This window comes from Epinephelus lanceolatus, chromosome 1 (genome assembly GCF_041903045.1).
Source record: "Epinephelus lanceolatus isolate andai-2023 chromosome 1, ASM4190304v1, whole genome shotgun sequence".
Taxonomy (NCBI): domain Eukaryota; kingdom Metazoa; phylum Chordata; class Actinopteri; order Perciformes; family Serranidae; genus Epinephelus; species Epinephelus lanceolatus.
In genome coordinates this window covers 20,224,943-20,297,031 of record NC_135734.1, presented here as the reverse complement: position 1 = coordinate 20,297,031, position 72,089 = coordinate 20,224,943, and the positions used below count along the sequence as shown (strand labels likewise).

Sequence of the window (72,089 nt, the reverse complement as noted above, 5' to 3'; positions counted from 1 at the left end):
TTAGAATGAGCCATTCATATCTACATACGGAGCTGGTCCTCTACCACAGAGTTTGCCATGTTGTTTATATGATAACCCATAGCTGACAAACCAATCTGTGGTTCTAGATAGGGCCATTCATGTTTTTGTATTGGCCACTGTAGTTCTCTTACACGCTTAGCACACGGGAGAAGATTCAGTTAGATGACACTAAATCCTACACACTAGACTTTTAAAGTTATACTATGTAGGATTTTCCTTAACAAAAAAGGAAAATAAATAATGTATAAACTCATACAAAAGTAATCCCTCTCAGTTATCAATTAAGATCCATTAGGAGTGTGTGTTGGTGGATTTATTTGCAGAGACCCTGACCTCTGCTTGTTTTTTTTTTTTTTTTGGGATTTCTGGGCTGCAACCTTTGGGCACCTGTACGCATCACGGCGTGATTTTGCCAAGTAGGACACTCTCCTGCATCACCGTCCCACATTGTGTTCCTGGACCAACATCGCAATCAACCAATCACAGCCCTCTGACATCATCAGTGTGCTGCTCATGTCCGTCTTCAGGGCTAAGCAAGTTTTCCAAATTGAAGTTAGTACAATTAAACAAAATCCGCAGTGACACTGAACAACAACAACAAAACTTTCCTCTTGAGTTGAAATTATCAATATTTTTTATTATCGATAATTCTTACAAATAAAAAAAATTGAAAGAATTTATTGCGGTACTTCATGTAAAGTCTTCACGCTATAGCACTCTGTTGTTGTCCAAAAGGTATTAAAAACTTAACACTTTCGTGAATAACACCAGCATTATCCCTACACGCACTTATATTAATGTATTTATCCATTACAACACAACATGCTGACTTGTAATGAGGGATTAACCACAGAGGATTTGATATCCAGTATGTAACCTTGTCAGTAGATCAATCACCTCGTCTCACTCCTCACATGATCTTTCTTGCCACGGACTGATGAAGGACATGTCTATTTCATGGGTCAATTCACTTTAATTAGCCCTCGTGCCAATATCACAGACGGGAGAAGCTGCATCTGACGGGTTGGAGGAATCCTAATTGAACTCAAAGCTCATTCACACCCTCTCAGGCCAAAGTGAAATCAGGTTTGCTAGGATACAAGGCTGCAATTACAATTAGGAATATTAGTGATATCATATTACTCTTTGTCATATCATGTTTATCATATTTATCTACAATGGCATTAATCTTTAAGTGGATGGGGTAAGAACTACATCAGCCTGTGGTATGGTTTGAACCACGATGGATCCAATGTAGGTACACTTTTTTGTTCCAAATCACTGTCCCCTGTCTGACCTAATTATCCCAGAAAGCCAGGGTGAAGGTAATTTGGCCCTGACTGATTTAGATTAAAGCTGCACTCTCTGCACAACAGCTGCATGCAGCGAACCGCTGCTTTACTGGTTCCACTCCCTGCCACTTTGCATCTCAATGACAGCCAGAGAGCTCTCTCAGTATTATACGATTGTTACAGCTCATGGGGACTCACCTCAGTGGCTTATTAATAGGCGCTACACAGAGCACCCAAAGCATACAGTACGTCTCCTGAATTTCCTTTAACTGGAAAAGACAACATTTTAATTGCTGTAGGTTGGGTGTCCTTACTGACAGGTCTGCTCTTGAATACAAATGTAATGCACACGGTCATTAGCGTACTGATGTGATTTTGTACTGATGCTTTTCAACTGAAGCAACAGTTTATCAGAATATACTATTACTGGATTTATTGAGAGAAATGCTAGCCTTCTGTTGAGCTTGTTAATATTACCTATCCAATATCACCTTACTGGTATCCAAGGAAACCAGGCATCAGGTGTGGACTGTTACTAACTTGCATTTTACTCGAGTATTTCAGTTTTGTGCTACTTTATACTTCTACTCCATTACATTTCAGAAGCTAATATTGCACTTTTTACTCAACTACATTTACTTGATAGATTGTGCTGCTAGTTACCTTGCAGATTTCGATTATTAATACAAAATATAAATCAACTAATAAATTCTGATCTATTATTATAGGTTAAAGGTCCAGTGTGTAGGACTTTGGGAAATATCTTTGCGGAAATAATAAATTCATGTTCATCAATATGCATTGTCCCTTCCAAATAAATGCTTAAAAAATGAATAAATAAATAAATAAAAAATAAATAAATGAAAACACAAATGGTTGTGTTTTTGTTCCCTAAGAATGACTTATTTATATCTGCTTAGGGAGCAGTACCTTGTCTTCGGAGTCTACCATGTTGTGCCACCATGTTTCTACAGTAGCCCAGAATGGACAAAAACCAAATGCTGGATCTAGATAGGGTTGTTCATGTTTGTGTGTTGGCTATGGTTAGCAGCCACAAGCAACAGTGGACATAAACTGATATTAACATGACACTGCTTTATTGAGTGTTTTCATCACTTTAAATCACCTGGTCTGTTTGTTTTGGAGAGGAAGAGACATTTGCTGATAATTTGATAATTGATAATTCGGCTCCTGGTAAAAATCTCCTGATTGTCAGGATCTTAAATTATCAGAGAAAAGGGGTGAGCACACATCAGTAGGTGCTGGGCTAGCAGCCCGTCTGCAACATACTGAACAGCTATATTGTAACGTGAAACTGCTTTATTCAGTATGTTTAAACACCTGGTCAGTTTGTTTGGAGATGAAGAGACAGTTCAGCCACTGGTAAAAACCTTGTGAACAATGAATGTAGAAGGAATTCTAATGATCTTAAGAAGTTCAAGCTTGGCACATGGGAGTTTCAGCGGGTTGCAATCGTCACTGCTACATGCTGCTACATCCTATGAATCCACTGCTCATTTTAAGCCACCCAGCAGTATAGAGTAATTAGAGTTTGGGACAAATTTTACGAGATGCAACATTAAAGTAATGAACTTAAAAATGCATGATGCTAATATATGACCCTGAAATGGACCATACCTTAACTTTTGGTACTTCAAGTACATTTTGATGGAAATACTTTTGCACTTTTACACAAGTGATATTTTGAATGCAGGACTTTTACTTGTAGCAGAGTATGTTTACAGTGTACAGTATCGCTAAATATTAGTAAATTAAAAAAAACTGAAATACCTTATCCACTGTTGGGCACCCACACAGCCAGGTAGACTGAAATAAATAGATTCAGACCCACTAACCTCTGAGCTACTATCACAAGATGACAAAACAATGCACATCATGATCTGTGTAAAATAAACCAGAAAACTTCCATTCACATAGGCTGACAACTCTAAAAGTGAGTTCCAAAAACTTATCAAAACCCCATTATTCAGGAGCCAAATATAGACTATATCACGTCATAACTTCCCTGTCTACACTCAATATAAAATAGGGATGATATATGTCAAATTCTTTTCAAATCAACACAAGCTAAAAGTGTAATTCTCCCTCTTGGATCAGCCGCTCCAGTGAAAGTTGTTCAGTGTATAACTTCATTCTCTTAGTGTTCCCACTTCCTTCGAGCATGAAGGATACCCGATTTAAATTCCTCCTGACTGTACAATCCCATGATCCCCTTGATCCCTTCTTCCAGTGGTAATGGCCATGTCTCCAGGCAGCCCAGCCTCCATTAGTGACACTGATTAACCCTGCAGTGTCTGGCTGTTCACTGCTTGATGGGGCTGGACAGGCGATGGTCTGAGAACAGGGCCGGTATAGGAGAGAGGTAGCCTGAGTGGACTTGTTAAAATGTATGAGTTTTATCACATCTTATTGAGGCTACTTCATTTGTTGATTGAAATGGAGATGTACAAGAATGCAGCTGAAAGAGATTTGGTATTGGATTCTCACAGAGGCCTTGACTGGCTTGCCAATCACATGTAATTTGATTGATGTACCTTGAAATTGTTCCCTTCTCAGCTGGAAGTAGGCACACATCTGAAAACAAAACACTGAGTAGATTTATTGTGCTCCAGGGAAAGAGAAACAGTTGCTCTGACGGCTAGTTCATATTACATTATTAAAATTACATCTACAATTAACAACTGAACTATACTTGTTTGTGTATCTGACTCCAATCATCATGTTGTAACTTCAGTTTGTTTGATATTAAAAACAATAGATCAAATGACAAAAACGGTCTTGCAACAACGCTAGTGACTCTGTGAGGCTGCTGTCTCACTCTTTTTCGGTTTTCTGTTAGCAAAAATTGGGTCATGAGTCCAAGCTCAGCCAATGAGATGGAGTTAAAACTGAAGACCACAGGCTGATCAGCGAGAATCGTCACTTGCGCATCACAGGACATCCTGAACAAACCCATCATTTTTAATAAGCTACTGTCAATAGCCACTGCTTTTTTCCACTTGCCCCAGACTTTAAAAAATAGCAGCCTGCAAAACTACGCCATGCAACAAAAGTGCTGTCATTGTTGCCGATGGAAGGCAACAAGTGAGTTGACTCAAGCCTAACCATGCAGTGGAAATGAGGCTCTAGGCACAGCTGTTTTGAACTAAACGCCAACATTGGAAAGCAATACGCCATGTTAACCATCTTAATTAACAGGTTATTATGCTAGTGGGAGCAGCAGTAGCTCACTCCATAGGGACTTGGGTTGGGTCCCCGTCCAGACCAAATATGGAGCATGGACTGGTAGCTGGAGATGTGCCAGTCTGCCTCCTGGTCACTGCCAAGGTGCCCCTGAGCAAGGTACCAAACCCCCAACTGCTCGAGGCGCCTGTCTAAGGCAGCCCCCTCACTCTGACGTCCCTCCGTTTAATGCATAGGTCATGTTTGTGCATGTGTGTGTATGACAACAGCGTGAAAAAATGAATTTCCCCTCAAGGTTTTATAAATTATATCTCCTTCTTAATATCTGCATTAACACAAAGTTCAGCTGAGGTGAAGGGAATGTGAAATTGAGGTTTTGATGATGCCATCATAGATTAAAAGTCAGCAGATAACCAAAGTCATGCAATTCATCCTGAGTGGGACATGAAGGCCTGCTTCAAATTTCATAGCAATCCATCCAGCAGCGGTGAAGACAGTTCAGTCAGAACCACAAAGGTTAGCATCATGGTGGCGCTAAAAGTCAGGTGATAGCAAAAGTTTGAGGGATTCAAACTCTGAGGATCTGACTTCATGACAATCTACCCAACAGTTGTTGAGATTTTTCAGCCTGGATCAAACTGATGGACCAACATTGAAATATATTCCTTGCACACAAAGTAAAGAGAGGAGTATTTCCATTTTTGTCCAAAACAGACAGACCATCAGACTTTCAGATTTCTATTTCTTTTTCAAGGTAAACTCAGTTAGCACCAATTCAGACATGCACTGCAATGTCTAAATGGAACCAGTCATAACACACTTAGTGATGAAGCTGTAATCATTGTAATGATTTGATGTTAGGAATGAAATGAGACTTTTCAGTTACGTTATAGAGTTTGAGGAAAACAAACCTGACCAAAGCTCTGAATGTGATGCACTTTAAGTAAGCAGCTAGTCCTTGAAAACTATATACGCACATAACTACAATACAGTCAGTGCTACATTATGCATGAGCTGCATATGGACAGGCGAAGAACTCACAAAGCAATCAGGCATCAAGAATTTGCAGCAAAGCATTTTAAGGCCTTTCTGCTTTGCAAGTTAAAATGAAAGAAACACCATGACTAACAAGAGGAAACAGCCGATTGTGAATTCCTGTGCTGAACTTAAAGGGCATTCAAAAGGTCATTCAGAAAAAGAAAATGGAAAATCTCAAACAGTGCTGAAAATGAGACCCTGCTAGGACTGAACATTTTAATTGGAGAGGAAATTATGTGGGCAGGAGAGCAGAATTACTTTACAAAGAAAGTGTCCCTTTGTCTGTTATTCCCAGAAGTTTTTTAGATTTGGAGCTTCCTGAATCATGTATATCCGAGTGAAGAAATGGATCAGAAAGGTAGTCGGACAAATTAAAAGTAAGTATTATAGAGCAGTACTACCAGCTTTCAAAGAGGGGTCAGAAGTTTAACATACATCAATTTATTGTGATCTTAATTGCATTACATTATGTGGAAGAGAGTAAAAGAGAGTAAAGGCCTTTCAGCCCTGTCAGGTGCTAGCTGGGTTAGATTTAGAGTTGTTCAAATACTTATACCAGGATTGAAAATGCCCCCCATAATGCCTAAAATGTTGAATCAAGTACACAAGTCTATACACAGGTCCAATAACACCCTAAAGTCGTCATTGTCATATACCACATCAAAGTGCTCATATTCGCCTTTTTCGGGGCAATGGGGGGGCGTGAGCAAGTAACAACACATGTAGCTCAGCGTGTGACGTAAACCGGGTCCATGTCATTGGTCCGACAGCCCATTGGTTCGACATCCCATTAGTCCGACTGTCCGCGGTGCTGAACGGCTCGCGGCGGGCGTATGGTGCGCCGCGACCGGCTCTGGGTCAGCTGGGAAAGGCTTGAGGCGGAGCAGGCTCACAGCTTATGTGTTTGTCACTTTCTTTTTCATTGTAACCCACACCATGATCTTTTCCTGACCCTAACCAAGTGGTTTTTGTGCCTAAACCTAACCAGACCTTAACCACAGGGCATCATGATGATTTCGGAACGGACTTCGGAACAATGGGTTTAATATGGTCGGAACAATGGGATGTCAAACCAATGGGCTGTCGGACCAATGGGCAGTTCCCACGTAAACTGAAGCCGTGGCTAGTCTAATTCTCTCATAAATCCTTGTCTCCTCAGTTGCTCATCTTTACAGTGTTTGTCAGGTTTTCGTTTCCCTCTTGCTACTAGCTTCTCGCTAATTCCTGCTATCAGCTGTTTCCTGTTTATCTACCGCCAGTGGATCGCACGTACGGCGTCATCAACAGCTCCTCCCACAAGTCTTCAACAGCCCCTCCCGTTGCGGAAGGCCGCTTTGGTCTGTTTAAACTAAAAGGGTTCAGCCAATATGACTACCCTACGAGGCGGAAAATTGGGCACCTCGGATCAACTCGCCAGTCCAGCTCTGTGTGTCTAAACGCTCACAGCTTGCTGGCAAAACGGCCCAACATTCGCGGAAAATCTGGCAGTGTAAAAGGGGCTTTTGTAATCCAGGATGGAACAGCTGTGCTTTTAGAGACTTTATAAAACCAATATATCCAACAATGAATGTCTCACGTGATTAGGTATCCATTTATCTGTGTTGAAAGGAGGTGTTGTTGTCTGAAGCCTACTGAGGGCAAGATGTATCACATGATGCATTGGGGTGAGCCTGTCGATGAATCAGAGGCTGTGTTGCTGCATGTGCAGGCACAGTCCCAGAGGCCATGGGCAATGGAATAACATGACATTCACCCCATCCCAGCGTCAGTAGACACTAGAATATAGCAACCGAAATAATGAGAATATCATGAGCGTACTTATTCCATTTTCATACATTTTATTTGGTTTCTTGACACAGAAATGGGTTAGTGGAGTACAACTGTTATTTGCTTATATATATATTTTTAAAGCAATGGCATCAGATTTGTACTTGGTATCAGCAAATATGCCAACTTCAAGTATCAGGAGGGAAAAAATGCTATCGTAACATCTTTATTTAGAATTATCCATCAAATGTAAGACCTTCCCTGACCAGCTCAGGTAAAGCATCTGACATAACACATAATAAAAGTAATCCTGGCACCTCTAAGTAACACTGCCACCTGTCATATGTTCAATCAATTACCACTTACTAACTACCAAAATTACTGTGACACGGAGGTATCTGGATTTCTCCGAGTTTAATTTCTGAAATCACTCAGTCTGAGTGAAAGCTTTCCTTTTCAGCTCTTTTCCTCACTTCTAAGAACCCTCTTCCTTCTTTTCCCTTGTTTCCTTTAAATGCACCAGAAATCTTACCCAACTGACAGCTCATGAAAACCACAGCAGGTACCGTCAGCCTGCTCTCATAAACATTATTAAACATGCCCGAAATTACGAGGGATGTAGTGCCTGTCTGACAGCACTTGTTGCTGACTGTACACATCACTTAGGTTGCTGAAGAGGCTTTCTAAGTCTGAGAGTTTAGGTTTGCTGCTCTTTGCCTCCTCTTTAATTGCTGGAACTAGAGACTTCAAATTTGAGCATCGTGATTGAGCCCAAAACAGCGGTGGGTAAGACTGAGCTGCAAAAAAACAAGCAGTTGACTCACACGTGATAAATAGAAGGACATAAATATGAGATTTTTTGAAACCAAAAGGAATCTTTGATTACAAAATATTAATATGAAGGCTGCGCTATTTGAATAGACAGACGCAGGTTTGTTTTAAGCATTTATCAGATAAACTGGAGGCATCATCACACACAAATGATTTAATTATTTTGACTACAAAATTAAAAGCTCCTCTTGAGACCCATACATGCAGTATTTCTTCTCATCTGTGGCAGAACCTACCTGCATGGCCTCTTGAGTGATTTTCAACAAGTCAGTTGTTTATGTTGCCAACTTGGCAGGATTTCAACTCATATCAAATTATGAACATGGCAAAATTGCTGTACTTTGTTTTCTTTGGGGATTTTTGATTAAAATTGAGTGCCAATGCACTACATTAACGTCATACAACCAATTTCCATCCATCCATTTTCTAACCCACTCATCTCAGTATAACTTATTCTTCAACTTATTCATTCTTGAGAAGACCCATTTAAATCAAAGAGAAGTTTGATCATACTAATAACATTAATCATGCAAGAGCAATAATTTAGTAATAGCTTAATCATGGTTCTGCAATCTGTTTGTTCACATAATCAGCCATTTTAGGCAATCAAACAACTGATATGTTAATAACATGTTGCCATGATGGTGATATTCGTTTTGAGAAAGTGCTTTCAAGTGTCGCAATCCGTATGTTTCTAGTGAAGGACTCTTGATTACGGCCCCTCTTCAGTTTCCTTCTTAGTATAGCCCTCTTCAGTGTCTTTAATGGTATGATATGTTAATCCCTTTTTACATTCAAGGTTTGCATTATTCAGAAAGGGGTCGCAGAAGTTACGTTCATTTGGGTTTGCTTTAATACATTTGGCCTTTTCCTGCTGTATTTTCTGAGGTGCACTAACAGGAATTACATGGTGGGGAATTGAGAGGTGGAAGGTGTTAGCACTCCTTAAAGCCCCGGAGAGCTGGCCTGACTTCTTTTATCTCAAATAAGCAGATCAGAGGACTGCTGATGGATTGCTGACTGCGTGTGAGAGATTTTCAGCTCTGCTGGGTGTACGCTCATGTTGTGGATTTGCACTTGCATACAAATAAGCCTGGATTTTTTTTTCTTGTACAAGTTCTGAGCTTGAATGTTTCAAGACTGAGCCTTAGACACACACACTGAGTGAATAGCACTCGAGTAAGCAGACTGAAATATTCTAACGTAGAATTTAGAATTTAAGTGTAGATAGTGTGCACAGAAGTGACATTTTCACCACATGTAGAGACTAATCCACATTCTCCTGCTGTCAGGCAACATCAACCGTACACTGCATCTGCTTTGCCAAAATGGAAATCACTGCTAATTGCTCCCACACGTTACACAGTTTTGACTTCTTGTCTATTTTTGTGGAAAACAAATCATCGCACCCATCATTTGAGCTAATTACATAATGATCTGCCTCTTTCCATCACCCTAAATTGTACACACAGTTTTCCATGACTATTTCATGAGTTGACATGACACCGGTCAATGTTTTGGAGACTGGCTCTCTGCAGCATCAGCCCCAGTATTTATTGGGTGAAACATTGCAGCAGAGGAGCTCAGACGAGGATGAATAATGAAATACAAAAAAAAAAAAAAATTCAGCTGGCTGAAGCTGATTAGGATTCAGATAGCAGCTTGAGATAATTGAAAGACAGAAACAATGAAGACATTTTTCTGATGATATTCTTCTTATGAAAATGCATCTTTTGATTTAAAGAAAAAAAAAAAAAAAAGAAGGTCGGAGGGTGTAGAGTCTGATATTGCTCACATTTCAGTCCCTGAAAGGCATCATCATTTCCCGTTAACAGTCACACTCTGACACCAGCAGCTGCTACAATGACTACAGGTCAAGCTGTGATTGAAGTCTTTATGGGAGAGAATTCACCGGAGCCCTGGCCACAGAATTAGCTGTTTGGTATGCAGACAGACACACTGTATTCCAATTGAAGCATCACACCGTGATCCTCAGCCCCTAATCCGTGTTGTTCATGGTCACGACTGTGCAGGAATGTGCTTCTCATAGCAAGCAAGTGATTAGGGTTTTTTATTTTTTTTGAAAAACATCTCAGAATTGTATTCTGTGTCACGGACAGACAAACTCTCCATTTTAATTACACTCTGACTCATTCCTTTTCCCCGACTTGTCAACTTCTGGTATGCTATCGCTACGTTAACACTGCTACCATTGTGACTATGTGTCCATTTCATTCTCTGCTTATCTATCCATTTCTTCTCTGCTAAGTCCCTTTTGCAGGCTGTTGTTCCTCTGATGGCAGCAAGGCAAAATTGTGCAAATCCATTTTGTAAAGGGATCACAAGCAGATGCTCTGTGTCCTCACAGGAGACTGTGTGTATCTCTCTGTAAACCTCGTGTCTATTGTCTGGAAAAACAGGAAGACAAATCTGTTCACAATGAGACACAGTAAACAAGCTATATTTGAGCTCCTGGGATTGTCAATATGAGATCAACTCAACTACAATACATTATAAATGACATCGTTAATGAGGTATCTTCATTTCGAGGGATAAACTAAATGACTAAACTGCACTTAAAAGACATGGACAGGTTTTGTTTTAAATTATGATGCATCTATGTGGATGACAAATGAAGCTGATGGTTATTCATCTCTAAAAAGTGTACATACAGAAATGGTGGACTCATTATCTGAGAGATAAAAACAAGAAGTTATCCTCTCTTTCAAGGCCATACTGTTCATAATCACTCCATTTTTACTATACATACACAAAGTCTTATTTTGCAAGCTGTAAAATATCATTGTGAGGCTGAGGCCGCAGAGGCACAGCAGTCTTCCTATACAGAGAGGAGATGCAGAGTCTTTCCACGTTTATAAGCAAGCCTGTGAAGTGTCACAGTGGCTGAAGGCAGGTGAAGCTCACCCTGCCTGACCTCGCTGCAGTGTCGCCCCCTGGGATTTATGAAACTTTATACTTAGGGCGGATCAGGACTTTGCCTCATAGACTGTGTATTGTGTTATGTTTCCTTGTGCTCACACAACAATAGAGCCAATACAGGAAGATTTAGGGGTTATTTCAGGGAACTGTGGTTTAGTTACACCTATGTTCTTCCTGCTGTGGCCAGACAGAGACAATGAGACAGGTCTGTCTGAATTCAGAAGCTGCCAATTTTATTCAAGATTAATTTTGTTGAATTGTTTTATTTTGATTCAGCTTGATTTTGTAAATTATGATTAATTCAGTAGTGGGGTTTGCATCCAAATGTAGCACTTTTCTTTTTTAATCAAATTTTTAGAAAATCAGCAAAGAAAAGTACAAATTTAAGTGCTCTTCCACCCTCTACTGTTATACCAGCGCAGTCACCAGAGCAACTGTACATTAAATCTGCATGTTTCATATGACTCATATCAACATTTCTAAAGTGACGTTGTACATGAGCTGAATTTTTCGGGGGAGAGGATGGTGGATGGTGTGACACCTAGGTGAGACACCTGCCAAGCTGCAGACCACTGTTTAAGACCAACATACAGCTAAACAGGTTTTGATTTAGCAAGTTATTGCTTTTCCTGCTGGGCCAAAACATAATCTTTTCCTAGCCATGACCAAGTGGTTTAAACTGAACCACAAGTTAACCACAGCTTTGATGAAATGTAAAGTTTCAACATATCCACTATAATGTGCAAATGTAACGTATCAGTGGTTTGCAGAAATGTGCTTCGCCATCATTTTTTTTTATCAGGTATTGCCACTGCAGAAGACGGTGCAACAAGATGAGGAAGTTAAAAGAGCAACAGTCAAACCTCAAACAAAGAAAAACAAGCAATGTATAATAACGGAGAGCACACTGGACAATGGAAACAGAGAGCTTTGAACAACTAATACTAAAACTATGTGCTCTTTTGTAACTGGTCTCTAGTGTTGTCTGCGCTGTGTTGATATGAACAGGCCCAGACCGTGGATATCTTTGGACACGATCTCCGTTTATTCCTGACAGCTCTGGCAGCAAGAGGTAAAAACAAAGTCCTCCGTCAATTACGACCATATAAACTCGAGCCCCTCTCCCATGGAGTACAACAGCAAAAGGGCGGCCATGTTACATTCAGTTCAGTATGATAAAACACAAAAACGTCCTTGACATACTTACTATGAGAGCAATGTTGCTTAACTCTCCCATGGAGTACAACAGCAAAAGAAGGGAAATAAGGTGAGAGACACCCCTTTGTAGGTAGGGTACCCCCAATTCCACATACTGACTATGAAGGCCTACGCGTGTCAGGTAATAACAACTGAAACAAATTATGTGTAATTATAATACTTGATATTACAAATGTACATTTGATGTTATTACACATATTACTGCTGTATAATTGACCCTGTTACACTTAGAGAAGTTGTGGTAACAGCCCTGTGTGCATAAATAAGTGCATGAAGCCATCTAGAGACAACAAAAGTCCTTTTTAAATAGGAATTGTGCAAATTTGCAGGAAAGCCCAATCAGTCTTCATTCAGCATTGGCAGTATAAAAACAAAATCGGGGAGTGCAGCAAAATGCCGCCTACCTACTTTTGTTTATACAAAATGCGCCTTTTTCGGGACAATGGGGGTGTGAGCAAGTAACAAAAGGTGTAGCTCAGCGTGTGACGTAAACAGTGACGTACAGGAGAAGGAGGCGGCAGTAGGTCCCCGTCATCTGACGGTTAATGGCCTCTTCGTTTGCGAGGGCAAGGAGGGCGCGCAATTCCTTGTCTCCTCAGTTGCTCATCTTTACAGTGTCTGTCAGGTTTGCGTTTCCCTCTTGCTACTAGCTGCTCACTAATTCCTGCTATCAGCTGTTTCCTGTTCATCCACCACCAGTGGCTTGCACATGCGGCGTCATCAACAGCTCCTCCCACAAGTCATCAACAGCCCCTCCCGTGGTGGAAGGCTGCCCCGTTCTTTTTAAACCAAAAAGGTTCTGCCAATATGTTTATCCCGGTGGAAAATTGGGCACTTCGGATCAACTCACCAATCCGGCTCTGTGTGTAAATGCTCACAGCTTGCCGGCAAAACGGCCCAACATTCACCGAAAATCTGGCAGTGTACAAGGGGCTAAAGAAAGCTCACAGTGGCCTATAACAGTATCATCACTGTACATCATTATGTTTTTGCTGAATCTGTTTCATTGCACTTGTTCTATCCATACACCAACGTTTCCACCTCCCTAAGCATTAAAACGTTTTTGTGATATTTTGAGATTTTTCAAAATTTTGGCGTTTCCACTCAGGTTTATTTGTACAAATTGAAAATGTGCATAATAACTGGTGAATTGAAAGGCACCTAATAACTTTTAGATATTTGCAGCAATGTGAAACATTTAGTATATTTAGGAAAGAGATTAAAAAGCATTTTAGAAACATGGAAATAAGAGACCCAAGTCAAGATGAGGAGATTATAGGGAAAAAATAGGTGAAATAAAACTTAAATCCAAGGATTATATGGTTGTTTTTTACTCCCAGTTATTAACCATAGTTGTGAAAACAGTGACAGATCCACCTAATACCAAATAGTTATTACTGTTTCATTTTCACACATCCAATTTAGCCTGCTCATCTCATAAACTTTTTAATTTGGAAGTGGGAAGTAAGTTTTTTTTAATTAAATTTGCTAATCAAACTCATCCATAAATAAAATTACCTGCTCAGTGACCCGGTGGTACCTCTCAGGGTTTATGGATATGTAATCTGGATCTGCATCTATAGGGAACTGGAAGGTGCATAAATTGAAAATGAATTAATGTTTTGTTTATGTTTTTTAACATTTTTTTAACTTCATGTAATTAAAAAAAATATGTAGGAACTTGATGTTTTTTGTAACACCTGCCTTACACCTTGCGACTCCTCTTGTTCCAGCAGTAATTGGACTTTATGAGTTTTCCCTTGTAACATTGGGCACCATTGATATTCTCTTCACCATATACCGGTGACTCTGCAGCTTATACACCCTTCAAAAGAACACTTTTCTCAGTTGAGGATGCATCCCTCAACGAGCCCCACACTTTGATCAATTTCCTCTCTATTCTGTGTGTTTGTCAATGTGCGCACTCCTCCACCATTTGTTACCATTGTCTCTGCATCTGCTCTCTTCTCTCAACCTTCCTCTCCCCTCTCTGTGCCTCATCAATCTCTATTCTGCAGCTCTATCTCTAAATCAGCTACAGTGCTTTCCCTCTCTTCCTCGGGTCTATCTCCTCACTTTCACCCCGGTCCTCTGGTGTTCCCTTGAGGAAACCACTTAAAGTGATGTTTTATTACAACTTCCAACACACCGACCTTTCCCCAGAAGCTTTACACCTTCTTTTCTAACAACATTCGCCCAGTTAATGGCCCATGCTTTGTGTTAGTGTGGTGCTGTATTAGCATGTCCGTGTTCATTTTCCACTATGGCACCTCCAATAATTAAAAAAAACATTATCGTATATTTTATGTAAATAAGGTTTGTTCTTTTGAGCCATAAAGTGCTACATGTTGTAACAAATATGTAATCATAAAGCAAAATGTGTGGTTACTTCACCCTTTGTTGCATTAAGAGCATTTAGAATCAACATTAACAGAAACAGCCTGAGGGGATGAGAGGATTACGGGCGACAGACTGACAGGGTGACAAGCTCACTGATGTTCACTGTTATTATTAGACTGTTAATCTAGAGAAGTGATTCCCAGTCTTTGTCACCTGTAACCCTTAAATACAAAGCATTTTGTAATAATGACCCCTTGACTGTTTCCTTTGAATAATTTTTAGATGCTTGTGGAGATAAAACTACACAGTGTAAAGACATTTGTGTAGCCAAATTTAGTTTATACAATCTCCTCCCCCAGTTCCTCTCATGACCACTTCAATTCATTGTACAACCTTTTTCAATGATCTGGATCAGTCAACATTTACTATTCAAGACCAGGATGGGAATAATATAGAATATAGAATAAAAAATAATGCTTTATTTTAAGGGTTTGTACATTCCCAATACTTTTCCTAGGATCTCTCCTGAAATGGACATGTAATTTGGGTCCGTACCTTTAAATCCGCCCTAAGCTTGAGTTGACTTATTCGTCTTGCATGGTGACATGAAACAATGGTTTCTGTGTTGACATAAAAAAATGATCCATTGAGCGCTGCGGGGGGACTAATGCTAGGAGTAACAAATAAAAATGGCGAGCACTATAGACAAGTTAGATGTAATCAAGGCTTCACAATATCACTATTGTACATTGTAGTTTGTTCTTACTTTGCTCTGCTCCACCTAAATACTTAGCCGATTTTTGACTAGCTCTGTGTCATAACAGTGTGAGTGATATGTGTAACTCAACTGTGGTAAACTTCCCTCCAACTAACCAGTGCCTAGATCTCCCTGCTCCCCGCCCAGCAAAAGAGTTTCGCTGGTTCTCTAGCTGTTGATTGTGCTACAGGTTGTACTTCTATATTTTCTTATTGCCCGCCACCCATGCCGTCACCACAAACACCAAGAGTATAGAAGTGGATCCAGAGACAGACCTGCCTCTCTCTCTCTCTCTCTCTCTCTCTCAGACCAAACTCAGATTAAACGGTAAAACTAAGCAGTGCTGATCAAATATAAACCAAGATTATGTTACAGTATTGCCTGTTTCTCGCCTAAAATGTTTCATATTTTAGTGCTCTGTTAAGCTGTAGTAGCGAGAGTTTGTAAACAGGAGTGGGCCTCATACTGTTTCCTGTATTACAAAAACAGAGGTCAAACAGTAAAACTAAGCAGCTCTGATAAAACATAAACCAAGATTCTGTTACTGCATTTCATATTTCTTGCCTCAAATGTTTCAGAAACATGTTTTGGCCTACTGTTTAACTGTAATACAAGATTTGCTACCAGTCAGGTACCAGGTTGCCATTGTGTCAAACAGATGAGTTTGCATAATGTCACTCACCAGTGGGAGCATTTATTGGCCTGGTGTGGCGCAGTGCATTCTGGTAGTTGTAGGTTTTTCCCTCTTTGGCAAAAGTGAATGCCACAGTCCCTTTTCTCTACTTTCTCTCATGTAGCACCAACTTCAAAAGTATTTACGGCTTTCTACTGCATAGGCAGCCTGCTTTCATGAAAAGACCATCTTTCAAGTGGTGAAATACGTCTTTAGAACCCTGGCAAAACACATATGTTAGTACTTAAAGCCACAGTGTGTAGGAATTTCTCCCATCTAACGTTGAAATCGTATATGGCATTCAAACAGATAGCGCACTCTAGCGCCTCACTGTTTCAAACGCGTAATGCAACTACGGTAGCCGCTGTGTACCAAAAAGCTATTATACCATTGACATTGACACCTCCTCACCATGCTGGCTGTGTTTACAACGTAGGACTGTTGGGGCGGGTGTAAATCGAAACAAACCAATCACGTCTTGTCTTTTGACAACTGACAAGTTGCTCAACCTCACACGCCTCATCCCTCTCCTCGCATCACTGCGCTGCTGACACCTTTCTCCCTCAGCAGCTCTTTCCATCTGGGAAAGGCTACCACAATGTTGACCCTTGTTTTTTGAATTCGCCGATCATGTTGCCTTTTTGATTCCCTTTTGCGCTTTGTTGGCGACGAGGATTCCATCTCCTGTGATGCTGCATATGCATGATCCTGCATTATGCTCAAAGAGTGGGACTTTGTTATGCTGCAGTAGTGCCAGGGTAGTAGCGAAGCGCCTCTTGCTCCTCTCCTTTGGCTTCTCAGTCACGCAGCGCTGGCCTGGCTCTCAATGAAAACGCCAAAGGCGGGGCTATTCCCTGGTAGTGCTATGTGTCCCTTGCTGGCGGATGTATTTTCAAGACGGCTAAACGTTATGGAACCCCCCAAATGACTTACCCGCCCAATGTACAAACAAATCCGAAATTCTCCTTTTATGAGAATAAGTCAGATTATTGATGGAGGTAATAGTACACCATTGATGACATATTTATGAATGCAGACATCGATTTTTGCCAATAAACAACTGAAAACGCTACACGATGTCCTGTTAAAAAAACATCAGGTTCAGGTGGATAGGTTGGACTCTAGTGATAGGTAAGTGGAAACCAAATTGCCCTCCCCCATGGTTAAAGAGGAGGAAATGACTGAAGATGAAAATGGAGTTTAACAAGTTAACAATTCTGGCTGATATCAGGCAAGAGACGATTCTTCAAATGACTAAATTGACTCATTTAATTGCCAGTACAACCTAAAGTCTTTTAGTCCATGCAACACAGGAAAGAGTAACATGCAAGAACACAACACAACATATCTGAAGCATACAGCTGATTTTCTTGGGTTTAATAGGAGCAGTTTTCCAGAAATCTAAACAAAGTCTTCTCTCTGCTGCCCCTATATTTAGTATCACATTATATATTCTTTTTAGGAGACTGTCACAAAATAATTAGGATTTTTTAAGAAGATATAATGGACCTAAAAAATATGTTTTTTACTGACAGGAATACTGAGGGGAATATTGAAGAGACCGCAGTCTAAACAGCATATTTTTCTGCTCAGTCAATGGTTGAAAGAGGTGCATCTTTGCAATGGCTACAGCATTTGCATTATATAATCAACAAATATAAAGAGATTAGATTCAGTTTCCCTAAAAAAAAGCTTTTCAGCCATTTGCCCTTTAAAAGTGACCTCCATATCTTTCCTGTTTGAACTTGAAAGAGCCCTGAACCTGTGGTTAATCTAAACAGAGGTCTCCTCGGGGTCAGGGAGGAGGAGGGTGTGCCCCACCGCTGCTGTGCAATGGATTAGTAGCAGTGGCAGGTCATTACATACCTGGAAGCTGCGGCTAATCAGAGTGTTGGCAGAGCAGCAGGCTCTCTGAAATGATTGCCTCTTTTTTACCTTTCAATGTTCATCTGTACTAATGGTGTTGTCACAGCGCTGGCGTTTTTATGGCCACGTATAGCACATTGCCAACGCAAACACTGCGAGAAGGTGTCCATAATTCAGGAGCTGTGAGATTCTTGCATAAAAAGGGCATATATTAAGTGCATGAGGACAGGAAAAGCAGGAGCAAATCTTTCAGGCAAAAAGGATTTTTGCTCCAGCGGGAAAAATGGGAAGTATATTGCTGAGCCATGTAGCATTATGATGGGATTATAATGTACAGAATTTTATGCTTCTTGTAAAGCTGTTCGCTCGGTGCACGTGTCAAAATACATCTGTACATACGGCATCCTATTAACATGTCAACATCAATATGAGAACCTTTTTTGTACAACCATTTGGATACTATGCAAATGATCACATTTCTCACTGAGCCGTTTGTATATTATCAGGCTGTTTTCACGCACTGTTCGTCTGTATACCTACTAAGGATGAGCAAGTACACCATTATGTGTATCTGTTCAATGAATTAAATTATCTGTATCCACATCTGTATTCAAAATGGACGGCATTTAAACCAGAAGAGAGAGGGACTTAGATTAGAAGTGTGTGTCTAATCAAACGTTGTTATTTTAAGCCTGGAATTGATATGGGTCCATCAGAAGTCGATATACCTATTATTTATTTCAAGAATTTACAGAACAATCTCAGGATTGAGCATTAGATAATTTTTGGTTGAACACAACTATTCATATGAACAATTTACTTAACCTCAGGGCCAAATGGCAACACCTTTTATGATACTCATACTCATAGTACATTATCTGCACCAGATACTCATTTCATCCAAGTCTTTTGCTGAACCCTAAAGCAAGGTTTATGCTTCTGCATTCCTACGATGCAGAGGGCTTTGCGGAGGTGTTGAGTCCCTCTGCGACCGATGCAGAGACGTGACGTGTAACTCCAAGAAATTGTAACCACATGTCGAGGCAACGCAGACTGCAAGAGCTATGATTGGTCCTTCAAACTACAAACTAGTATTTCCGGCATTTCACAAGGTTTCACTTCCTGCTGCAGTACCACAACACCGCCATTTTCAAAAGTCGAGCCATTCAACGGGCGTACAGACCATCGGCGCAGTCGCCTCTCTCTTAGTCCTCATCGTAACATTTGTAATAAGAGCATTTAAGATGAGAGAAGATAGCCTTTATTGTCACTGTACAGGTGCCTATACAACGAAATTTTGGAAATTTGTTGTTCAATGTCAATCATTTCAAGCTCCAGCAAGAGTCTTTCTCTCTCGGTTGCCATCTTCACTGTGACTAGAGCAAAGCCGGAAGATAAACAATGAACTAGACGTCACAGAGTCTAGGTAGGTATATAAAAGAACACCGCACCCCCAAGCGCTTTGGCGGGGAATTGCATAGCGATATAGACCAACAGGACGCAGAACTATCATAGGCACACAGCAACTGCATGCTCGTTGTATCGAGTGTACACAGAAGCATAAAGAAACTTTAATACCTACAAAAAATAATGCACCACAATTCTGATATAACCCATGTAATTAGGAGCTAGTTATTCCTGTATAACCCACGAAATCGGGAAGGCTGAAATGACGTGACCAATGTGCAGAGGTAAAGATGGAATCAGTATTAAGACCAAAAGTCAGTGTCGAACAACATACTGTAGGCCTTTCCGCCAACAGATCGGTGTTTGCGCTCATGTGAAACCAACTTTGAGTTATCTAACATCATCACCATGTTTCTTTTTCGAAACCTAACCTGTGTAACTTTATGTTAAAGCAGCTGTGCGGAACTTTACGTTTTCGTTGATTATAGTGCCCCCCTTTGGTCGAAGGGGTATGACACCCACAGCCTGGTGTCGTAAAATCTCGACTGCAATTACCGCATGCATTTGTTTTGAAGAGCGAGAGGAAAATCATATATGTTCTGGTGTAGCTCTGAATTTCTTATAAACTGAGGACAACTGCCTGCTGTATATTTGTGTTCATGGTCACAGTCACAGATAATTTTGTGCCGTTTGTTGTAACGTTACTAGACAAAAACGGTTCACATCAGCTAATGTTACATTTAGCTTGCTTATAACTTCCATGTTGTCATATATTGAAGTGAAACAGCGTCTAACAAGTTGCAGTATATTCTCTAAATAAAAACAAAAATTACATACCTGTCGATTGGGAAAAAGGCCAACTCGGGATCAGTTTTAAAACCTTTCAAATCTCTCAGCTCTCTCCACTCGGTGAATGCCCGACCAAAGTTTACACGCGTTTGGGCTCGAGCCCTATCACTGTCCCGTTTAGCCTTCTTCTGTTCTTTTTCTTTTAGATGGTGCTCCTTCTTTATCCGCCATGACATCGAAAGTACAACCAAGTCCTTATAGATACATCTCTGGTAAAACTGTTATGTATTCAGCAATGCCCGTTGCGTACCACTTACTTGAAGAACACTCTCTGTAAACACGGCTCCTTCTTCTTCTCTCAATTTATTGGCAGATCGCAAACAACTTCCAGGTGCATACCACCACCTACTGTACAAGAGACTACTCCCTACTACATGTCATTTTGCCTGTTTCTTAAATCCTACTCGTAAACACGGCTCCTTCTTCTTCTGTGGTTTAATGGCTGCGGGCTGCTGCGGGCGTGCAGACTTACTTCCGCCTCCGGGTGCCATATTCTGGTTTGCTGACTTCCGCTGTGTCCGACCCAAGCAAGGCTACGCTAAATAGCCATATAAAGAAAAGCTTTTTTGTCGCTGTTGGGTTCAAATAAATATGCGGATCTTCAAGGGGAGGTGATACGAACTAGGGACAGTTTTAAGTTTTAAGTTTTAAAGTTCTGCACAGCTGCTTTAAGTACGTAACATCATTCATGGGGCACTAATTTGTATGATATCAAACGAACAGTTGTATGAGGATCCATTGATATTATACAAATGCAAATCTATACCTTTTCAAATACTGCTACTTTTGAATGTGTCCTTTACCTATTTTAATTTTTACTTTCTGTAATATGTCCAAGGTTAAGTGTCCACAGTGAGGGTACCACTTGGTACTTGAGACACAACAGTGGCATTTATTTTTTGTTTATTTTAGGATTTTACATGATGAAGAATATCTTTCTTAATAACTGGATAAACAGTTAAATGTATCTCTAAATTCCTTCTAAATGAATCATAGGGGTACTTTGTGTAAACACCTTTTGAGGTCTAATAAGGTCATATGCTCACAGAACATTGCATTTGAAAAAAAAATTGAATAGGAAATGTGTCAAATCTGCTGTGAGTGAAAGGACACCTGAATTTCAACCCCATCACTATGCCACAGCGTACACTTTTAAACTAACAAACAGGTAGCACAATGTTACCGAAATACAAAGGACATGTTCGGAATATTAATGAAATATCTGCTTTAAAAGTCAGTCATTAATTTAAGCAGTGATAGGTTCTGTATGAGTGCTTTTATATCCCATTTTCTTTCAAGAGTTGATTCCGTTTCCTCAGTATGAGACATTAGGACATTATTATGCATGTTAAAATATAAGCAGATCTCGTAATTAACAAATATGCATTAAGCAGTCCCACTCCACTAAATCAGCAACTACAAAACACTTCACCCATATGGTTTTCAATTTCTTAATGCTTGCTCCGTCTATAAATTTGTGTATTTTCACTGACTTTCTGAACCTAACTTTCACTGTTTATACAATGCTTGACTGCTTTATACACCAGTGAAAATAGCCTGACGGGGAAGCAATTAAAAAGACGTTGTTCGGTATCAGTTAGGATGGCTGATGATGAGAAAACAAGGTCCAGGTCAGAAAATGGTGAGAGCTGTGCTTTCAGCCTAATAAGTTCCTCTGGGCAAAGTTTACTTTGTACTAAGACATATAGATAAAGAGCCTTCTCAGAGTCCTCTTAATGGATTTAAAACCAGCCCAGATGCATTTATTATCATTTGGGGTCACTCCATGGGCAAATATTTGTTACCTGCAAATGAAAACAAAGAGCGATTGTACACCATGAAGAACTATATGTTTTTTCCCCTTTGGGATTAAGTTATGATGAATCTCAACAAAACATTTTTCTGTATGCATTATGAGTTTTACCGCCTGCTCGCTGTTCTTCTTCAGTCTGGTCTCAGCGGTTCCACTTAGCACATATTGCACCATTTATTTTCATTATACCCTGACACTGTGACTACAGCCTAAAACCAGCATCTCATCATCTCAGTAGTTTCTTGGTTCGAGCCCTCAACGGTCTACAAAACTTTGGTTATTTTATTTCATTATCCACTTATTGCACCACACATTGCATTTTGGGTGCTTTTATATTGAGTTTCAGAACATGGCATTTTATTTCATATTAAAGTTATATAATAAACAACATCTCTGGAGCGTCAAAGGAATAATAACATTGTCAAAGCTCTAATTAGAGACAGCTTTATTAGATTTCAGCTGTATTTTTGCCGCTGCCTGCAGCAGAGGTAAACAATGAACAAGATGGTCTTTGTCCTTGAAGAATTGTTGTTCTGCCAAATATCAGTTCAAAGTTTATACATTTGGTCTTTTATGATCAGCATATGCATGAAATGAGCTGAGTGTCCAACAACTCTTGCATCTCACAATGAATAATTCATATCTCCCCAAGGCGTATATGTAATCCTGCATGTGTATGATTTCTTGCTCAGTATGAATGAAGCTTAAGCTTTTCCATCAATGCACTCAGCAGTCTGCTGCTTTCATCCTGGAGAGCAGAGCCGAATCCCAAAGAACCTCTGAAGGAGCAATTACAGGACCACAGAAATGCCAACTGTCATGCTCCTCTCAGGGATGATGGCCAGATGTGGACGAATTGCCCCGTGTACAGTTGCTTTCTGCCAGCCTGACAAGAGGCAATGACTGTGAGCTGGGATACAAGAAGAATAGCACCATATGCACTTAACCACACAGACATCAACAAAAACCTCAAACACAATACAAAAGTATCCTCAGTGTGGTTGGTCCAACTGAATTCACCTGCCCAGCTGGTATGCACAGTGGGCTACAATCTGAAGTGAGAACTGACAGCTCAATAAGCCCCGCGCCACAAGAGTAATCGTCCAATCATAGTTTAGCAACCATGACTAAAATCAGCAGTCAGTCTTGGGATTCTCCACACATTGAAGCAGTGTGTACAGGCACTAAGAGAAACATACTCTTAACATACATTTGAAGACTTTGGCAGCTGGTGGATCTTTTTTTAAGTCTTTACGAAATAGAAAGCTCTATGGCAAAAGTGTAAGGAATGGATGTAATGAAGGACCAGTGTGCAGGAGAATCTTTGTGTTTTCATTAGCTTAGAATGAGCCCTTCATATCTACAAAGGGAGCAGGTCCTCATCCACGGAGTATGCTATGCTGCACCATCATGTTTCTACAGTAGCCCAAAGCAGGTAAACCAAACACTGGTTCATCAAGTACGTAGCCTATTCAAGATCCCTTGTTGGTCTTTTAAACTGAGTCAGCAGGCACCATTACAAATCTTTGATATAATCGCTAACGTCAGCCATATGAAACCATAACATTAGCCTATTAAACAAGCTGGCTTTAGCTAATAGAAAATGCAGTCCTTAATCAAATGCTGGCTATCTGAAATGGTGCTTAGTCATCAAAACTTTGAGAACCACTGATGTAAGATTTTTGGTTCAAAATGATGTAAAATTACCACGATAGCTGTTAAGTTTCTTTTAAATTTCTCCTAGCCTAAGCCCAGACCAGAAGATTAGGACACAAGAGGTGAAAATGGTCCCCCCTATTCTTCAATAGATGATTACGGCCCTGAGGTAAAGGTAAAAGGAACAAACACTGACTGGGAGGACAGCAGTACGAGCCTTAAAAACATCTATCCTTTCTCTGTTTAAGTATCTCCTCTTCCCGTGGCCATAGAAATTTCTCATGATCAGTGTTACCATACAGGCTGCTGTACAAAATATAGAATAATTATTTTGCTTTACCATGAGGATTACATAAAATTCCAGGTCTATGAGAGGTGGGTAATATTGTCAGCTGACTTTGAAGTTTCAGAGAGAAAATACATAACATCAACTTTCAGACTTGGAACAAAACAGCTTGGCTGTCAACACCCCTCTTGCCTGTTCTGCATTTTATCATCACTATAAAGTTGGAACCGTACCGATCGCTTCTCTGCCCTGCTGTTAAGCTGATTTTTTTTACAGCTTGGCACACTACACGAGAGCGCTTGTTGTTCATAAGACACATGAATTCACTGGAGGGGCGGTTTGGAGCACATGCCAGTTTATTTGGTGAGCTTGGCACCGCTGCACATGAAAGTGTAATAAAAACCCATCTGTTAGAAGACTGACGCTGAGCCAGTCCAATGGAACTGAAGCTCGTCCTCTGTATCTAAGTGCCTTTTTTTTGGATTGTGTGTGTGTGTGTGTGTGTGTGATTTTTAGATGTAGATGTAAAATCAGAAGCATACTATTTCAGTTTATTCAGATACATTGCATGTGGATTACACCATTGCTGCTGCCAAAAATATCTAAGACAGAGAATACAAGCTACTGAACCCACAGACATGATCCACATTGTTCTCACATGCTGTCAATCTTGTGCAGCCAATGCCTTTCAGCAACTGTGAATGCTCAGTGTTGAACCTCTCATTTCCTTTTGAAGGCAATGGCAATGTATAATAGTGTTGTCATGACAACAGGGTATAGTGATGGAATTAAGTAGCTGCACACACAAGCAAATGCAAAATTGATTGATTCTGCATAATGCGCCCCGAATCGCGCGCTCGCTCTTTGGGAATGCTGATGAACACGGGATGAATCTCATCAGAGAACAAACATGCTGCAGGATGCTACACACTCTGAAAATCCCATCATCTTACAAATGAATGCATTTTTTAGCTGGCCAGATGGATCTTTCTTCATGTGCCTCTTATTACACACTACACCTTTATGTTTCTTTTCTGGAGCAGGTAGCAGTTTTGAATTTGGAGATGTGATACATTTACCCATCATAATATTGTGTGATGGTAGTGAAAGGTGTTGCCGCAGTATCGCTGGACTCATTTCTCTCAGTATTCTGACAGTGAGGCCTGATGGGGATCGGGAGATTGAATGTGGGGGATCCACAAGAGCATACATTCACTTGATTTAAACCTTATGACTGTGAGATGTGGAGTGCGTTGTAATGAAGTCTATATACAGCAAATGCATGGAGATGGGATGGCAGTTCAACAAATGTTATCAAAATTCTCACATTTCAGTGTGCTGCTGCAGAAGGGTTTGCTTTACAGTGGGACAACAACCATCAGCCCCCAGGGAAATTTTCAAGTACAAGCTTTGTTTTAGGCAGGCATTGTTTCATTTTTCTTAAAATATGAAGGGACATAATAAGTAGTGACAAGGGACAACAGAGCAGAGTCGTTTTAAAAAAGGACTCACTCTGTCAAATATGTACAAAGACAGACAACACTACAACTATGGCAGCCCACTGTAGCCAAAACACATCATTTTTCATAAGGAATGTCTGTATTCAAGACAACTTCCTTTAGGATTCCCCAAAGACAGGCCTATAAAGAACTTGCTATGGCATTTCTTGTAGCTGACTATTTTGTCAGCTATTTTCGCCGCTTAATCCACGGTTACAGGAGGCTGCAGCTTCTCAAGACACTCAGCTTGCTTTGGTTAATTCAAAGTCTCTGGTCTATGTGACGTGGGAAGAAAATGCATCAAAATACAGGCAGAAACATGCAAACTCTCTCTTGCTTTTATGTGACAGAGCTAATAACTGAGACACCACAGCACTTAAATGTTATTTGTTCTTTGCATTTTGATAATGGTGGTTATTGATAGACTTAAAGGAATTGTGGGGAATTTTGGGAAATGCGTGAGTTAGATGAGAACACTGATGCAAAATAGAGTGTATGGAAAGAGTCTGTCACATCAGCCCCACAACTCGTCTTTTCTACACTTTGGTTTTTTAAAGGATTAAAGAAAGGAAGATGCTTTTAGCACCCATGTGTCTGTAGCCAACAATAATGTTTGTACCTGAGTGTAATCACAAAGTGTGGCTATCAAGGCCTAAGTGTATATTCCTGGGTGTCCTAGCAACGCTGAAATATGGCGTCAACACCAACAGCTCTACTCAGCTATTCTAATAAAGTTTATGTTCAGTGTGTATTCAGCAGCTTATTATATGTCAACTAAGTCTAAAACTATGCCAGTATCCTGTGTGACAGTCAGTGTTGTGCAGTTACGCGTTACTGTGTTACAGTAATAAAGGTAATTTTATATTATTATAATATTACAGTTACCCCAAAACTCACATCAGTGGATTCATTTTCGTATTCGACAAGCTGTGCAGACATGCCACAAAGCAGCAAGGTAGGTTTGAAGATGGAAACGCTTACCTTAGCAACTGGAAATATTCCCATTACTTTGATTTTGTCAGGAGGGAAGATGACAAGAACCCTGTTGCTGCAGTCAGTCTTATTAAAACTCTTTCCGCTGCATAAACATGTCCTAAAACCTCCGGTCTATAAAACCTTGGCTACCACCGACAGCACAACAACGTAGAAACTTTAGGAAATACACCCAATCAAGGGTGAGCCCTCCTCAGCCGCGGAGGTCGGCTATAGGCCTACACTGGCTAAACAACTAAAACTGGAGTTTACTCGTGGGCAGCTGCAGTACAAAGAACTAATGAAGCTTGTGGCTGGATATGTTGTGGATGAAATGTTGCTCCACAAGTTACTCTCCGTCTTTCAGGCAGAGCCTTGGGAGAATACCGGTCACAGGCAACTGAAGACCCCCAGGTGACACGCACGCTATCTAGCCTTAGCTACACTTAACGGCGATTACCCTGACATTCACACAGAGGCGCAAATCTTAATTTTGGGGAGATATGCAATAACCAATTTTATGGATTGTAACGGAAAAGTAATATAACAAGTAGTGTAATGAATTAGTGTTGGCAGGGACGAGTAAGTAAAGATATATCATTACTTTTGAAAAGAGTAACGAGTAACGAGTAATATTACATTTTTAGAGTAAGGAAGACAGTCTTTTGTTTGACCCATTCATCCACCAGGTGGCACTCTTTAAGCAACCTGAGTTTCTAACAATACATGGTGAGTTTTTTCTCTTAAACTGACCACTTTCATCTCAGAAAATACCCAAGATTGGCTGGTATTAGCCCTAACCATGACCTGTTTGCCAATCCTAACCACTTTCGATCTTGACGCGTCAAGGTGAGGAGCGCCAGCCAATTACAGCACACAGTGGGATCAATAATAAGGGAACTGCCCATTGGTCCGACAGCCCATTGGTTCGACATCCCATTGTTCCGACCATATTAAACTCATTGTTCCGAAGTCCGTTCCGAAATCATCATGATGCCCTGTGGTTAAGGTCTGGTTAGGTTTAGGCACAAAAACCACGTGGTTAGGGTCAGGAAAAGATCATGGTGTGGGTTAAAATGAAAAAGAAAGTGGCAAACACATAAGCCGTGAGCCTGCTCTGCCTCAAGCCGGTCGCGGTGCACCATACGCCCGCCGCGAGCTGTTCAGCACCACGGACAGTCGGACTAATGGGATGTCGAACCAATGGGCTGTCGAACCAATGACATGGAGCCAATAATAATGAGTCGTAGGGATACATATAAATAGCCAAATAGCTGCAATGTGACTCTTCTCACCCAGGGCACTCTGTTAAAGAAAGCAACCAGATATAACTTATTCAGTAAGCTTTAGAGGCGCTCTCAGGCCAAGTTTGTAACATTTGGACAGAGCTAGGCTGCCTGTCTTCCTGTTTCCATTCATGCTAAGCTAACTGGCTGCTGGCTGTAGCTTCATATTTAGCATGCAGACATATGATGTCAGTCCTCTCATCTAACTCTTGGAAAGTGATGAGCATATTTCCTAAAGTGTCAAACTTTTTCCTGTTACATAAAAATCATCTCCCTAGTTTCTTCTCACAGGCTATGTATGGTTTAAATGTTGGGTAAATGTTAACATATTTTTACTTTGCAACAACATGGGGAAATGCTTTTCAAATGATGACATGTCATCCTGTAGAGCCTAAATATGATTCAGCAGTTATTAGTGCACTATTGTTTTGTTACACTGGCTAGAAGCAAGTTCAGGTTTGTTTAGAGTTAACTGAAGATTAGATGATTTAAAATAGGATGATTTAATGTACGTCTGAGATCATGCTGAGGGCTTTAAATGCTCCACTTAATGGATTCATGTTTAGTCAGTGTTGCTTTCTCGTGGCTGATCAGCGTGGCCTGTACGAAGCTGAAGCGAACTCGAGCAATCCCGAGCCTGCAGTACTGATGACAATTGGTAAAAGATTAAAAAGCAGTTGACTGCAATCTGCGCCCACTGTGTCGAAATGCCAAGGGCTGCTGAGAGTGAGAGCACAGAAGATTGCATCACCTCCTGAGCAAAAAGCTGGCTCTAATGAGGCCGTATTAACACTGCACTGTTTAATAGCCAGAATGGATCTTGCTTGTCCAGCTCCCCATAGACAAGCAGGCACTGTGAGTCTACAGAGGTGGCATTTCTAGTAAGTGCTCACAAAGCTATCGACTGCTGAGCCATTGGCTTATAAAGAGCAATTATTAAGTAGACAGAATTACACATTTATGTAATCACTCAGTAGTGTTTTTATAAGTTAATAATTACTGATCAGAACTCACACCACTGCTCCACACCTTCTGTAATTATTTGACAGAAATTGTAATTTAAATTCCCTCCTGAATTTTCATCACCCCACATCTACATGTGACACACAATGCACTCATCACCACCACACCCTGATCTATCTTTATTCATTGCATGTTTCCGTCAAGCCACATTAGCCTCAGGAGGAAGGCGGTAAACGGAAAGATGGTTAATGTGCCGCACCTGCTGCTGCCAGGATGCTAGTTGACATCCTTGCTTCTCAGCGGCAGCCAGTTAAAATTGTAGCAGAAATGAACAGGAAAGATTTACTGGAGCGCAAAGCCGTATCCAGTGAACCAGGAAATGGTGGCATGGTTTTTGCCATTATATAATTTTTCCTGAATGGTCAGTGAGATGACAGGTAGGAGACAGAGGAGAGAGGCTAGCCAACAAGCTGCCTGACTGAAAAGTGATGAATCCTGTGGGGTGTGAAAATACTTTTCTCCTGTGGAGAACAAGTGTCACGGTGTAATGTTCATGAAGGGTCTTGTGTAGGCAAATGACATCACATCAGTTGGTGCTACAAAAGATGGGTTCGACAGTTTCCAGTCTGGTGGTTCAGCAGCTGTAAATGAGGGATAATTTTTCAGCCGCACACAGAGTTCGGGCCTGAGTTCTGCATTTCTTTTTTAAAATCGTCATTTAAGTGTTGTTCACTGCTGAACATCCTGCAGTTTTAAGGCTGAGGCAGTTATTGTTGCATATAAAGTGTTCAGGACTATGGCTTAGAACAAGAATGCTGCATTTACATGGCATCAAAATTAAAGCGCATTTTTTCCCTGTGCGATGCTTTTGACGTACTACTGATGCCAAAGGTATACTCGCTTGACTAAAGTTAGCTTTCTCCTCCACTTGACCCCCAAGAGAGTCACTTTTCTCAGAGTGTAAGCCCTGCACGTCTTCACCTGGGTATGGCAACATTTTCCAACATTTGACTCACAAAATAGCCTTTGGAGGTGATACCTGCGCCATCTACATGCTAAAAAGCTTAGCCAATGCAGAGAGAGGGAGAGAGAAGGAGACGCCTTAGGACTTTTGAAGTTAAATCCCTTAGGATTGTGTAAAGGATCCAAAATAGCCTAAAAAAAACAACAGAAATGATTGAGAAATGATTTTTAAGCCCTCACCTTGTGCATTAAAGCTGTGGTCATACGGTCTCCAAAGCTTGGAGCTCGGTTTAATATTCATGAAGTGCTGAACAGCCTGAGACCTCTGTGCACTTGAGAGCCAAAAGATATATTGTTATTTGATGTGGTAAACAGAGCATTGGCGGACAGAGCAGAGAGGCAATTTGCCACACATGCTGCCATTTCCTCAACCTTTTTGAAATAGCAATAGATGTATCAGTCTTCAAAGAAAACTAAGGGTTAATGAGCAAAGGTGAATTTCATGCACGGACAGTGGTGAGGATTGTATCTGTCCTACCAACACAAGTGGCAACCTCCGAGGTTGAAAAATAAAGCTAATGCAGAAGTGCCAAAAACTGCAGTTCATCCAAAAAGCTAATTTCAACACTTATGACAACTGTACGAATGTGAATTTTATATAACTTATTAGTTTACATTTCATTAAGGTTCAAAGTTACGCATATTTAAGGGCATGGCAGCTTTGAATAGCATCTTGGTTTTTTGGAGCACTTCTGGAGCACTTCTGGCTCCAAAAAAACCATAGATGGCTACATGGCTACAGTCAAAATATCATACTCAAGGCTTTAAAACAGCTGTCCACAAACCAATTGGTGGCATCACGGTAGCTACATCCATTATTCTATACAGTCAATCCATTAGTGTCCATCCATCCATTTTCTAACGGCTTATCCTCTTGAGGGTGGTGGGGGGGCTGAAGCCTATCCCAGCTGACATTGAGTGAGAGGCAGGTTACACCCTGGACAGGTCGCCAGACTATCACAGGGCTGACACATAGAGACAGACAACCATTCACACTCACATTCACACCTACGGACAATTTAGAGTCACCAGTTAACCTATCCCCAACCTGCATGTCTTTGGACTGTGGGAGGAAGCCAGAGTACCCGGAGAAAACCCACTCTTACACGGGGAGAACATGCAAACTCCACACAGAACCCTCTTCCTGTGAGGTGACAATGCTAACCACCACACCATTGTGCCGCCCTTCCATTAGTGTCATTAGTGCTATTAGCAGTTAGCATTCTTAATGGCGTTCAAAGAAATAAACACTTATATCTGTACATGATTTTTTTTTCTTTTTATATAACTCATAATCCTAATACAACGGTTCAAATGTTTTCTCACAAAAATATACATTCAACTGTTTATATGATATAATTTAAATTAGCACCCCACAAATGTGGTATGTACTTAATATAAAGTTATGTATGTTAGGTTCAAGTAAAGAATCATCTGTCATCGGTAATGACGTACCTTAAAATAGCCGAAAGTTCATTAGGTTTCACACGATCCCGAACGCCTGTCCTCTGGGGGAAAGTCCTGTGTTTGTTTGACCCATCCACCACCCCAACCTGCTTACTGAGGCGCACTTTTGCTACCTCTACTCCCGTCAGCACATTTGTCACATGATTGCAGCCTTCCCAGTTACATGGGTTATACATGAAGTACTGACCCATCATTATGTGGGATGAATACAAATTGTGGTGTACTACTTTTTGGAGGTATACAAAAGAATTGTGCATTAGAACAGCCTTAACTTATAGAGCTGTGTTGATCTAATTCACACCTCTAATTCATACCTCTTTTCTGCTGCTATGTTTCTTGAACATAGCTAGGCAGCTAGGCGAACAGAACCCTATGTTTTACATGTACACAGTCTTTAGCACTTAACAAGTTAAACTGATGTATTGATTTAGCTTTATTGGAGCATGATCAATGAGTAAGGGTGCTTTCACACCGGCCCTGTTTGGTTTGGTTCAATTGAACTCAAGTTCATTTGCCCCCTAAATGCGGTTTGTTTGGGCAGGTGTGAACACAGCAATCACACTCGGGAGCCCACCTTGGTCCGGTTACAAACAAACTCTGGTGCAGTTTGTTTGTGGTGAAAACGTGTTCCAACCTCGATCTGAACCAACTGCAGTCACATGACACATTGTTTGGGTTAAACATGAGCATGTTACAGTCCTGGAGGATTATTAATGTGCACCTCCTCCTGTACTGCCTTAATATGCACATTCAGCACATCCAATGCATCAAAACATTGTTTTCTAGTTGGAGCTGTGCCTCGTTTTCAAACTGTATGGTTTGACTAAAATGAACAATGACAGTAATATAGTACACGATGGCCAGCGCTAAAACCAACCTGCGTAGTTGTCCCTCCATTGTGACATTAGAAAGTGTCACACTTATCTTGCAAGTGTACTCTTTTTTAACGTTTTCTTTACTTCCTGGATTTTTCTCACATGGAAATTCTGACCAATCAAGAGCAGCTTTCTTGTGCAAGGCATTTTATCTGGTCCACTTGTAAACGCTGCCGTGAGAACATGAACCAACTCTAGGCAATTATGCAACTTAGTAACAAAATTAGTCCCTGATTCGGACCAAAGCGAGACAACTCTAGGTCTGAAAGCACCCTAAGTCACCCATAGTCTAATGACCAATAGGCCCGAAATCTAAACACAAGGTGTATGAGACTTGTACCAAGAAAACAGCCTAAATAAAGATATTTGGGGGGAAACAGCCCTTTTTTTTGAGTTAATTCATTTTTATGATGACAGCCCAGGGATGTCCAAGGAGAGTATTAAAAATTGATCAGTATCTAAATGATTTATTTTAAGAATCCATATAAAAGGTGCTGCAATTTCTCCTCATATGCTGCTTAAATTTGTATCATTAGCCCATTGTACTGTTTTATTTATATGCTTTTGGGGAATATAATGACAATGGAGATCAGTCAATGGGGCCCCGTGGGATTTTCTGCCAAATGATGAAAAAATAGCATTTTTCATTTTGCAATGAATACAATAAACATCCATTTAACTTTAATATAAACCCATAAATCTAATCTAAAATCTAAATAGTATAATAATATTTCATTTATTGTCGTATTGAGAGCAACTATTGCACGCTACATTCTCTGCTGATTGCATCAATTTGCTCAGAGAGAGGAGCGTTCGCCTCTGTTCTGCTATCTGAAAGCAGCAGGTAAAGAAGCGGCTGAATGTGTCAAAGAGACCTCAATAAATAATGGATGTCATGAAGCTTCTGTGGAAGCTGTCGGCTTTGAAATCCACTCCCTGGTTGAGTCACACTCCCAGTTCGCTCCTTTCATTTTACATTTAACGGGCCCTGTGCTGTATAACCATCATCTCCAACACACACACACACACACACACACACACATATACACCTCATCTCTGGCTAAGGCTGTCTGAGGCAGTTAGTGCTGGGGAGGTGCTGAGCTCAGAGCAGCCAGGCAGGTGTTGTGTCCGTCTTAGGGGCTCACGTCTGCATACATCAACTTCAATTTTACCCTCAGTTCTCGGGGCTTGAGAGCCTGGTTGACACCCACAGGAAGGGAACAGACAGCAGCACCAACCAGGAGGAAAAATAAACAGCCTCTTTTGGACCAGGCACACAGTGAAAATTGTAGCGTTTCTCAAAGACCTCTAAGGTTAACTGGTTTTCTTTTGTAGCTGCGAATTGATTTCTGAGCTCTTCAAATAGTGCTATCTGTCCCTGCTCATATGTGGAGGGAGAAGGCTTTTAGCTACGGATGTCCCAAATGTCTAAACCCCAAACAAATCATTTTGCAGTATCGCTAACACTGACAGAAGACAGCAGGTGCATTGGAATTAAACACCTCATTAAAGTCGGAGCAAACAAATGGATTTTATGGCCCCACATGACTCTAATACAACTCATATAAACCTGGGTGATCAAAATAACAGTTAAAATGTGTTCAAACTTTAATTAAAAAAAAACTTCCCCAGAAAATCTAAAATGCATGCTGTGAGCTCCACATGTCAGGCTTTTGCACAGATGGATCAAAGTCAGCAGGATAAATGGCTCTCTTCCCTTTGATAATAATTAATTACACACTCAGGAAAAAACAAATGCCTATGCAGGCACCATAGTAAGTGTGAGGAAATTACACCTCACTTAATAAACCCAGAGATAGAGGGTATCATTTTCTCGCCATGTATTTTCATTGAAAAGAAAACAGCAGAATTGTCTTTTTATTTCAGATGGTATGTCGGACAGGATTTTGGATTCATAGGTGATTAGAGCTCATATTAATTTAGATATATGAAACAGCAGCACTTATAAAAGTAGGAAAAGTGTGTGAAATGTCTTGCTATGGAGATGCAATCTCTGCTCTTTGTGCAGGCACACAGTATGTGTTTAATAACGAGAGAAGAAGGACAGCAGAGGATATTCTCCTTGTCTCCATGTCTCCAGTATGAGATCATTGTCCTTCAGCTATAATGTGAATCTTCTGGCTGTCATACTGGCAAAGAAGGAACACTGGCTAAAGGCCACTTGTCTTTACACTGTGCCCAGGCCGTGTTTGCACTGTCAGCTCTGGACAGCTCAACACAAACCCGTATCTACCCACCTCTTGTCGTGTGAATCTGAAAATACTTTCAGAAATAGCCATATGATTGAAATTGGATGTTGATGACTGTGGCATCTCTCCCAGGTCCAAGCTGTAACACATCAGTGTTATACTCTTCTGTATACACTGATGACTATTAAAAGGCAAAGACTCATCTCTATCTCTATGACCATTAGAAGGTTGCAAACCATTTGCATGCAAATAGACCATTTCCTGGCACATATTTTGAATTGTCATTGCAGGAAAATTACAGAAGTAAATGATACCATCAACAATAGCTCCCTTTATACTGTCTCCTCTTGAGCACTGCAAAGTCTTCCACAATCTGATCCTTCACTGTCCCACTGTAACCAGTCCACCCAGCCTCTCTGTCCCACTGAGTTTTGCGAATTCACAAGGTTTTGAGCTGAATGAGGCTCTGCAGTTGCATTAGGGATCATTGTCAAAAAAAAAACAACATCAGAAAGACCTCACACACCTCAACAGTTCTTCAGTGAAGGCAGAAGTCACGACTCACGGCTCCACCATGAGCATTTCATTTGAATTTCATCATGGGTGTGTTTGATTTTGGTCACTAGATGAAGCTTTAAATCAGTCATTAATAAAGGTAAATGGGTGGCATGGTGGTACAGTGGTTAGCATTGTCACTTCACAACAAGAGGGTTCCTGGAGTTTGCATGTTCTCCCCGTGTCAGCGTGGGTTTTGCCCAGGTACTCCGTCTTCCTCCCACAGTCCAAAGACATGCAGGTTAACTGGTGATTCTAAATTGCCCCTTGGTGTGAATGTGAGCGTGAATGGTGTTGTGTCTCACTCTGTGTGTTAGCCCGGTGAATGTATGGCAACCTGTGCAGGGTGCTTCTGCTTCGCATCCAGTGTCATCTGAGATAGGCTCCAGCACCCCCACAACCCCCAACAGGATAAGCAGTTATGGAAAATGAATGAATGAATATTTTTTATTTTTTGCACAAATTGCTAGTCCCGGCCTTGGTGTGACCCCCCGCACCCCCTGACACTTGGCCAGTAAACATACACATTTACAACATGAATCTGTTCCATAGTGTAAGCTGAGAGCAGAGTAATCTCTAGAAACAGAGTATAGAATCTATGTGAAACTGGACAAGATTTTAGTATCAGAAGCATTCTCATTGCCATTTGTAGTCCCAGTAGTGTTTCTGACCAATCGTGTTTTGGTTACATGCAGGTAAACAGTCTATATGGAGTGCAAAAAAAGGGGGATCGCACTGACTGAAATGAAATCTCGGAACCCATTGGCTTTTACTTTAGCTTATTATTAGCTTTTTAAAAGACGTATCTGCATTCATATGCGGATGTCTGTTTATAGAGCATCACAGCTCTGTGTATATAGCACCTCAATTTGCTAATCGGACTGTAAACAATGACTGGTGTATGGAAGAGGAAAGCCAAGATAGCCGTTACCCAAACACCTTCAAACCTTCAAAACATTGGCCATTGCCCCCAGTGGCTAAATTGTCATCAGACTGATAGCTAATAGGTTCCCAGACTAAGTGCAGTGTCTCCTCTGTGGATCTCCACCCTCTTGCAGTTCCAGACACACCTTCAGCTTTTAATCTGCTGCAGCTGCTGGTTTGTCATCTTTCTTCTGTTCCATTCTCAAACAGTTCATTTTATGTGACTTTTGTTACTCAGCAACTTGAAATATATCTCATTGAACATATTGTAGCAAAATTATGGATTTCTAAAAATACTCAAAAAGTACTAGTACTTGGGAAAAAAAACAGTTTGAATGGTAAAAATCAATTCAGCCACTGTGGAGATATCAGTGTATAACTGTTGTGCCCACAAATGTGAGGGTGTAGGTTGTACATAATGACCATCACAAAACCATGAGTTTCAGAAAAAGGTCTTCAAAGATTGTAGAAAGTTGGCTGCACAGATGCATGACAAATCCCGTTGGCCCTCTAAACTGATCATGCATGCTGTACTCCTGGGTCTGTCTACTGATGAAAAATACGCATAAAACCTGAGGAACACTTTTATTTTGTAGTCAGTGAGGTAATGAAAACAAGCACTGTGAAGGAAGACGAGCAAATATTGAACTGTGGTCCATTTGACCAACGAGGTTAGCATGTTAGCAATAGAGTTCTCAACTTGGATTCATTTTTTATGAAAAACCCTTTCGTTTTTTTTTAATCAGTAGACCCTTACTGACCAAAGGAATCATCAAGGAATGGATATCTGGACTTAAGGACCGTGCCAGAGGTAGGGAATCACCACTATTTCCTCATCTCTCTTGTTCACCATTATAATACAACATACTTTGGAGTATTCACCTCAGAACGCTATGTCATTTTACTTTTCACCACGATTCACTGCGAGGTTGTCAAATACAGTTGGGAGAAATTTTCCTTGAGGGTTTTCTACCATAAAAGGATCTGTAGTTTGGGTTAAAATGAATAGATCTCTGTCAGAAAGGGCTTTCTCGGAGAAAGCCTACAAGGAAAACTTCTCCCATGTGCTTTTGCGATGGCCGTGCCCACAGCCACACAAGAGACTGAATGATGCCCATACTGACTGACACCATTACCACGTTTAGTTACCTTTAATTTGCAGTCACTTAAAATACACACAGCACCTGTTTGTTTAGTTTAAAATTCATTAGCGTTTTGACAACACACTGTTTTCTAAATGAAGCGCGCACATGTTATGTTAGCTGTTTTGTCATTTTGCTATTTGCTTTTGTAAGTTATTAATTCATTTCTCTTTGTCTTTGAGTCGCCTGAAGTCGCTTCCTGGTTGGAGCTGGGCAGAAGATGGGGCTGAGGGTGAAGCCTGCTTTTACACAGAAAGCCATCCCACAGACTGCACCGAGAGCTGTGACATCATGGGGGGGATTAGGTTTTTTTGTGTTATCCTTAGTTATTATTTGTGTAAGTTCTTCCCCTTGTGTTTCAGTTGGTCTGATCAGCCAGTATATATGTTGCCCCATTGTCTCATTTTGTCTGTTTGGCAGCCTTTTCTCAGCAAAGTTATGTTTTGTCAACCTCTTTTAAGGGCCCTTTAAATCAAATTTTGTTATCTTTAGTCATTTAAAAATATTTTTGGGGGGGGAAAATAAACCCACATTTTTTAACTTTAACCCTGTGCTTTTGTGCTTCAACTGCTTGGTCCATGACACGCTTGTTGACTATGGTTTGCCACGTCTCCAGAAGTGATGTCATATAGCCACCTAACCTATGTTTTTTCATCACATACTTGCTAATGATGAGCTCAGTGTTTATTTTAGTAATTTAAGTGTATACACATAAAGATAAAAATGATGACGCTTAGTTGTCCCACTTTACCATTCACCATACAGTAGTACTAATACAGTGTAAAACGCAGGCTAATAGTTAAAGCTACTAAAAATTTGAACATCCACAACTCCCGCCTCCCTCCAAAGTCCCATCCTCCTCCTCCTGCAACTCCACCTCCATCCAAAGGCCTACTTCCCCCTCCTCCATTACGTCCTCATTATGTCTATGATAGACGTAGACGTTGGCAAGGTAACGTTAGATACATGGAAGAGGAGAGTGTAACGTTACAACCAAGACAGTCAAATGCAACCCCAGAGTTTTAAAACTCAATCAGAGTCAGTGATGACTGATGAGTTTTAAAATAAGGTTACAGTGCTAATGTTAGATAGTAGCGTTAACGTTACTAGTAAGTGGAAACGCACAAGGAAGATAATGTTTCAGAGGCTACGCTACAGTAGGCTAACGTTAGCCATTAGCAACTGAATGCTGTGTTTTCATTTATGAAATTATAGCCTATGTTACATTAGCGACCATCTTGTCCCTTTTTAGCTCAGGATGAAGCTGCATCCGTCTTTGCCATCGCTTGAAAGCAGAGCCGAGATGTTACACGAGCAGTTACGTTAGTCGGAGGCCTCCACGTGGGAAAGACAGACTCGGCCAATCATCAGAGTTTTCTTATTAATGGTATAATTATGAGTTTTTATTTCTGGTGGAATTCACTTACATTTTAGTGTGCCATCAGTTTATTAATAGCATTTTAACCTAAACAAAGAAGCATAAAAGTTCCACAAAGGTAACTGTGGCTTTAACCTAAAAGTATTATTAAACAAAAACAGGCTCCCATATTTAGGCTACACAATCTAAAAGTGTAAAAACAACCCAAACAACACTGACAGATAACAGTGTTTAAATATCACTGAGGGAATAACTGCTGAAGTAACAAGATTTAAATCTAGTGCAGGAATTTAACTTAAACCGACACTAACATCTCTGTGAGATCCCTCCGCCTAATTGACTCCCTCTGTGTGAGCCGCCGCACCTGTCACCACGCTGCTTCTCCCTCCGCCTCCGCCGGCCGCATCACCATCTCTTCCTGCAGAGCCGAGAGGAGCAGCAGCATCAGCGGCTCCGAGCTGTCTGTGAGGGGCTGCTCAGCACCGGCGGGGACATTTTACCCATGCTCTTCACCTAATGTGACACTTTTCACGCAACTGCTTGAAACACCGGCTGAAGCAATGGGAGCCTTTGGAGTGATAACAGGGATTTTACACTACGTGGGACTTTATATTCAACTTAACGCAGCGCTCAACGCCGGACACGGCGAGGTGGATAATCATATCTCTGGGAATGGTAAGTTGCTCTTTTGTCTCTGTTTGTGGGTGGATGCTGTAAGAAGAAGCTCTGTTATAATATCATATAAAACTACCATTCAGGAGTGATTGGGTGGGGTTTCCATCCCTTTTTTTTTTTTTTTTTTAAAGTTTATTCTTGTTGTTATGAAGATAGGTGATGGACTGAAATTGTCTTACTGTTACTGTCTGTGGGGTACTATTAAATGAAACTTGTGAATATCCCATTTATTATTTAATGTGCTCACCTGAAAGTGGTTCAGTACAGTGCAAGGTGAAGCATTTTTAAATTAAAGTGAATATGACACTGCCCTTTCAATAACTTATTTAGATATAGGAACAAGCTGTATTCATACCCCACCTTAACATTAGTTTCAGCTCAACCTATTTTGTTGGACAAAATCAGGTACAAAGCTTTAACAGCTTTTTAAATCTGTATCTAAGAGGCTGGTTCAGCATATATTTCAAACAACAGCTGCTGACCAAAATGTCTTCAAGATTGTCTATGTACAGTTATAGATGCAGAAAATCCTTCCTGGACAAATAACTGCTGTAAATCTGTGATAAATGTAAAGATAATGAAATAAAACCTATAATAATATCACTATATTATAGGCTATAGAGTGTATGGATCATGACTGTTACAGTGAGATCAGGATGGATATCAAAAATAGCTGTAAGTAACCGGAATGAGCCGAGGAGGGTGTACCTTATATTAAAATAACCTTTGTGATAGTTACACTCCTATTCTGGGCAAATATCCTGGAAAATAGACAGTAAAATTGAGGCTTTCTGGTACAAACATCCTTCTCTGGCCCTGCAGCTCCCAGAATCCTATAACCTAATAACATAAACAATAAATTCTTTTCATTCATGGTTCACTGTAGCGACAGACGGTAGAGACTGGCACGCCAGAAACCGGAGGAAAGAGCGAGGCTGGCTGACATGCAACATAATAAGCTCCTGTCAAAAGCAGATTGTGAATATTGCGATTACATGGTATGTGCCTCAGACTGCGAGGCTACAGGCATCGAGAAGTACTATCTCCTATTACCACTATCTTACCTCTGGGCTCTGTATGTGAAGTAAAACATCACAGTGTGTAAAATAGTGTGTTTAACATTAAAAACAAGTTAAAGTCAGTTGTTAAAGGCTAGAAATGCACTGTAACCTATACCACACCAACAGGGCAGTGTGTCTACTATCTAATTAACACAGTGTTATCAGATTAATTTATGTTAAAAACATACAGCCCAGCTTTGGCTGAAGGTTTAGGCAGATGGATGTGAATTGAAACTTGTAAGAAAATACAAATCAAGGTGAACCATGAACACAAAAAAAGCCAAGGGTATGTGCCTTCAGTGTTCTTGAGACAAATTACAGCTCCCGTAGGCACCCAAAGGAGAGAGGGGATATGTGCTGCACTATGTGCTTTTTATGGAGGTGGGTGAAGGCTCGGGGTGCCCTGTTGCTGTACTGTAGCACCTTCACCACATTTTATATTCACAGCTCAGTGCATCTGGTTGGAACAAAAATCACAGGGTGAGTTTATTATAGTTCAGTTCTCCTCCGGGGTCGGTACTTCACCACTTGCTACTTGTGTGCTTGACTTCTAGCAACTGCCATTAATATGCACAGTGTTTGGCTGCAACACATTACAGCGATATTGCTTTCCAAACAACAAGTAGTGTAACGAATTACAAGCAACATTTCAGTAATATTATTACAGATACCCCAAACACAAATGACAAATGATTTGAAATCAATCACATCCCCTGGAGTCATTTTCGTTATCATCGCATTGCACATGCACATCACCAAGCAACAACCTAGCTTGAAAGATGGAAAGTTTGGAAAAGCTTACACGCAGCAGCTGGAAGTATTCCCGTTTCAATCAGGAGAGACAGAAGAATGACATAAGATAATATTCAATAAGAAATATGAGTGTACAGATTAACAGATGATTTGTGCTGATTAAGATTTAATAGAAATGTTTGGTGCTTGGACACCAGAGGGAGATATTTTGCGATCGAGGGACATCTGAGCAGCAGCAGGATAAATTCCCCGATGGAGTCCAGACGCTAGTGGTGGTGGTGGCTGACTCTGAGGCTGATGAGGCGGATGAGGCTAATGAATCTGTAAAGACTAGGTGTTGATGGGAAGGTGGAGGGCAAGCACAACTGCAGCAAGTAAGAACTACGGCAGAGGGAGAACCGTATTTAAAATGAGGAGGAGTAAGATGATAGGCTGACAGAGAAGGTGTGTCGCTGTGCTCTTGGTTGATTGTGAATCAGCTGATGACTCAATTGACAGCCACAGACAATGACACCTAGAGAAAGTGAGTGAGCATGCGTACAAGGAGTGGATGGCAGGGTGAGAAAGAAACTTACAGCGTGAGCATGAAAATTGTTGTCTTCCTGAATGAACTTTGGCCAGAGCTTCATTACTTTGATTTTGTCTTGAGGAAACATGACAAGGACGTTGTTGTTTCAGGTAGTGGTACTCAGAAAAACACGATGAGCACAACAATGTGTAGCTTGTAGTGATGGGCAAAGCACTTCTTTAGATGTTACTGAATCACTAGAATCAGTTCATTAAAAAGATTTGTTCAAAAGAGTCGTTCACGGAATCGTTAAGTGCTTGGCGGGAGGAGCCCTGACTGTGTACTGTGTAGTCCGACTCTCTTCATTGCTGCTGCTATGTCTGCCCTGCACTAGTGAGTCTCATGACTGGCCAGCCTAATGTTTTAAGTTTGTTTATCTGGAAACTAAGATAAACAATGGGGAGGTGTGTGATTGTGTTCATGTGGCTTGACTCCTGGCTACGTTAGCCGTTAGCTTGGAGAACATGGTCCCTATGAAAGTGTATCGCTGAGTAGAAATGATTTGAATCACTCAGGGATCGGGGTTACATTGTTCGCCGAGTGATTCATTCATGGACTGATTCTCAACTGAACTGAGAAATGAACAAATCAGTTCCGGAAGTGATTCAGTTCAGTACGTTCACTCAACAGATTCGTTCTTTTGAACAATTCGTTCGCGAACGACACAACAGTAGTAGCTTGTGGAAATACACCCCACCAAAGGTGAGCCGTCTTTGGCCACCAAGGATGCTGTATCCCTAGAATGGCTAAATAACCACAAGCGGATTTAAGTCATGGACAGCTACAGGTTACAAAGAACTAATGAAGCTTGTGGCTGGATTTCTGGTGGATGACATGTCTCCACAACTGACTCTTCATCTGTCAGATAGATCCTTGGGAAAATACCTCAATATTTGTGGTGTGTAACAGAAATGTAACACAATGAGCAGTGTAAAGCATAACTGTTGGCAGGGATTAATAAGTAAACTAATGTGATTAATTTTCAAAAGTCTACAAGTAATGAGTAATAAATTACATTTGTGAGTAATGAGCCCAACGCTGATTATGCAGATATATGTGTGGAAGATCAATTATGTCAAATTGCCTTTTATTATTTTGACCAGTCAGTGCCATCTGTGCCGATGAAATCAAAAATAGTCTGCTGTAAGATAGTAGTATCTTTTAATTAAGGGAAGGGAGGGACATATGAAATAATAAGGAGAACTATCTGGATTAAAATGAATGGGAGGATTCAAATCCAATTACACAACAGTGAAGCCTATTTCACATTTCTAATTAATGTCTAATTATCTATCTCATCACCACTTATGCAGTGTAAATGTCACTCCAGATATCTTTTTGAGTGTATATTTTTACCTGATCCAGTTTTATGCTGTAGGTGATTGCATCTTTAAATGTGTTGTTTGGATGTATTTGAAGTTCAGACAGCTGCTAATACAACTTTATTACAAGTGCTTTAATTTTCAGCCAGTACTATTTTTTCCAAGTGTAGAATACCTTTTCTGTTACTTTCTTCAGTGTCAGCTCTTTCAAACATAATTGGCATTTTTACCTTCTAGCAATCCTACCTTTCTCCAGCAGCTCCAAACATAGATTTACTGCTGTCTAATTAAATTGTGTGATAACCACTTCATCACAGTGTCTCACCAGTTGTCCCTCGAGCCCTCTCTGCTTAGCAAGTTAGCTTTAGCTTGATCGCTATAAATGAATGCAGCGCACAGCGGTTCCAGATAGATTGACTGTCTTGGACAGGTTAGAAAATCAATTAGTAGCATTTCTCCCAAAGGGAGTTAATTAAAATTGGCTATAATCGTTGTGTTCTGTCTCCGCCTCCGTGTCTTAGACTGGCCATAAAGAAGAAAATGCCTCAGGGCGTGATGTCTTAACAAGAATGAAAGCTCCTCCGGAAAATCAACTGTTCAGGTTTTTAAAACTTGATCCAAGAAACAAAATTAAAGCCTTCTATCCTAACTTTTAACAACAGCAGCTCAAGCACCAGAAAAGAGAGTTGTGGTATCCTTTGTGGTTAAGTAATCCGCAGGAGAATTTTTTTTTTTTTTTTTTCAATTGGGCTCTTTGATAAATTGCCCAAGCAGAGGGGAGCTGAGCCGTCATGTAGAGCAGAGAGGCTGGATGCACTGTTCTAGAGAGTGCTTGTTAGATTCAGCCCTGACTCATTTGTTTCAGATAAGTGCATCTGGCTGGGGCCCGGTCAGGCCTGCACCCCAGTTTCCACTTCAGCTGAAGTGTAGATTGAATCACCTGCAACGTGAAATCATATGTTCTGTGTGAAGTCAAACGACCAGCTTACATGGACCAGTGTCTTCACCTCATTGTGGGCCATATGTGTCAGAGTATGACTCAAACTGCCATACAGGTCAACTCTCACCACTGAAGACGGACGAGGAAACTGAAGAGCGAGCATTGTTTGTGTGGTCTTCATGTCGACGCTGTATAACCCAAAGTGATCATGATGCCACACGTGGTTTCATCATCAATTCTGAACCCTTCGTATTCAGTGTGAGACAGTGTTAGTGCTCTTTGGCAGTGCTCATCCTGTTATCCATCGTGAGCCTACCACTTTCACAGTGTGGGGGCATGTACCAATTCATTAGGCTTCCAAAGTGTCTGGGATTCTCTGCCAGTCCTCTGCTTGGTGTCCTTTTAATGAGGATGGCCAGCCCCGGCAGTTTGCATTGGCTTTCAATTTAATGGAGCTCTGGCTGTGCGAGGGGGGGGCAACAGATTGTACAGTCATGCTGTCACAGCGGAGGGTGCTGGCGGAGGCTCGGTAGGAGAGAGAAGGAGAGTGAAAGAATGGTTGAAACAACGCTCACCTCCAGAGGATACCAGAGGCAGGAGTATATTGTAGCATGTCGCAATTTGAAGGGACAGCTGCTTCCTCTGGTGATGCAGTAATCGCTGGTGTGAAGTAGTTGTGCTTGTGATGACCCATGGTTAAAAAACATCTGTGTGATTCACTGAACATTCGGTGGAATTGATGATAAAAAAATTATTTGGTAGACAGAAAGTGTAATCCTTAAAAGTACAGAGAACACACTTTAATAGCAGAGCCCAATGTTTATTCCTGTATCTTTGCTACATAAAAACAAAAGCAACCAAGAGGGTTAGTGTAGCAAAGCAGGGCCAGCCCAATAAAGGCACGGACAGTCCTCAAAAAAAGGCTAAAAGTTGAATATTCTTCTACTCTTGGATACTATCTGAAGACCAAACATGTCTAAAGTTTGGTCGAAGCCACCCCCGTCCCCAGAGGCGATTACACACTTGCTAATAACGGCAGGATCAGCTTTTTAAATTTATTCTGAACCACTGGAGAGAAGTTAGCAGCGAGCCTGAGAAATTTAGTTTTGTGTGGACCTTTATCACCTCTGGCTGAGATTGCCAGCTCTGCTCAGTAAAATGTGCAGTGATAGTAAATGATTAAGACAGAGTTTCTCTTAATCGAGAGGATGGAGAATATTCTGTACAAAACATTTGTGATGGAGACCTGGTTGTATAAACTCACTGAGACTCACTTTAATTGAGATATGTTTAAGGGACAGCTAACACAGAAATCAAAAATACGTATTTCTCCTCTTATCTGCAGTGCTATTTATCAAACTAGATTGTTTTGGTGTGAGTTGCTGAGTGTTGGAGATATCGGCGATGATACAGAGATAGAGATGTCTGCCTTCTCTCAAATATAATGTAACTAGATGGCACTCGAATGTGGGGCTTAAAGTGCTAAAAAAAATGTTGTAAAGACTCAACAGCCATGTCTGTTTCCAGAAATCATGCTTGAGTTACTCAGGATAATCCACAAACCTTGTTGTGAGCAGTTCCATTTAGGACCTATTGTCTGTCTACCAAACCATACCCACCAACCGCATCAAATCTTTTTACTGGACATTATGACTGTAGTGATGCAAATAGGTCTTCAACAGATTTCCCTGGTCTAACACCTGATAATGGAAACCCTGAGTGCAGTAGCACTGATGATAAAGCTGGTTGCTATGTGTGTTTTAGAGAGACAGACAGAGGGGAAGAGGAGGTGGAAGGTGGACTATTGCACAATGTTTTTGTAAGTTATTATTAACTCACAATGCTGCTTTGTCATTAAATGACCTACCTGGTTGAAACCAGCAATATTTTTCTAACAATCTTACCCAGACAGCCACCAACCACATCACCATGCAGAAGCTAGCATGCATCTATAGCTAGCTCACCCGAGCTAGCTAACATTACAGCTCAGGCAAGAATGGCTGGCACTAATAATGACATCTTGCGCTGTCACAAGCACAAGCCTCTCGTCAAGCTAGCCTTAACGAAATATGGGAAAGGGGACATTTTAAAAAGTGGGCCCCTCATCCACACACAACAGTGGTTCATGTACATTTTTATACTTTGTTCGAATATAATCCAATTCCTCATATTTCCGCATGTATTTTGTATCTATCGTTAAGACCTTGTTTTCTTATTTGAAAAGCAGAGGAAATCAGACATGTATCCTTGGCCAAAAACTGTCCTTCAATGAGTGATTAGAGAAAAGTGAACTGAAACATTGATTGAAGAAATTACTGCCAGGTATTCAATTGTAAGGTCAAATCAGGAGTGAACTTTTTTTCATTTGTTCATTCAATCTTGAGGCTGCTTTAATCAAGTATCAGTCCGATTTTGTGCAGAACTGAAATAGTGTAAGACTACATGGCTTTCAATTGTCAGTTTTCCAGTCAAACCCAATTTATGCAATTTCAAGACTGTTCAGGGTCCCCAGTATGCAAAAATATTGAAATACACCATTTTGAAAAAGGCAATGTTCCTTTTCCCTTGCCAAAATTTGGTTTAACTTTGGAGCATTATTTGGACCCTGTTCCGACAAGATAGCATAAAATGGGAGTATCAGATGGCATGTTGAAATGTGTTTTGATTATAAAATTACATTTATTTATCATGTAAATACATATAGCTTGAATTGTCGGTGACTTAAGTTAGTAAGTAAATTGTTGTCCTTGATCCCAGTTAAGGGTCAACCATAGACCTTCAACACATCCTTGCATAGTGCTCTAAGCGCTTGGTACTTAACTGTCGTGTCTCATGAAAACATACACACCATCACTTAAAGGTTCTAAAGGACAACACACTCAAACAGAACATAATGTTGTCTTTCATCCCCCGAGAGTCCAGATGGAGTACAATGTGCATTCTCGAAAAATGGCTCTGGTATGTGTTGTCAACAACACGTGCTACCTCATGTTACCACACTCTGGGAGGAAACGCAGAAATAGCCTCTGAGTCTTGTGTCCCAAGGGCTATAAAAAATTCACTCTGGAGTACCGGCAGCAACAGGCAGACAGCTGCTTGCTTGATTACCGGCTCCATTCTTATTTCATTATTTTACCTTCCACCTTGAATGGAGGCTGAAGGTCTCGCAGCAAGCGATTATTTCCCCAAGGAGGCTCCTGTCTGTTTGCCCTGCTGCTGATTCTGAACCAAATACAGCATTATTGACTTTCTGGCAAATTCCAAGGCTGCTTATTTTTGTTTATCAGCATTATTATGGGTTTTTTTCCTCCCCACATTTTGTAAAAGGCTGTCACTTGTACAACCAACTGCTGCACAGAAATCTCTTGGCACAGTGAGTCAGGGTGACAGAAGTATTAAAAGTGTGAATATAACATTTGACTCATCCTTGACTCAAAGTGGTTAATAAATAAGAATACAATTACTTAATAAAACTGACTTAATCTGGCTGCTACATAATATCTTTTTATTGGTATTGGGTGAAAACTGAAACCTCTAAACCAGCACAAAGAGCTGTAACCCCTAAAGGTTTTTCCCATATTCACTAACCAGACATAATTTCTTCCTCTAGTTGGTTATCTGCATGCAAGCTTTTTAAGATCAAGATGAATATCTGCAGCAGGTCTCTTTATTACAGGAGCTCCTTGTTGTTTCATCTAGCGTCCCCTTGGGGCTCCCCTGATTATTAAAGCCATTCATCAAGTTAGTGAAATACCTCTTCCCCCAGGGATTCTGTTCACGGGCTATTTACATTCACCTTGGTGGAAGTTATGATGTTAAGCTGGATTTTTATGTCTTGGTATTTACTGTGTCTGATTTCTTCTCAATGAATCATTTCTTCTCTTCAGTGCCCTACGGATGTGACTCAAATGGAAGCATTGAGTTAATGACCCTGATTTTACTAGCCGTCCCCGTAAGGTGGCAACTTTTCAGGTGAAAAATGTTTGCACTTAACCTAGAGAAAGATTTTCAACAATTCTTCCAGCTACCAGGGCTTCATTCCAAATGCCTCTATTTGTCTTATTCCTTTATGACTTCCACATGACTGTAAGGTGTGTGCCCACATTTCAGATTCCCTCATTTCATGCATGGTGGCACAGGCATGTATTTAATACATTCTTACATTATTTGTATTTTCTCCTGTAATAACAGAAATGGATGAAATGAACACAATTTATTTACCATAATGACCATTCTTTGTTGGAGGAGCATTTGATGAAACACTAATTTTCAGCTACTGGAATGCTGTCAGTAGCTCGCTAGCAACACAAGCCCTCACAATTTATACAAGCCTGTCCATACTTATTTCCTGTCCTATTTGTTTTTTACCTCAGTATACGGGTAGATTTGAAGAAGTTGAATCAATCTTGACCATGTTATATTCCTTTTCAGTGTCTTTGCTGCCTCGCTTTCATGACAAGCTAATATTACTGTAAACAAAAAGCAAAAATTAAAGAACAATGCATTTTCAGAACACCCCCTGCTGGAGTACATGGAGCATTTTGAATTTGAATGAATAGTTACAAATCAAGTATTGAATTTTTTTCCAATGTTCAAATAGTAATTTTAGATTTTGAATTGGAAGTGGCAGCTTTAGTCACAACCTGATATGTTATAGGTCTTTTATTTATATCTTAGAGGGAGCGAGGTTGGTTGGTTTGTTGACTGATTGAGTGATTAAGTGACAGAGTGATTGATTATTGTGCCATGCCATAGAGCTCCATTGTTGTCCGAAAAGTTATGTGCAAGTCAGGGTATTCTAAAATGCACACCAACCCATGAGGGCCGACTTGCCCCGCACAACCCGCAAACAATGTGTGAATCATTCACCTGAATCCTGAAAGGTTCTGACCATCGTGTATAATAAACTATTTGCTGTTGGCTTTGTTGTTAGTTATTTTTAATTATTACAATATAAAACTAGTGTTTACTAAGTGGTCACGTTTTAATTTTGAGCGCACAGCTGATATTCCTAATGCTTTGCTTACATGAGCACACAGCTCTAAGGTACAGTGTTACGTTTACATGATATAACAGGAGTGCATATTTAACAGAGTCAGTGCGGACAAAGAGATGCTTACTTGCTGTTAGGACACAGTGTTAGCCTACAAATTCTCAGAGGAAAATCTTTTTACTGGACATTATGACCGTAGGGATTCAAAAAGGTCTTCAACAAATTTCCGCGGTCAAACACTGAGACGCAGAGAGAGAGGAAGAGGAGGTGGAAGGTGGACTATTGCACAGTGTATTTGTAAGTTATTATTAACTCACGGTGCTGCTTTGTCATTAAATGACCTGCCTGGTTGAAACCAGCAATATTTTCTAACAGTCTTATCTAGACGGCTGGACCTGCAGGACTGTGGCTTGTGGGTCAACCTGTGCATCACTAGACCAAAACTATTAAAAACACATCAATGAACTACAATGTGCAGTGGGTGGCATTTCATTACCAAGACCACAAGCATTTTAGTTTAAGTCACTTACTTTAAATTACTCCTTGTTGTGTAATGTTTGCTAAAATCTACAATGCAAAGTGATTTAGGAAATTATTTAGCCTTATGTGTGCAATGCGGGATCATTGGTTACTGTTTGTTAACACGCTCGCCAGCAAAAGTGAACATAAAAGACAACCCCAGATTTGCATTGTTTGGCATTTCACCTCACTGTATTTGCGTTTTTTGAGCGTTGAGTGTCTCTGATGCCTGCTGCTTACAGTCTGGCACCTGGTCGCTACTTTTGTATAATGCCCTGACCTCACCTGAGCGCTGTGGGGGTACACACCCATGAACGTCCACAGAAAATAAGAATAAAATATGAAAATAAAAACAGAGGGCAGAGTCTGTGCAGAAAAATTCACTGCCACACACTTATGTAAATTGTACACACATATACATACATAATATGATGTGTTAGTTTAGATTTCTGTGTTCAGTGGCAATGATTGGAACTTGAAAATGTGGAGAGACAGACTAACACACTGCTGGTTTTGGTGTTTTCATGTGATATGTTCAAATTAAGAAAAAAGAGAATAACATAAGCCTTATCCTTTAATGGTTTGGCAAAGAAAAACAGAAGCTTGCAGGGTGGGTGACAAGCTTACCCTGCAAGCTTCTTTCTCTGGCTCTGTTGCTCGCACACAAGCACACACACATGGACCAGCAAAGATACGGGTGTCACACTTGCTTCTCGTCCATGCTAATAAGCCTTCTGTAATTTAGTCATCCTCAAACAGCTCAAGCTCCCTCTAAAGCAGGGAGTGAGATGGAGAGAGAGAGAGAGGGAGAGGATCGATGGATTGACCTCACACTGGCACTCAGGCTGGATTTATCCTTCTCATTTTGCCTTGGACCTGAAGTGAGAAAATATTTAGGAGTGGTCTCTTTTGGGCTGGAGCAGTGTACACGCATTTGTTTATATATTTATGTCCTCCACCGCGTTGCTTTCTTTCATTATTTTCTACCCTTTTCATTTTTAATGAGTCTTTGGTGAATAGCGAGCAGCTGCTTCTGTGTTCTCGTGGCCTCACTTCTATCATTGCTCTCTGAGCAATATAGTTAGAAATGCCAAGGAGGACCATTTTAAAAATGCATGTACTGTACTTGCATCTCGAAACAAGGGTCCCCTGCCTCTACTAGAAGGCGGTTTTGACAGGACTGCCTTTATGAAAATCTATACTTAGAAAAGGCCAAGCCAAGCAAACTCTTTCTGTGCCAGCTATATAAGCATTATAAATGAGACAACCCTGTGTGCCTGAGATTTCCCTGGAAGTCAATATTCACATCACAAGTATGTGTTTTCACTCTTTTTGCTGCCAGTTCGGGGCCGTGAAAATTTACCATTGGCATCAGCTTTTGTGTTGATTTAGCATTCCACCAAGGTTATGGGATTGATTTCTGGTGACGCTACTGTGATTAAAGTCAGGAAACAGTTGGATGTCTGCAGAGCAGGCTTGTCAGGGCCTGATGTCGGCGCAGCACTCACTGGGAGATGGTATGTTTGTCAACAAGCTGTGTTTCACAGGTGAGTTGAAGAGGGCGCCTGCATAGCAAACTGAAAGGCAATTTGACAACTGTCAGATCGATAAAGCCAAGAGGAGGAGGAGGAAGGACAAGGGAGACAGGATGGGGAGGCATTACAGTAGTTTGAGCACAGCACGATTTGGTTGTGCTGACGATTTGGGATGTATGCATAGAACTCATAGAAAAGAAATGATACAGAAGCTCATGATAGCAGGAACAAACAGAAGTTCGGACGAGGTATAACAAGATGTGGTGGTTCACTTTCTTTACCTTTTTCTGCAGTCATGCTCCAGTATGGAGTCATTTTACAAATACTAAAGCTCACCATTTTAGTTAAAATTGTTCCTCCCCTGGATTTCCCCCATAATGTTTCCTGGTGTTGGAGGATGCTGATCACTGCAGTTTACTGTAAAGGAGGTCCCCTAATAACAATTCGGCTGAGATAGTGAGGTAGAAAAAGGCTTTCTGCCAAGTTTTAAAAAGCGACAACAGTTCTGCACATCAGAAACAGAATCAGTGACAGAAAGTTTCACTGTCAGTAAGTCAAGGATTTGTATTAAAGCTTTAATGGGGCTCTTTGACAGACAAGTGATAAGAAAAAAAACATCCATTAGTGAAGAGAGAAACTGAGGGGAGCATATTGTGACTCCATTCACGAGCACAGACAGTAACAGGCCATATGGTCATAGTAGACTGTAATGTAGCCTGTAGGGGATGGTACAGTATGGGGCTGGATAGATTATTCTAGGATGTATTACTTTGTGGAGAAATGTTGACCACATGGAAGATGATTATCATGCGAGTGATTTTTTTAATATATTGAGTCACAGTTCCTTTATGTGGACCTTTGCCTTCGCCAAAATGTCACCAATAAAGCTTTTTTATAACACCTGCACACTGCAAATAGCTGTCATTTGCAGTGTGCAGGTGTTTTTTGTGTCCAACACTGAACCCGGACGTGGACAAGCTTGCTCAAGTGACAGTTTGTTTAATTAGCTATTAATATGCAGGTTATTGTCTTGGTTTTATTCTTTAGTTTGTGAAATGTCAAAGCATTAGGACAACCAACTCAAAAATATTAAATTTTCAATTATACAAGATAGACACAGAAACCAGAGTGCTCTTTGCTTGAAAAGTGACTGAAAAAAATACTTGATTATTGATATATCAAATAAGAAGTACGAAAAATATGTATATTAATCAACTAAGCAATTTAAGAAATAATAGTTTTAGCTCTATAGTCACCACAAACATCATAAAGTCAAGTCAGATATAACAGACAGCTGTGCAGCCTATAACTGTGTGCACATGATAGCAAAAATACCCTGGAGTATTTGAACATACCATTTTGACTGTTTACAGACGTCACTGATTACATGTGACTACTTTTTATCTACTTTTGACTACTCAGTCCTGTAACTAGGTATAAAGATGGAAAACACCTCTTCACTTCCTCCCACTGTACAAAAGTAAAGGTAAAATGTCTCGGATATGGCCGCTGACGGAACCAGCATCTGCAGAGTAGTGATCTCTGTGAGTCCCGCCGTGTGACCCAGTTACAAGCAGTACCACTAATGTCAAACCCCCCATCAATAAGTAATTAAGACATAATAGCATAGAAGCAGCATAAGATCTGCCAAAAATAACATTATTTGATTTTTACTGTGATTTTTTATTCACATCTTTTAACACAGAGGTGGCCAGGTGTATGACCTGTACTGTAGCTCCACCAGGGGGCAGTTAAGATGTTCTGGCTTCACTTTTCCATGTCGTCCACCTTTATTAAACAGTCTACGGGCATGGCTAATGATACATTTGCACAGAAACACATTTGCTGTGGGGCATTAGAAAATTTGTTGTTTATTTGACAATAACAATGTGTGCACATGAGCAAAATATCAACATACACAACCCCTAAATGTCTGTAGCCCACCACTGACAATGGTGACCATGTATTGCACATTATCGATAGTCAGTTTCATAGCATACTGTAACATCTCACAAATGTGTCTTTTGATCCCAAGTCTTTTTCTGTATCCACAGTTTGCCTTTTATTCCCTAACAGTGGTAATGAGGCTGTTTGCCCTTCACTGGAAACAAATCAGCGAACAAACTGAATTATACCATGGATTCAAAGAGAAGAAAACAATTACATGTCATCTGTGTGATGAAAGAAAGACAGAAGGCAGAATTTGCAAAACTGCAAAATTTTTGTCCTAATGCTTCCAGCACATAATGTGCAGAGTCACTCATACAGTTGATTTTCATTTTTCTGTCCTCCATCTGGTAAAGCAGTTCATACCTTTGATCTTTTTAGCATTGCTGCGATTCCCTGTGTTTTGCTTGTGTAGTTAGGAGAGATGAATATGTGTGTGTGTGTGTGTTAGTGAGAGATGTTGCAGAATGAAAATTGCAGACGCTTCTTACATCCATTACTTTCACCTATAGGGACACCCTATGCATTACGGCTTGCACGAAACATGCAACAGAAACATACAGCGGCATCATTATGGTTCATTTGTGACATGCATTTCAAATTGGTACAGCTCCCTTTACACACATGCACTGTTTGCTGACTACAAGCCACAGGGCACCACACACAGCGAGACACACTCACACAGGGTAAGTCTCCTAGGATGCTGAACACCTGCCAGAGCCAGTGGGCAAGGCTCCAGGAGATGTAGTGAGCTACTCTGAGAGTTGGAAGCATCTCTTTATGCCACACACCAGAGAGCCAACAGACACAGATTGCCCACTCAGCGAGAGAGCCACAGAGAGGAGGAGAAAGTGTGGAGGGGAACTGAATTAAAGGAGGGAAGGGAGGTGAGAGTACAGAGGAGGCTCGAGTAGTAGAAGGAGCCTCTAATAGGGAGAAAGTAAGAATGAAAGGGCAATAGGAAAGGGAGAGAAAAGAGGGAAAACGTAGCATCAACAACAAGGGGGAGATTTGTGGGAGATGTTAGTGGCAGGAGAGAGGGAGAGAGCTAAGAAAGGATTAAACAAGAGAAAGAAAGAGCTGGAAAATTGAGAAAAATCTTGCGTTTGCAGAATTGGGGTCTTATTGGTTGACTGGGGAAATGGGAAAGTGCAGGAATTACCTTGCAGCTATAAGCCTGTCCGACTGTAGCTCTGGACTCTGGAGTGTATTTAAGGACTCCCCGCACAGCTCTCTCCTTGACTTGACTTTGACTTCACACACTGTGGTTTCAAATGGCTGTGGAGACTCTGTGTGCTTCATTAGGTTAATTCTTCACCTGCTCTCCTTTTTGCTTGTAAGTTGTAGAAAACGTTTCTACATTTAGAAACTATGAGACAAATAGTGTGACATCATGATCAAATTTGGTCTGGACTAGTCAATTGTAGAAGGATATCTGTGGTATTTTTTAAATCTGGACCCTTTTTTTCACATGTTCATGTGTCTGAGTGACTCAAGGGAACAACAGCTTTTTAATTTAGTCTTGCATGACCGTTGCAGAGGTTATCGGCAAAGCAGGCTCCAGTGTTACCACTTGGGGCATGTTCACACAATTTATGTCCAATAAAAGTGCTTGTTCTTGCCACTGACATGCCCAAATCAGTATTACAGCTGTCTGACAACGTGGAGGAAATGACCCTACAGAGATAGGCCTTCTTGTTGATGTTTGTTTGACCAGAAACAGCCCAAAATCACCATAGCTAAACCCACCAGACTCCATTTAAATTAAGTGTATACAGCCAGATATTTTCACATCTAATTGGGTGAACTAAGTGTTTATTTCAACCAAACCAGATTTGGTGTGGTATGGTTTATGAGCATAAAGCACTGTACATTTTGCAAATCGAGCAGCTCATTTAACGTTGTTAAGAATATACTGTGCCGGATTATTTTCCTAGGAAACAATGTATAGACTCATACAGAAGTTATCCCTCTCAACCATCACTCTTGACCAACTAGAAGTGTTAGGTGGTGTATTTTTCTGCAGAGACTCTGTATTTTCTTTTTTTTTTCTTCTTATTTTCTGTGTTCGGGATGGTTATGGACGTGTACCCCAGACGTGAGCAGGTGCAAGACTGTAAGTAGCAGGCATCCAAGAGACACAGCACCAAAAAAACACAAATATAGTTAGGCGAAACACCAAATGAGAGTGAATCTGGGGTTGGTTTTTACTTTCACTTTCACCACTGAGTGTGTCAACAAACAGTAACCAACAATCTTGCATAGTATACCTTTAAGGTGTAGAGTCATGGATATATTCTGAGCCAGTTAGCATAGAATGTATCTTTGGACGGCTGCTTTGCCTTGGTTATGTTACAACTACCTGCCTCAGGAGCCTGAGGGTTACCATTGTTAACGTTGACGTCACTGACACTGCCATTTACACTATTCATTTCAGTTCTGGTGCTTTTGTGGAGTGTAAATCTACATTTTAGCCCACAGTCCATGTTTGCAATGCCTTTAAGATGATATCATTAAAACTTGTTTGTATATGCCTATGCGAGATGCTGCAACAGCAGAGGGGGCTAATAGCCAGTAGCAGATCCTGATATGGGCCGAATGGGCGATTAGTGGGCAAAGATGGAGCACCAGGTGTCTTGTCCAGGAAGCGAGAGTTGGTCCATCTGATGAAGCATTCTGGCAAGTTTGTCTGGAGGCTGCATTCTGCCCGGTGCGAACATTGGCTGAACATTATTAGACATTGCTGTAAATGTGTGTGTGTGTGTGTGTGTGACTCTTCCACATCATTAGTGTTTGCTGGAATCAATGAAATTATGAGCAATACCTGCAATCCCACACTGAAATTCAGGCCCTGCAATATATCGATAGCAGAAAAATCCAGTATTAGTTGGGCTATAGTGGGCAGTTACCCAGCCAATTAGCACCCTATGTTCACTAACAAAGACCACACCAATAAGATGAAGACTTGTAATGGTTTATTGCATATGAATGATTAAGGGTTTGGAGGAAAGCATGAAAGGATGAGGATCAAGGGATTAGAGAATGAAAGGATAAGGATCAAGGGATGGAGAGATGATAGGATGCACACTGAAGGGATGAGGGTTGAGGAATAAGGGGATGCGGGTTGGAGATAAAGGACGAATGGATAAAGGTCAAGGGATGCAGGGCACAGAGGGTGAGGGATGAATGGATGAGGACTGAAGGGATGGGATCGAATGGATGAGGGTCAAAGGGTTGAGGGATGAAGGGATGAGGGTCAAAGGCATGATGGGATGAGGGTCGAAGGGTTGAGAGATGAAGGGATGAGGGGTGCGGGATGAAAGGATGAAGATGGAGGGGGTGAAGTGTGAGGGATGAATGGATGAGGGTCGAGGGTCAAATGAAAAGGGAGGAAGGCATGAGGGTTGAATGGATGAGGTATGAGGGTCAAAGGGTTGATGAATGAAGGGATGAGGGTTGAAGGCATGAGGTGATGAGGGTCAAGGGACAAATGGATGAGAGATGATAGGATGAGGGTTGAATGGATGAGGGTCGAAGGGTTGAGGGATGAAGAGATGAGGGTGGAAGGACAAATGAATGAAGGGTCAGGGATGACAGGATAAGGATCAGGGGATGAAGAGTGAGGAATGACGGGATGAGGGTTGAGGGATGAAGTAATGGAAGATTGAAGGTCGAGGGATTAAGGCTGGGTTTCTGTGAGTGGGCGAGTGCGATGATAGATGTGTTGGTTGAAAGTAAGAACACAGGAGGGATCCTGGGAATGAGACTGCGTGAGAGACGGAGTTGTCTCTTCGTGAACTCAGCTTCGGATAGAGACCCTGCTGGTTCCAGTATGCAGAACAGAGTAGAGAAAAAGATATAAGAGGGAAGAAGGGATTGGGCAGGCGGGATGTAGGAAATGCTTTAAAGAGAAAGAGAATGTATCACGAGTGCGTAAATACTTTTGGGCAGAAATGGGACATGTTCGAAGCGTGGTCTTTGTTCCTGAACCTAGTTTATAAAATTACATTATGTTGGAGCAGATAAACATACTGTTTAATCCATTGCTTTGCTCTTGTATTTTTTGTTTCCATCAAATCTCTTTAAACCATAGGTTTGTATTGCTTTTACTACACCCCCACATGCTGCTTCAACATGTGGAGAAATCCAAGGCTTGACTGGTCCACCTAGTTATGGTGACTACAACTGCTAACTTTGACTGGATAATCTATGGTAATGGAGGGGATTCACGAACGGTCAATAAACAATGGGATTATAGAGATAGACATAATTTCAGCATTACTTTAATCAATTAAGACAAACAAGACTAAGATAAAGATATTATTCCACTTTCTTTCTGTATCATTCTTTTCTTGCTCACTTGTTTTGTGTGTCCCACAAAGATCTTTTTGTGTGTGGGAACACAGCCTGTTCAAAGTGACAGATGCTGCTGTCTGTGCTTTGCCGCTAGCTGTTGATACTGTATCTTGAGGACCAAAAAAAAAAAAAAAAAAAAAAAAGTGCCAGCCCCTGCATCGAATACTAAGAAAACTCAGATGATTGAAATGCCACCCTCTGTTGTTTTGCTCATATATTTTATGCACACTGAAGTTCTCAGCTATTCCGGGCTTTGGCTCTGGCACCATATGTTCAAAACACATTTACAAGACATTGTGATAAGTTTTGTCATACCCTCTGTGCTCTTCATCATGCCAGCCTGCAAGAGGGGGGTGCAAGTCTTGAATAATAAGTTGTGTAGAGGAAGAAAAATTGAGAAAATAATAAGAATATAACTGAATAAGTGAATTTTCAACTTTTTTTTTTAACTCATACAACACTTCTTAAAACACTGCTTTTTAAGATTTTAAGATAAACCTCAACTTTGCTCCCTTCAGGATATTTTTTTCAATTTTCATTCTTTGTCCTGTTACAGTGAAAGAAATTTATGGCAACCAATTGCTTGGGACATTTATCGTGTCTGTCACTTAGTATTGATTTAGCCTCACAAAAAATTGTAAAATTAAAGAAATAATTTGCTGCTTAAATATTGCAACATACGCTGCATAGGTATTTCTGAAATAACTGCTACTTTGAGCTCCCCTTTACAGGTTAAAGTTCTGGTAACATCACACTGTCATTACTGGATCCTTTAACTTTCTAATAATCATGAGAGCTTTCCCTCAGATGCTATTTCTGAACGTCTTGGACGTGTTCAGTTCAGATTTGGGTTGCTTTGTTATCCTGAAAGATTTTCCTGCCATCAGGAAAGACATGCATCATCAGATGAAAGTAATCATTATGCCAGCTGTGATTACAGTCTACAATGGCATCGAAGGAACAGTTAGAGCTACAGGAAATTGTCCCAGAAAATATGTCCCACTGTGCAGCAGAATCACAAGACGTCCGTGCAGAAGCATTTAATGTTTTTGTCTCTTTGCTTCACACAGAGCTGCACAGAAATCACAACTCTTACTCAGAAAAACATTTATTTGTAAGCTTCGGTATCTTGTTACGTATCTAGTTATTCTGTTTTTATATCTGTCTTAGCATGTAGTTTTATACTGTTTAAAATGAAAATAGTCTGTCATAACTGTAAAATGCCCAGTTTTTATTTGTTTCACTCAGTGGCATTTAATTTTACTCTGCAGTAGAAGAATCAAAAAAGAAATCCTAGTGCTTTGAAAGTGCTTTTAAAATGTCTGCGCTGTTTTGTGCATCCAGATAATTAAACCAAAATTTTATATTTCATCTTCAGCACTGTACTGCCAGGCTTTACTGTTCCCCCCAGTTTTTGCATATCTAACAAAAACTGTTAAAAACTGACAATAGCATGGAAGTTTAAGTTACATTCAACTCTCAGCACTGCAGTGTTTTGAATAAAATACAATTTATCTTTGTTTCTAAGTGTCAAAAATGCCTGATCATGTCATTTTGGGACCATTTTCCTTTTAAAAAAATTCTCAATTCTCTTTAACAAAGTGCTGTACTGTGTGGTGATTTGGTCTCCTTAGTCAAATTGATCTATTTTTAATACAGCCCAGCTAATCCTGGATTTTTGAAGCTGATTTGGGAGTTTAAAAATCAGATCTTTAAAATGGGATATATTATGCCTTTTCTTATTTTCCTAATATATATTAGGGCTGTCAGTCAATTCAAATATTTAATCACAATTAATCACACGATTGTCCACAGTTAGCTTGCGATTAATCGCACCACATTTTTTGTCTGTTTTGAATGTACCTTAAAGGGATATTTTTTAGGTTTTAATACTCTTATCAACATGGGAGTGGACACATATGCTTTAACACAATGTAGTGTCCAACTTTACACTTCTAAAGGTTAACTAAACCCCCCCTGTCTCTTTGTAAGCAGCTCAGTGTCCTCCAGCAGTAACTCAGTTCACATTGACAGTAAATTTAAATAACTTTGGTCCTGCCGAGAGAACCATCCGGGCTTTGAAGCTGAACTTGCCATTCACAAGATGGCTTTTTTATCCATTTCTGCGCATGAAGGTTTGTTTCTGCTTGCCATCCATAATTATAGAATTATAGGGTCATAATTATAGAATGTACATTAATCACACCTCAAAAAAATGAGTGCCATTCAAAGTTAATATATATATATATATATATATATTATATATATATTTATTTAGGCTATCAAAGCTCCAAAGCTTAATAACAAAGCTTAATAACAATTTAACGCGTTAACTTTGATAGCCTAAATATATATATATATATATATATATATATATATTTTTTTTTTACAACATTAAATGTTCATATTAAATGTATTAAATATAGCCGAAGTTTGAAATTATGAGATAACATGTGAAACTACTCCCTCTGAGCATCAGATTTCATTATAAGGTCATCTGCTCTGGGCACATTACATAGCCTTCGCTGCTACATGAAGCTAATTGCTAACATCAGAAAAACTGTAATCTTGGTTGCCAGTGTTGTTAATTTGTCCCTGATTCTTATCATATTCCTGTGGGAACAGGTGTGTTTGTGTTTGGAAGCTTTTATTGTTGATTTTTAACAGGAGCAACTGCAATGATAGTGCAGAGAAGCAGAGATAGACATCAAAGCATATTAACATGTTCTAGTAGAAACCCAAAATATGAGCACAATAGGTCCCCTTTGAACTAACAGTTTCTTATGTTATCTGCAATATGTTAATGTCGACCCATATTTTGGCTGATTTATCAGGCTAGCTCTATATTCTAATACCTGTTTAAGTTGATCTAGATGTAAGATTTTTCTGTGTTTATATTTTACCTCATGTATTCATATATTGAGGAAACTGCTTTTTCCAAAATAAATAATGAACATTCACACTCTGATCCCAGCATCATGTGTTGTATTGCTACATACCATAGCTTCAGGCCATGTGTTCTTACACAGTATAGCATTAAGTCACGTGTTGTACAGCGCACTTCTTATGACCCGCTTGTAGCTGACAGCTCTGGTGCGCTCTCTGTTCTGCATAAGAGCTGCCTCCTAACATGAGCTTCACAAAACCAGGGAGGAAGCATGTTCTCCACCCGGGTATCTGTCACGTCTTAATAAGGACTCGCACAGTAAGATGGAGATGGAACAGGATGGGAGACTGAGTTTGACTGAAATGTATCCTCATCTCACCTGTTATTTTTAATCTCAAGAGAATTTGCATCATAAAGGAGAGTTGGAGAGAAAAGCAAAAGAACGAGTTATTCTCAAGTGGCTAGAGTGTACTGGGATTTTTTTTTTTACCATCAAGTTCTGTCTTTGCATACATAATGGTCCTTCAGGTTGCCATGACAAAACGTGTACAATAATTTAATGCCTTACATAATGGGAAAAACATCACAAGGATTTAAATCCATATGGAGACATTTTGTTTTGGGGTTTATAATTTCAACAGCTTGTTTATCCCCCAGCGGAGAATTGAATCATACACACAAGCATTTGAGTGATGTGGTGACTTTTGATTGATGACTCAGTAGCTTGTCAGTGAAGTAAATATGTTTATTTGTACTCCGTGTTAGTCCTAACTTTTCAATGAATATAGCTGCAGCTTTCAGCAGAGCCAAAACAGGGAAGACATTAACTGAAATACATGCAAGTGTTATGAACAAGGTTCGGTGAACTCTTGTGCTGCTCTGCCTGCTTACCTTTATCATTCCTTCACTAACAGTCCCTTCTAAATGTCCTCTTTCCTTCTTATCATTTAAGTCGCTCTGCTTTACAGCTCCTGTCTCCGTGTTTCCCATCACTTTCCCTCACTTTTCCATCTATCTTTCTCAGCTCTTTCTTCTCAACACACTTGCCTCAGTTCACCTCTGCCCCTGTCCTTCTTCTCTCTCTTTTCCTCTCTTTCCTCTTCCTCTCCCCCTTCTTGGCCCCTGTACGGCTCCATCCCTTCAGTACGTCTCCGCCTGACAAATGAGGCCACTGCCTGGCCGCAAGCAGCGGTGCATCAAGGGCACGACTCCTGAGGGCCCAGTCGCTCAGACAACACCAAAGCCCTCTCCACCATTCCTCTGTACTCAGCCTTTCTCCTCACATCTTCCAGTTCACCCCTGGATCAGTTGTGCACAAGAGCTGAGTGAATGTCAATTACAGATACAGTGACTGACTTCTCTCTTTGCTCGGCCGGTCTAAATGTTCTCAGTCTGTGTGTCTTTTGCTCTGTCTTTTTGAGAGGGAATTATTCTGTAGATGAGAGGTAGAATTTTACCTATAGATAGAACAGACAGATTATTCTGTTGTCACACTTCATGTGTGACGATGGGCTCTACATGAAGCTTTTCACTGTTTCACTGAAGAGTCGGTCTCACACTCCAATTCTCCAGAGTGTTTAGATAATGTGATAACAGAATGATAATAGTAGTGGGTTTTTTTTGTTTTGTTTTTTCAATATTTCAGTGTGTGCATATGAGTTTTCAGATTTTTTTAACTGTATAAAATGTACTTATATTCACACTGAGTGTGAATCAGTGGGGGTTGTTGGAGAAAGCATCAAAATAAACACTTGGATTAAAACCCATTTATTACACTGATGTGATTAATTTCATCATACAGGAATTTTTGTTTACCATCAGAGAACTTATGTGGATGTTTGATGTGGAGCCAACTTTAAAGCTGCAGTAATCAATATTTCAAAAATAACAATGGACTACAGCAATGAAATAGCAGTGTAAATTGGCAGTCCCCATGATACAGTATAATCACAATACTTAAGTCACGATTGTGATTTTAAACATGTTGTGTTGAGTATTGCGATGAAATATATTGCTATATATTGTGATGTATTACATTTTTGAACTGCAAATTATGTACCCAAGCAAAGTTTTCCATCTGTTCGTCTCATTAAAGTCATTTTTATTGCATCAGAATTAATCTAGTGGACTAAAAAGCAACTGATTTTATTATTCTAGTAGGCTGCCAAAGGTTTAATTTGTGTTTTCAATATTTTGGCATCTGTGTAACGATATGATATTGCCACACAAAATTACTGCGATACTGTGCTGTATCACCCCCCCCCCCCCCCAGTAATTATCAACTGACTCTGCAGTAGCATCTTTCAGCTCACTGTTTTGGTTTTAGAGCACGCAACATTACTGCTTTGGTTCAGTCTCACAGCTCAGGTAACTGTTCTCAGCAGCACCCTCTGATAAACCCACTGCACACTACCTGCTCAGCACCACAGCTGACTGAAAGGGTTATTGACTTGCTGGTGAACATATTGGAGCATTTAGCAGCTACAAAGAGCGCTGAGTTCTGTCATGAGGTGGTGGAGACCAAAATAGAGTGAAAAGGATGGTAAATACTGTACTAATCAATGTGTAAATAGGAAACAATTTGCTCATACTTTAAGTGTATGAACTTTATGAGATGATAATATGTCAATGTTGTGTTTACCCAAGTGGGAAAAAATCAGTCAATGTGGCTCGATGAAATAGTAAAACCATGTTGTAGTCGACAAAGCAATAACTTAGCTATCAAGTCTATGTGGCAATAAAATTGCAGTAATTTAAAAAGTCCCTTCAATCAAAACTCAAATGACTATGCATTAACATAGTTATTAGCAGTGTTGTGCTAGTTACTGAAAAATAGTAACTAGTTACCATTACTAGTTACTTCAATAAAAGTAACTCAGTTAGTAACTCAGTTACTTAAACCAAAAAGTAATGCGTTACTGAGAAAATTAACTTTTTAGTTAAAAAAAAAAAAAACTCAACTTAGGACTCTGGTCTTGGCTCACCATCACACCGTGACTGTGACACACGCGCACTAGTGACATCTATACTCTGAATACGTCCTGGCTGTAGATGACTGAGTGGGGACGCTAGAGGGCGCTAGGTGCTTTTCTTTTTTGCAGTGTAGTTTTTCTAAGCCACAAAGAAGACACCGTTGCTAAGAAGGATCAAGTTTTGGGAAACTCAGCCCTGCAGCCCAAAACATTTCCTAACTGTACTGGCTCGTAGCTACAGCGCCTAAGCGACAGCAGATGGAGTTTAACCAAGGGACTGTTAGGGAACAACCTGACAAAACAGTTGAAGGGTATAGGAAACATGCAACTGTCTTCTACAGTGGAGTCACTCGCTGTCAGGCAGCTAAACATTTTACAACTACGGTACTTGGATACCAATATGGAAAATGAGCTAAAGAAAACATTTGAAGAGCTACATGATGATGTCAAGTATGTCGCCCACCGCAGACATTGTCTGTACACAACAAAAGCTTCCTCGGGGTAACAATGGATATCACATCACTGGATGTAACGTTAACGTTACTGGGACTAAAAATCTACAGAAGCGCTACCACTTAATGTAACGTTACAGCACTGTGGTGAGGCCAGCAGGTCGACAGTGACTTAAGAGACGGTGAGAGACGTGTTTCATTATGATGCTCTGGTAAAAACTGTTCATATACCTCTATCTGACTTGACTGTCTTTTATTGTTCAGGGCTAAAATGTTTTAGTGAAAGGAATCTTCAGTTTGTGAAGGAGTACTGCATGCTGCGCGCCATTTTAAAACCTGGCCAAAAATAACGGAGTAACGCACCGTTTGGTAACGGTAACTGAGTTACTGAATTTAAAAACTAATGCGTTGGAGTATTAGTTACTGCCAAAACCAACGGCGTTACTGTAGCGCGTTACTAATAACGCGTTACTGCCCAACACTGGTTAATAGTCTGTGCTTCCAAATGTGAGCAGGTTGAATCTGGTTTAGTTTGATGTTTTTATTAAGTGAGGGCTATTTTTTAATTGTAATTGGTTCAATAAAGAAATAATATTCAAGCACATCAAATGCAAAATAGATTATGTCACATTTTCGGCATTAGCATTTTAATCAATCTGCAAATCAGAAGGTACAAAATACTTCAAAAACTTGTTGAGATTAAGAAATATTTTTGCCAGAGACAGGCAGCAAATGGGTTACAAACAGACAGCGCAGTACAAAAATACATAGTTAGAAAAGGCAACACAAAAGCAAACAATATAAAACACAAACAGAAAATTAAAGTACTACAAAGAAAAACTAAAAAGTACACTGACAAATGCTATAAAGGAGCCACAAGAAAAGCAAGAAAACAAAGGCAACCTGTAAACAATTAAAAAGACCAACTAGAATACATCCCGACATTGGCATTTAGACGATAACACACAAAATTCCTGCAACAGTGCTTTGAAACAGCAACCAGTGAATGCAATTTCAAATCCCTCTGCAGAGGATTCCACATATATAGAGTCGCATACATGAAGTCTCTTATGCCAAACTCCGTATGCACCCCAGAGGTATAGTCAATAAGAACATCAGATGAGAGCATAACCATTTTCAATTTTTTGCTTAATGTACACACATAAATATACTGGAAGTAGGCCAATAACAGCTTTATAAAAATGAAAATGCCAATGAAATAGTCTGAAATTTTAAAGAGAGCCACTCAACCCGAGCACACAGAACACAGTGATGGGTGAGGCATTTTTCATACAGTGATATCCCACAACAACACAACAGAAAATTCATTTGTTCAGCACTATTATTCCCGTATGCTCATGTAAAATCAATGTAATCAGTGAGGCTGAGAGAGAGGATGTAAGAGACGGACGTGCGAGACGAAGAGGAAGTGTGTATTTGGTGGGTGTGAAAACAAGGCTCGATGTGGTGTGATACTGTACGTTTACATCTAATCAATGCACATCTCCTCTGATTGTTTATGTGCTTTATACTTTCGCTGCTCAGTATCGTAGCTATATTACTGTTAGGCTAGTATATAATGTTACTGTGTGATTATTGCCTCCACAACAATAAACTGACTATAATGAAACTTAACTAAATGTTGTATAACCTTAGCACGGTGCCTGTATTGATTCTCATGAGGGAGTTAGTCCAGCCTCATAAACGGTGTTGTAAATGTAAATGTAAAAGTTGTCACTCAAATCAGTTTCATCCATTAAGAACTGGATTCATGCATTCTTTTTAATCGTACAGTTTTAAGAAAACCGGATGTGTTTACAGATAAAGGTGCATTTAGGTCAGCTGATGTCTCATTTTATTCTTGAGCATCTTCAGTACAGACAAGGAGGATTACAAAGTGTCCCCCTACACACACACTGCCTGCTGAGTCAGATGATATGTGATGGAAAATGTGGTGTTATGTTGAATTATTGACCATTACTGGAAGCCAAACCAAGGAAAAAGATGTTCTCTGTGTAGGTGGTATTACAGTATGTGCGTGGGACTGAAGTGTTATGACACCCTCAAATTAGTATATCGGTACAATGTTCCGCTCTGGCTGCTGTGCCATCGACAGAAGGATTATATAATGTTTTTGACACCTGAGCTTGCTACTACAGTAGGTGAAGGAAAGCTAAGAGAGTGAAAAGTACAGAAATGTACACTGTAGATTATTGATTATGCAGGATGGATCAGCCCCAAAAATGGCCATCAAGAAACATGAGCAACACTTTTATCTTTCAATTAACACTGGTTTGTTGAGTCGATAGCTTCTCTCTGAATTTCTCAGCACTATATTTACTTGGCTACCAACACCTTGTACCCGTGTGTCACAGTTCTTCTCTCACTGAAGTGTGATGCAGGAACATCGCCAGCAAAATGTTGTCACTGAGCTCCCTAAGAAATAGAGATCTTGAGGATTTGTTTTTCTGCCATTTTATGGATGTCTTAAGCCCGTCATTTTCCCTAAAAATGTTGTCCTTTTTTTTTCCTCCTGCAGCTCTCTTTACAGAGGTGCCACATGACATCACGACGCAGAGCGGTGAGGATGTGGAGATGGCTTGTTCCTTCCGAGGGGCGGGCTCTCCCTCCTACTCCCTGGAGATCCAGTGGTGGTACATCAAGGACCACAGAGACTGGCAAGAGAAGTCTGTTCAGATCACTAATAATGTAAGATGGAATGAAACCCAGCTGTTTCTTCTTTATATGTATATATATCTACAGATATATATATATATATATATATATATATATATATATATATATACATACAGTGATTCTCAGGTAACCCAGGTCATACTTCTGCAGTTGTCAGGGGGTATGTGGAAAACCCAACTTATTAATTCAACTTAAAATTAGAAATTTAAATTGTAAATTTTCATTTAAAATGTAGATTTTACTTTAAAACAATATATACGCACTTGTGTCAAGCATGAAAATAGCAAGAAAACATTCAGCTCTAACACATAGAAGGTTCACTGTGTTGGATACAGTGGCATCTAGTGGTGAGTTTGCAGAACTGAAACTTCTACTTCTACGTGTAGGAGAACTATGGTGGCCAATGCGAAAACGCAAATGGCCCTATCTAGGGTCAGTGTTTGGTTTGTCAGTTCTGGGCTACAAGAGAACAAGCTACATACATAGATTTATATAGGTTATTCTAAGGTAATAAAAACACAAAGATTCTTCTTTTAAGGTGATTGTAAATAGGGTTGGGTACTGAAACCCAGTGCCTATACAACAGGTACAGAGTGCCAGATTGTGTGTAATACTTATGTGCAGAGAACTAGAGTGTGTGTGCAGGTGACGGTAACAGTAACGCTTAGCAGAGAGTATGAAGTCAAATGTAGCAGCGCAATGTGTTTACAGTTTACAGTGAACCCTATGTTTTGCTTACCAACTGCTGATTAAAGTGGAGGGGTTAGCCCATGGATGTAAAAAGAGGGTTAGCCTATGCCCCGTAGTTAGCAAACAAAATTAGCCTCAAATTGGAACCTGAACAGACTCACTTAAGGTGGACTGTTAAGGTGAATCAGCTATTCTCACTGTAGTGACAATCTCAGCCGCTATAATGATGAAATGTCAGGCCACGAAATCTCTCCTGAGTTAGGGAGACCGTTATTGATCCCAACTCAAAATTTATTTTGATGTTATTAGTATTGTAACTGTTATTTAGTGTTAAATTATTGTAGTTGGGTTCAGTTTAATATATTATGAGTTTTTTATGTGATTCTGTTAATAGTGTTATGTATCTATCCATAGGTATACTTTAAACAGGAAAATACTGAAATATGACAATCGTATGGCGCTATGTGTGATAACCTACCCTAATGATAAACTAATGAAACATGTTATAAATATTGGGTACCATTTCTGCCAATAGATGCCTGTAAACCCTACACACTGGACCTTTAACATCAAGTGTTTTAAAGGAGAGCATATGAAAACCAGTAAGCAATTGAGCAGAGAAGTTAGATTAAGAAATTAATAAGCAGTTGAAATTGTAAAAAAAAAAAGGTAATAAATCAACAGCTGACATACTTGGCTTAAAGTTAAGAATAAACAGTTGGAATAGTTCAGTTTCTGTCACGTTAAGGCATAACCACTCGTAGTATGAATACAAACTGGACTATCGCAACCTTAATATTAAAAATTCAATCATATGAAAAAAGTTGTACGAATATTTTAGATAACCATGTTAAAACAACACCCAGTTTATGATTCATTCATAAGAATATGTTATGAATGATGCCGTTCTTGAGAACACCTAATAGTAGTGTCTCCTAGAACTTACGTTTATATACAACTCATTTGAAACAGCAGATATGTTTTTGAGGGAGACATAATGCAACATTAATTACATTTTCTACTGTAAAGAGTGAATGTTGCTGATTAACACACCTGGCTAGTGGCAAAAATGTTGATTCTGAATGTATCAGTGTGTTTTCCACATTATGTTTTTATTACTACTTCTTTTAAAATTAACATTTAACCAAAATCACAATCATTCCCTGAACCAAAGCCTTTTTTGTTGCCTAAAACTAACACGGGAAAGATGCCTGAACCTAAGACTGGAGACTGGACGTGAACCAGAGATTTGGGTGTTACAGCCCTACACTTTGGGTGAATGGCGTCACCACAGTGTAATTATGAATGCAATTTAGTAATATGCAAACATCATTTCTAGAAGACAAGGTTGCACCTAATAGGGTTGTGGGGATACGTCACACAAACAAAGGTTGGGACCCACTGTATTAGTGGGTAAGTGTGAGATGACTGAGTGCATGTGATGCTTTTAGTCAGCTAGTTTGTCTGTCTGTTTCAGTTCAAACTTTGGCTCATCCCCTCAGGAATTACAAGACACAACACACATGTGATGTGATTACAGAAGCGTGTGCCCTGTTCTCTGTTTTTGTTGCAGTTGTTGTTGTTGTTTTGTTGTATTTTAGAAAGCCTTGTGTAACACCCTGGCCAAGGGACTACAGATGAAAAGTAGCCACTTGGCTAATTCTGGCATTTTTATACCATGTGAATTTATTAAATTGTACTGTCCCTTCTCAATACATTCAGTGGCACATGTACAAAACAAAAGGAAAACATCAATAATATTATCTATGCATCACAATTACACAACAAGAAAAAAATGCAACAAGTTCAACCTTTATCCTGAGAACCAGCTTCTTTATCTCCCATCTCCCAGGCTTTCTGCAACTAACAGTCTAACATAAATGTTTAATACATTGCCAGCCAACTCATTCTTTCTTTGTTGTTCATGTCTTCAGAAATCAATTTTAGATTTCTCTCACTAAATGCCATATTGTGTGGCTCCCAGTAAAAGGGAAAACAGAAAACCAAATGTATCTCATTTCCTGTATCTCTGACATGTGTATGGTTAGCAGCCTATCGTAATATAATGTATAACAAAGCTATTTTTGCCTTTATTTTACTCAGCAACACATATTCATACTATAAGGTTAAGTAGAGTTAAAAAGTCCATTCTCAGTTTCACCTTATCAGTTTTTACGGTTCAGTTTATTCGACAGAGCAGCTTGGACTGAACCTAAAGCTTACTGTATATCAGGCAGAGGGAAATGCACTATTAGCCACGGCAGAAACCCTCTGGCATGGAAACGAAGGGATAATTGCTGATTAGCATTTGCCAGCACTGGGGGAACAGGTTGACTCTCTCCCATCATGGGGGAACTCAGGCTCCCCTGTTGTGCCTCTAGACACTATAATTGGCACTGAGAAAGAAATAGATTTTCAAAATCTCTGTCTGCTCCATGCATAATTCATACCTATGCCCAAAAGAATACCTCTGTGCCTCTGCATACACATTCACACACACTCTCCTGCTCAGAGGCTTACGTGCTCGGTGCTGTACAGTGTGTGCTCGTACACACATTAAACATGTATAAGCATGCGTACCCACGCACACAAACATACATAAAGCTCAACCACCATGGAGAATGGTAACTACAAGGAAGCTTTGTTAAAGAAAAGGCTGCTGAAAACATCAAACATGTTTGTCCACTGCAGTGTTTTGCTGTTGTAAGTCCATGAAATGAGTCATTTTTAGCATGAGATGCTTTTGGAAAAAGTGCAGCCTCGATCAGCCTTCTTTGCTAACGCATCATCCATATTTCTGTGCAGGTTGTACCCCCGGAGGAAACTTCCAAAGATGCCACCAAAATTAGTGTGAGTTTGATCGTGCACCAACTGTCAACAAGCACAAAGCAAAGACACTATTAAAGAAAACTAGCAGCTTTTTTTTTTTTTTACAATAATGAATATGAAAGAGATCCAAGCTTGTGCAAGATATATTTATATTATCCATTCAAGAATAGGCACTTCATTAACTGGTATCACATTTAGAGCTGGACTGCGGGACTTTTATATATAAATGAATATGTGTTACATTCAAGCCTTTGCCAAACAATGCTGATTAAGCCAAACGCTGTCAGGGAAAGCTCTCTGTGTTTCACAATATAGCAGAGTTACGGTGTCTGGTGTATGTGGTGACTTTACCGCACTGGTGCAGCTGGAGTGATGCTTTTTACATCAACTACTCAGAGCTAAAGGGGCCACAAAGGGGGAGAGCATGGCAAGGGAACAGCAGCAAGGAGTAGGGTGGAAGCCATGGTAGAAAATGCTAAGACGCGTCCAAGAAAAACTTCAAGGGTGGGTGCTCCAGATAAAAAAGAATCTCAGCATTCACAGGAAGGATTTAAGTCAAAAAGAAAGACTCAAGGAGACTACTCCATGGGTCAGCAATGATGCAGCGAGCTCACCTGCAGGCATATGTCATAAGCACACGTCGGCATTGTTGGTGTAATTACTGTCACTGTCACAGAGGGGAGACAAAAGTCTAGCACTCCAGCTCCAAAGAGGACCTATCATGCTCATTTTCACGTTCATACTTGTATTTTGGGTCTCCACTAGAACATGTTTTCAATTTTTTTGCTGGTCAAAAACTGCTTATTTTCTTCAAACTGCCTGTGCTGGAACCAAGCCGCAACCTCCGAGGCTGAAAAATGAAGCCTGTAGTTCCTTGAATGGCCACTTGAGGCCATTCAAGGACATGTCCATAACATACAGTAAAACATGTCCTTGAACATGATGTGTTCTTGATGAAGTAAACAACACGTCATGTTTTGTCCCCATCAGGTGGTGAAAGTGGCCGGCAGCAACATCTCCCACAAACTCCGTCTCTCCAGCGTCAAGCCATCAGACGAGGGCACATACGAGTGTCGTGTCATTGACTTCAGCGGCACCGTGGCGCAGCAACACCGCGTTCGCGCCTACCTCCACGTGGAGCCTGAGAGGAGTCAGGGGTCGAATGACGTCAAGCTGCAGGAGCCAGGGCAGCAGTCACACCCCCACCACCAGACAGAGGGCAGGGAGCTGAGGAGGAGATCAGCTGACAGCAACACTGACTGTAACGAGAGCTGTGTGCTTTAGAGTGGGCAGTCTGCCCTTCTGTCTGCATGTTCATGACTTATCTCTAAAGAGGGACTGTCATCAACACACTCACACGTCACCACAGAGTCGAGGCGTCAGACTGGACCCTTTGTGTTTCACGGTTTGTTTGTTCTTTAATATTGCTGTTTGGATGCCAATGCTGTTGAATGCCAATAAAGGGCACGGTTTTATTGACTGTACCTGTTGTGTTCTTTTTGTTGCTTTGTTATTTGTCTCGGTGCTCTTTAAGTTTATTAAGTTTATGCGTTACGTTTATGTAAATGTAACAGTAAGGCTGCATTCACACATAAGTTTTGTTATTTTGTCTGAGCAGGACTTATAACTTCTCCTCATAAAGTCAAAGTACACGGCAGAGTCAGAATTATCATGGATATCATAACTAATAACCAAGTGATGCAGACACAGACAGACAGTTTCCTTTGCAATGTGCCAGTTCTGCTGTTTTTCACCAAAACATGTGCCAAAAGCTGCAGTATTTCAGTGTAAATGCTTTCTAAGGAACGAAGAATAAATTAAGCTTTTTTATTTATGAGAACTTTTCAGAGTGCATTGATTTAATTTATGTAATCTTTGTTCAAACACTATCTGTAATTAGCTTTCTAAACCACAACTAGAATGTTTGTCAAAATAAATATGTATTCCTTCTTCACATCCATATCAACTCTTATGTATATTCACACTCAGCACTGTAAACTTTTACTGTTATCATTCAAATAAAGTTTTACTCTGTGCTACTTAACCAAATGACTCAAGAGACACCACAAGTATGTTTATCACTCCAAACTTTTGTCATCAGTTTCTCAGCCACAGTATAACTTTCTGTTTATGGAGTTTGTCATCTGAATCATATTCTCCTCTTGACTGTGTTTGCTATAAGTGCTGCTGTTTGGTATCTGTTCTGTTAAATACATTCATTTGAAATGACTCTGGTCTTTTTTTCCCTGCGACTCTGGTGTTCAGTGTTGTATTTCATTACTTATATATTGTACCTGCAGGTGGAAGCGTGGGTAAGCCATGTTCTCGGTGGAGGAAATCTGTGGTTTGGCAGCTCTAACAAACTAAGCGGTTCGTAGATCATTATATGTCCTCAACTTGAACTGTGTTAGGTAAAATCCCTTTTCTGGAAAGGTTGGTCAAGAGATATTTTCTTCCTACCTGCCACATAGTTTAGAGCAGATATTGCCCTTTTATTTAAGATAGCAGTTTCCCAACCTTTTTGTTTTCGGGACCGCTTTTCTATCATTTAGTAAACTAGTGACATATTTTATGGATGTTTCATATTATATTATATTGCCTAACAATAACAGTACAGTACAATTGATGAACTGCCCAATTA

The 72,089-nt window shown here is 40.3% G+C and overlaps 1 protein-coding gene across 1 annotated transcript; it reads left to right on the top strand.

Annotated features, from left to right (window-relative positions):
- Positions 1 to 38,647: 38,647 nt before the first annotated feature.
- vstm2lb (V-set and transmembrane domain containing 2 like b) lies at positions 38,648 to 71,677 on the top strand. Its single transcript, XM_033625890.2, has 4 exons — positions 38,648 to 38,927; positions 65,772 to 65,941; positions 69,425 to 69,469; positions 70,439 to 71,677. Exons 1-4 carry the CDS (start codon positions 38,813 to 38,815, stop codon positions 70,730 to 70,732), a joined length of 624 nt encoding a protein of 207 aa, XP_033481781.2. The 5' UTR covers positions 38,648 to 38,812; the 3' UTR covers positions 70,733 to 71,677.
- The last annotated feature ends 412 nt before the right edge of the window (positions 71,678 to 72,089 follow it).

What these genes read in the sequence shown, in the direction of transcription:
- vstm2lb (XM_033625890.2), top strand. Translation starts at nt 38,813, where the DNA reads ATGGGAGCCTTTGGAGTGATAACAGGGATTTTACACTACGTGGGACTT. An exon ending in TAATCATATCTCTGGGAATG is followed by an intron (nt 38,928 to 65,771) that starts GTAAGTTGCTCT and finishes TTCCTCCTGCAG; the next exon opens with CTCTCTTTACAGAGGTGCCA. An exon ending in CTGTTCAGATCACTAATAAT is followed by an intron (nt 65,942 to 69,424) that starts GTAAGATGGAAT and finishes ATTTCTGTGCAG; the next exon opens with GTTGTACCCCCGGAGGAAAC.